Source organism: Lissotriton vulgaris, chromosome 5 (genome assembly GCF_964263255.1).
Source record: "Lissotriton vulgaris chromosome 5, aLisVul1.2, whole genome shotgun sequence".
NCBI lineage: Eukaryota > Metazoa > Chordata > Amphibia > Caudata > Salamandridae > Lissotriton > Lissotriton vulgaris.
Window position 1 is genome coordinate 1326891047 of NC_141693.1, and position 72089 is coordinate 1326963135.

The 72089-nt window shown below is 46.3% G+C and overlaps 1 protein-coding gene across 1 annotated transcript; it reads right to left on the minus strand.

Moving 5' to 3' along the window:
• Positions 1–23640: 23640 nt before the first annotated feature.
• LOC147712549 (uncharacterized) lies at positions 23641–25424 on the minus strand. Its single transcript, XM_086920353.1, has 2 exons — positions 24943–25424; positions 23641–24645 (listed from the first exon to the last, which is right to left on the minus strand). The coding sequence occupies exons 1-2, from the start codon at positions 25388–25390 to the stop codon at positions 23891–23893; spliced, it is 1203 nt and encodes a 400-aa protein (XP_086776479.1). The 5' UTR covers positions 25391–25424; the 3' UTR covers positions 23641–23890.
• Between the last annotated feature and the right edge of the window lie 46665 nt (positions 25425–72089).

Here is a 72089-nt window from a genome sequence, read left to right on the forward strand (position 1 = left end):
CTCAGCACTCTTTCTCGTTTAAGATTATAGAACAGATAAAATAGAATGTTAGAAATCAGATTACCGCTAATATTGTTACAGTTCTATAAAATACGACGTTCTCAGAAGCAATTACTTAGCCTTACTTATAAATATCACCTCTAAACATTGGTTTTTCCATCTCTTTCCTGGCCAGGAGGACTCTTATTGTACCCTTTGAGGGTGAGTATTCTCTGGGTGCGCCCCTTTCTCTAGGAGAGTTTGGCATTTAATAGCTCCCCCCGAGCAGGAAAAGGTATTACAGCATAGCCAACCTAAGGACACCAGGAGCTGGGCATCACAGGGTTTCTGCACAAGAGGCATGTGATGCTACAGTGTGCCTATACGTGCTGGCATGACTGCCTATTTCACTAGGAAGAAGGATTTAAAACATCAATAAATTCCATAAAGTGGTTTGGAGGACCTGTGAAGAAAGCAGATGTAGCTCAGTTCAAGTAGCTCAGTTCAAGTGCAGAATGGGGTAGAGATGAGCTAATGACCTTGGATCATGAGACTCTGGTTTCACCCGTGAACAAAGGCAATATGAAGTTGTTTACATTGTGAAGTCTCTGACACGTATAATAGGAAGAGGCTGTATAGTGCTTAACAGTGGGAACCCTTACACAGTTTTCTAGTTTATTAAGGCTCAGGCAGGCCTGGACTTCATTGTGTGCATTTATAATTTTTTCTCTTATTTAAATGCGTGAGATTTTCAAAAGTAAAACCTGTGGCTATATATTGACTTAATAAGTGCTATTCTGTGCTTAGTGGAGGTCCAAGTTTCTAAACCATGCTACCTCCCTGTTAATAAGCCTTGGACCACTGCGCCATAAAACCATGAGGAAAAAGGGGTGTCTTTAGTATTATTTTGGTTACAAAATTAAGGGGAGGGCTGCTTTAGCTTAAACCCTTTGTTAATCTTAATTTTTACAGGCGTTTGATTGGGTAGCAGTTGTGGTAGCCTGCCTATGAAGTACTTCCATTGTTCATAACTGCTTGACGTTCTTTAAGCAGACACCATGTTAAATCCAGTGACTTTTTAATTAAAAAAATAAAAATAAATAGGGTAAAATTGACAAGTGAGAAAATGTATATACTAAATAAATTAAGAAGCATTTGCAATGCAATAGGTCTCGCCTTTGGGAGCGGTTGAGCTATTGGCATTGTAAATAGCAATGCCTTTTATTTATTTGTTTTGAAAACCTGCAATTGATGCCTAAACACACATATTACTTACAGTCCTTGCTTACGAGAAGCAAGGCTGAACATAAAAGAGGTGCAGTTACTGCCAGCCTTGCTTTTCGTAAGCAAGGACAATAAGTACAAAGTGCATGTTTACACACCCCTTAGTTGCAGAGTCCATCTATTTCTTGTGCACTGCTGATCTCCCAGACTGAAACAGACTGCTTCTTCACTGGCATGCAGTTGGGCTGATACTTGGTTGGTCCTCTCCTGTACTCGGAAAGGCCCAAAGCTGTAAGGTAATGGTTTATCTGTAGTAAATGAGCAGTAAAATCTGTACACATTTACATCTGGAAGTCAAAAACAGCAAGGATGCGTCTTTACAGCATATATAACTGGTGAAGTGGAAGGTTTACGATCGAACACTTTTTGGTAACCTCAACATAATTTGTGACAACTGAGGCTTTACCTCTTGCCCCGACTGGAGAACCTGTGTACAATCAGGGATTTTTATCCTATGTGGCTACTGTGCTTGAACAAAACACATTCTAGTCAGCACATGGCACTGTAGCCTCCTTATGTCATGCAGGAGGGTGACAAAACAAACCAATAGTAAGCGCTGCTTTGGCCAAAAAGTGGGTCAGGCCTGCATCTGACAATCACATACTACTCTTTACCATTAAAAATCTATTTTGTGCTTTAGGCTTACAAAGTTAATATGTACAAATGACGACACAGGCATTTCACATTCTTGACATTTGCAGCTTGGGAAGAACGCAAGATGTTTAACAGTGGACACAAAGCTGCTCGTTTAGAGTTCTTCAGAACCAGTAATAGCAGAGTTGCTTTATTTATGTTCCCTGACAGATTTGTTGGGACTGCTCTGATATGTTTAGGGCAGACAGACATGCATGCCCTCTCGTTCCCGGTATTGAGCTACTCCGTGAATGTAAAAACCTGCAAAATGAAGGCATACTGGTCCTGGTGAACTTGCTACAGAAGGAATGTAAATGTATGTAAATGTATAGGCATTTATATAGCGCACTACTTACCCGTAGGGTCCCAAGGCGCTTCGACCGCTGCGAAACCCTTCCTGGCTTCCCTGAGAGATGGTCCCTTAATGGGTATCTCCAGGGTGAGACCAGGCATCCCCGGCAGTCTGGTGGGGCCGTTAGTGAAGATGAGGCAAGCTATTGCCCAGAGTTGCCGAGTGTGATCGCTGATCAGAGTGGGCACCGAGGCGAGAGAATTATCGAGTCCGCTGACCCTGGTCCAGAAACCTGCCACGCCCGGGAATCGAACCCTGGTCCCGGGCCGTCCTCTGCTCTCGGGTCTGCCGCCTCTAACCAGTGAGCCACACTACTACTACTACACTACTACTAGGAAGAGGCACTTTGCAGAGTGAGGTGTTTTCCCTACAAATCCCGAGCTGACACTTGCAAAGGGGTGGGAGTAGGGAGCAAAAGTCCTTATACTTTGCTATCGTGAAGGGTTTGAAACAAAGCCTCAGTTAAGAAATGCATCTTAAAAAATAATTGTAAGATTTCTTATTGCAGACTAGAGTTTGTAGCATCAAACATCAGTGGACTCACCTTCTTGTCCAAATTCAGATCTTGTACCATATTGTGGTTTCCCACCGTTACCTGCACAATGCCACCTTCCTCCACATCCTCCTGCTGCGCCCCGCCGCTAAACAGCCGGTATGTTGTTCCTGCAAGCTCGGCTGTTCCTGGGTGCGCTGTTCTTGATGCTGCTGGACCCGTTGCTCCCGAGTGCGCTGCTTCTCACGGGCCTGGGCGAGCTGCTCCCGGTGCTCGTGAGCTTGCTGCTCATGCTCCCGTGCCAGCTGTGGCAGAGCTGCTGTAGCCTGCCACCTGCATCACCCTCTTGCTTGATGTGCATTTAGCCCCCAGGGAGGCTGTGGCGAGGCGTGGAACTGGGCTCCTTCTTCAGGGTCATCTCATTGCAAAGTAGAGCGGATCCCCCTGGGAGGCAGCCGAAGCTGGTGACCGGGGGCAGGTGGCTGAACATAAGCATGCCAGGGGGGAAGGCAGGCTCCATAGCCCCCACTACCTTGGCCCCCCTCACCTTGCTCTGCCCCCTAGTGCTGAGAAGAGCAGACACAATGGGACGCCTGGGGAGAAAGCACATCTGGGCCCTTGCGCACCATCCCGCGAACAGGTAACAGTCTGCATGTGTACTTTTTCCCCCCGCGGATGCTCCTTGCCTTCAGAATAAATGTGGGAGTAAAATGTGTTGCTTTCCTAACCAGCGCTGTTGCAGAAGCATGCTTCCGACTCTAGCTGTTTTTTTCGGCTTCATCCTTTCTCTGACAAGCCGTTTCCTGCAAGAGTTCAAGGTCTGTCAAAAAAGCCCTCTCGGCAGCGATTTTCAAGAAATCTATGCCTGGCTGTGTATGAATCAAAAACATTTAATAACAAAGACGGTGGCTGGGTAAGCTGCGGAGAACACAATCAAATTAGACCTTAAACCCTAAGAAATAAGTCGCCCGCACATATCACAGTTACACTGGGCCTTAATTGAATATATATGAACATGCCAGTTTTTGCTTTGTAATGCAACAGCACTATGCATACAGGAGCTATTGAAAGTCACAGAAAGCATTGTTGATAAAAAAAAAACAAGGGTGTTCTTTTGAACTCAGTGCATAAATCATGACTCGTGTTTTGACCGCGTTGTGGTTTTTTGGCGCGCCCGGGCAGACACGTCTACAGTAATGTAAACATTTTAATCTTTGTGTTACATTTTCTCAATGCATTGAAAGATTGACGGCTGCTGCATTTTCAAGATAAGCCAGCAGTGGCTCCTGCTGTTATCAGCGAGGGGCTTGGATGCCGCTCAAGAACTTGCTGTGAGAATGAAATACAGTGCTACATAATGGAGCTGTGGTGTCAGTCTGAAGTGGGGGCTATTGCTGTAATCTTTACTTAAACGCGAGCCTGTACCCCCAGCAACCTGATAACAAGCACAGTCAGCTTTCACTTCCGTGTGTCGCAAAACAATTTCTTGTCTTTATGGGGCCATGTGTTGGAAACACCCATAAAGATAAGAAACCTTTTGCGATGCACGGAAGGCAGACAAGCCCGTCCAAGTGGCCCGTCTCAAAAAAAGAAAAGTCCACGTCACCAAAAGCTCTTTTCCAATGACTGGCCACCGTATAGCATAAACGGTGACGCCGGCCAATGGGAAAGAGGGGCGAGGCTTAAAGCCCTTTACTGAAAGCCCTCTAAATCATTAAATCTCACCAGCGAGACTGCGCATGTGCGCAGCCCACGCCAGCCGAGACCTAAAAATGACAAGCCATCAAATACTTACAATAAATAAGTTAAAAATATTAAGTAAGAAAGTACATCTAATAAATAGGTTTAAAATGTTTTTCAAGCAAGTACATACAATAGATACAATCTGAGTGCAAAACATATCGCAACAGCCCATTAGATCCTTAACACCATCGATGCTTGTGTTATTTTCCTCCTGTGCTGACATTTTGGATATTCCATTGTTCATGACGAGCTCAGCTCGTCATGAGTGTATGGAGGTGTACATCATGACGAGCTGAGCTCGTCATGAGCGTCGAAGGAGTTAATGCCTCCAACTAGCAATCCACAACAACTTACTCTCCCTCCTATAGCTAAACCTTGTCGAGCTATTAAATATTTAACATCGTAATGGCCACCACAGTGGATCCAAATGCCTCCCAAACCTATCCATGCAAGGTCACTTATTCACCTCCTCTAGATCCTCTTGAGATACCAGAGAGCTATTTGGCATATCTGTGTCAGCTCCTGGGGTCAACAAGCAATCTCAAGGCCTGCCCATTTAACCAGTTCTTTTTGCCATCTAGTCATCCGAGGGCCACGCACAGACTTCCAGTACATTGTGACTTCACGCTTTGCCAGAATAAATGCAAAATCAGGTCAAGTGTGTACAAGGGATCATCCATAATGCTATTTTATTTACACGGCCTATTACTGCTTCCCAGAACCCTACTACGGAGGGCAGTACGATATCATATGGAATAATTCTGCCCCCAACCGCCAGGTGTAACGTAAGCTCTATGCAGAATGAAAAATTTAATTAATTTGAACCTGACATTTTCGCGACACAGGGGGTATATGCGCTAAAATCCTCTCCCAGTCAATATCTGTAATCTGGAGTAGGAAGTGGCTTTGCCTGGTGTATGCTCATGCTATATACCGTAAGAATCTGTTTTACTTTTTGAACTCTCTGACAAATGCCATAGGACAGTTTTTACATTGTGAGCTCTCTGACAAATGCAACAGGGAGTGATTTTATATTGTGAACTATGCAACAAACACCATATGAAGGAGATTTAATGTTTAACAATGAGAGACCTTCTTACACAGATTTCTAATTTAGGAGGGTGTGGATAGGTCTGGTTTGCATTGTGTACATTTGTAACTATTGTAGGAGAATAGGGTCTGCTATCCTATGGTCAGTCCAAATTTTTGCTTTTTGCTTCACTGGTTTATGACTTAATGTGGCTGTGGGCCTGCTAATCAGACCCACAGCCTGCTGTTCTCTCTCTAAATTACTGCCAATGCACTCTAGGTGCATTACGAATTGGAACTGGTTCACCTTATTGGCCCCTGTAACAGTGTACCCTAGGTACCCAGGGCATAGGTGCATCCAAGGCCTACCAGGGGCTGCAACATGCATTGTGCCACCCCTGGCCTGGCCTCCATATTTGACACAACTGGCTGAACACTCAGCTGGGGTAAGTTGGTGTAATCACCTCTTACTTAGATATAGTATCCCTATATCTAACCTTAACTGGACACATATGTTCCTATCAGCCACTCGTATGGAAGGCCTCATCAATCCTGGAGGCAGAGTGCTTGGAAATATGTGAGATGGTGCTCTAGCATGAGCTGAGCCTGTCTGCAGCTGTCGGGAACCACTCCCTTAGCTGTTCCGGGATATTGCCATACCATATACTCTTGAGTGCATTATAATCCTCGCAGTTATATGCTAACTTTGGTTTGGCTTTATCAAAACATGTCGAGTAAGGTGTCATACGATTTGGAATACTATCCCCTCGACAGTTCTGTCGACGAGGATAGCATTCCACCCTTCTAGAGGGAAACGACATGTGTGTAACCTTAACCCCGGTTAAAGTTAACCAGAGCCTCAGCATCACAAAATGGATGCTGCCACCACAGACACAAGTCTGACCTCCTGCTGCTGGGAGTCCTTCCAGTGAGGGAGGCTTGGACAAAGGGTTTCCTGCCTTGGGGGGTACGAGCACCACCCCAGACAGGATTTTGTGTATTGGGTAGGACAGGGCTGAATAGATTGAGACATGCCCGGGGCACACAAGGTGTCCCCATGCATAAGCCAGTCCAAACCGGTCCTGGGACTTTCCAGACCCAGGCCTGGCGAGGAGCTGGACAAAGGAAAGGGGGTGTAACTGCCCCCCTTCCTGGTCCCACCCAGAGGAGGGACCTAGCAGGTGATCCACCCCTCAGATTGGGAATAAGAGTGGGAGCAGTGCCATAGCACCTCAGATCATCTTGAATCAACTTTATACGAAGAAGACGACTGGACTTCGACATTCTGCTGCACAGAAGACTGAAGAGAATCTCCCTTGTGGCCTAGGAGTGGCCACCCTGTGAAAACAGGTACCAACCAGCAACTCGACGTCTGCTTTGCCGCCACCTCCCGCCGGAGCCCGAGCCCAGAGCCTGACAAGACCCAGACTCCCAGACTTCGCACAGCCCAATCCACAGTCCCTGCAAAGAATGGACCCGTGGAGGCACCGAGAGACGTGGGACCGGACCTCTTGGAAGACACCCGAAAAGCTGACTGCGCAGCATCAGAGGCACCCTCGACATTGTGCTTTGGGGACTGAGAACCCTCACCACCGAGCAGCCCTTGCACTGAAGATCAGCCCCCCAGCATTTCCACGATCTGCGTAGGGCCCTTTTGCATTGTGCCACTTGATGCACCATCCCGGCCACTAGCCACGTGGTCAGCGGCCATCTTGGCAACGAAACCGACAAACTACACTGCGGGTCTGGTTGCTCTAGACTTGCCCCCGCTCCTGTAAAAAGGAGCACCCGCTCTGACCTTGCTGGTCCGAGTGATAAGCCTTTTTTGATTCCTGCGTGGCTTGCATTAACCAAGTCCTGTTTGCTCCAATCAAGTTGCCGACACCGCCAACAGCGAGAAGCCTGCGTGGGACAGCTCGTGATCGACTCCTGGACATCCTTGACCCCTGGTGTCCATGTGGCTGCAGAGAGAAGCTACACCTCAACGCCTGTTTGCACCCGGCATTGCCTGGTTCCAATCTGGTTCCACGGTAGTCACTGGCTAGTGACTTTGAACATTGTCCCCTCTGCTTTCAGGTTTTCACATCTTCAGATCCACACTTGGATCCACCGGAACTCTTCACATCGAGCCGCCTACAGCATCTTCAGCTCCAAGCACCATCGACCAGCGTGACGAAACCTGACACTACTTCGACCCTATGCACCCGCGTCCTGTGGGTGAGGTAACTCAACAACGCCAGTGTTCCCACACTGGTACACACCTCTAGTGTCTGTGTCTTAAGTTTCAGCTTTCTAGGTCACTCGGAAGGTTCCTAACTAACTTACTCTATAACTTTTACGCACCATAGACATTGCATTGGTGAGTGCGTGCACTTTAAACACTGCACCCGTGTCCCGCGGGCCTTTCCCGACTTAGTCACTGCTTGTCCCGATCAGCTCCAGCGATTCCCAAGGCCCTAGGCCTATTTCCTTTTCGATTGGTATCACTTATACCACTTTCTTAGTATATGGTTTAGGTGGCCCCTAGGGCTCATCCATATTGTGCAACTTTTGTGTATTTTAAACTGTGTTTTGTTTAACGCTTGTGCTTCTGTGCTCATAAAGAGTCCAGGGGATATTTGTAGTTAATAAATATATATATATATTTTCAATATATATCTGTGTGGTGTCCTTTCATTTGGTATTCAAGTGGGTTGTGTATGGTAATACAGCTGGCTTCACATGCCTTTCAGAGTTTAGCCTAAGACTGCTTTGTCCACGTTACCACTAGGATAACTGGTCTATAAGGTTGACTGAGAACCGATCATCATAAGGGTTGCTTGGCATGATACAAGGTGATCACTAGAACTAGTGAGCATCATATATCAGCCCAACTTCTCATATTGTTGAGCAGCGGATTGGGATCTGAGCTTCCTGTTGTTTTACCATTACAATCTTTGAGATTATCATTTGAAAGATCATTCAGCTACCTGCTAGGTACATATAAAACAAGACTAGTATACTTAAGTTCTACTGAACCTAGTTGTTGTAGAGGATAGGGAGTAGCACACCCTGACTACAACTACTAGATAGGTTTAGTAGGTAAACACCAGTGTAGGTAGATTGCAACATATCCACCCACACTAGAGCAATGTCTGGAGCAGAGGGGTCCAGTGGACTTACTCCTGTTGAGAGTGACCCTCCAAGGGCACCATCCAAATTTGCCATCTTTTCCTTTAAGGAACTAAGGCAGCTTTGTGCCTTAAGGGGTCTGAAGACAGGGCCATCCCCTACTACAGACCACCTTAGAGAGCTCTTCGACCAGTCTGAGACTCTAAAGACCGCTAAAGCAGACCCCACAGGGAATGCTGAAGGAGGCTCTCCCACTGAAGATGACAATGCAGATGCCCCTGTCCCCATAGTCCAGGTAGATGAGGGTGACCAAGTCACTGGAGCTCCTCAGGTAGATGAGGAGGAGGAAGAAGAAGAGGAGACAGAAGGGGGAGCAGTGATTCTGAGGATGGCAGAAATAGCCAGGTGCTAGTCAGCAGGCTTAACCAGGCTAACTTAAGTATATTTGGGACTGAAGCAAGGATGACTTTGCCCAGGCACCCAGGTAGACTTAACCAGGAGCGTAGGAGGAAAAGGAATCACTCAGGTGACTCCAATACCTCCCAGGCTTCTAGAGGTTCTCATTGTCACTCCAGAAGGGAGATGACTAGCCCTCAGAGAAGGGAACATGAGGCCAAAATGAGAGAGGCTGAACTTAGGATCCAGAGACAAGAATTAGAAGTTGCCCTGGCCCAAGAGAAACTTGCTAGAGCAAGACAGCCTAGAGAGAGTGGGGTAATAGAACCCACTGGTGGCAGCATTATCCACAAGGATAAAGACAGGTCTTTTGATAACAGAAACCTGAGTAAGATTGTGCCCCCCTACAAAGCTCGGGATGATATCCACAAATGGATGACTGCACTTGAGAGAGCCTGCAAAGTACAGCAGATCCCTCAGGAGCAGTGGGCAGCAATCTTGTGGCTCTCCTTTGAAGGTAGAGGCCGAGACAGACTCCTCACAGTTAGTGATGGGGATTCTAGAAACTACCTGGTCCTGAAGAGTGCTCTGATTGATGGGTTAGGCTTAACCACTGAACAGTACAGGTTAATGTTCAGAGACACCCAGAAGACACAGACTCAGGACAGGTCTGAATTTGTTGAGTGTGCCACTAAGGCTCTGGAGGGATGGTTGCTGGGAAGCAAGGTTACAGACTATGAAGGATTGTACAATTTGCTGATGAGAGAACACATTTTAAATAATTGTCAGAACCAGCAGATGCATCAACATTTGGTTGACTCAGATTTGACCTCTCCCCAAGAATTGGGAAAGAGGGCAGATAAATGGGTTAGGACCAGAGTTAAACAAAAGAACCAGAACCAGAACCAGGGTGGTGACCAGAAGAAAACAGACCAGAAGGGTGGGGAGCAGAAAGCTAAAGACCAGAAGTCTTCAACAGGGCCCCAAACTAATACAGAGGGTGGGTCCCAAACTTCTAAGAAGAAGAAGAAAGAAGGTCAAAGAAAACCCTGGTGTAGTACTTGTAAAAACACCTCTCACTGGACAAGTGAGTGTAAAAAGGGTGCAGCCCCCAGCACTGCAGCCCCTAAGGCACCTGCACCCACTAGTACAGCTAGCAGTGCTGGTCCACAAACCAAGGGGGTAGTGGGTATCACCTTGGAAACTGAAGGAGATTCTGACCTAGTCAGAACCCTTACACAGGCTGTTCTGATTTGTGAAGGGGACATAGATCTGGCCCCTACCGTCAGTCCCAGTAATCTGGGCAAATACAGACAGACGCCTTTGATTAATGACAAAGTGGCTCAAGCATACAGCACATGTGCCAGTGTCACTATGGTGACACCTAACTTTGTGGACCCTGGACAATACATGCCAGGTGATAATTACCTGGTGACCAATGCCAGCAATGTCACCACTACCAATAGTGTGGCAATTGTTAACTTTTCCTGGGGAGGGGTAACTGGCCTAAAAAGAGTTGTGGTTAGTGCTGATCTCCCAGTGGAATGTTTGTTGGGCAATGACCTGGAGAGCTCTCTATGGTCAGAAGTTGAGTACTGGACTCATGCAGAGATGTTAGGGATATCATCACATGTCCTTGCTGTGACCAGGTCACAGGCCAAAAAGTGCCTCTCTGAACCTCAGGTCTTGGATCCTGGAACAATGGACCAAGCACCTTCCAAGAAGAAGAACAGGAGGGTAAAGGCTGTGCCTTCCCAACTGCCTACAAGTGAGGATCAGCCTTCACAGGAAGCTGGTCTTGAGACCCCTGAAGGAACTGTCTCTGAAGAACTTGAACCTGACCAGGTTGAGTTTCTGGGGACAGGGGGACCTTCTAGGGCAGACCTGGGGCAGGCTCAGTTAACCTGTCCTTCTCTTGAACCCCTCAGACAGCAGGCTGCTGCTGAGGCTGCTGGGAATGCTCAAGGTGCCCATAAAGTATATTGGGATGATGGACTCCTTTATTCAGAGGGTAGAGACCCCAAGCCTGGTGCAACCAGGAGGTTGGTTATACCTCTGCAATTTAGGGGCTTCCTACTTACCTTGGCCCATGATATTCCTTTAGCAGGACACCTAGGCCAGAATAAGACTTGGAACAGGCTTGTCCCTCACTTTCACTGGCCTCACATGTCTGAAGACACCAAGGAGTTTTGTCGCTCCTGTGTAACCTGCCAAGCCAGTGGTAAAGCAGGTAGCACCACAAAGGCCTACCTGATACCACTACCTGTGGTGGGGGTTCCCTTTGAAAGAGTGGGGATTGATATTGTAGGTCCAATGGATCCCCCTACAGCACCTGGGCACAGATTCATACTGGTGGTGGTGGACTATGCCACCAGGTACCCAGAGGTAATTCCACTTAGGACCACAACAGCTCCTGTTGTGGCCAGGGCCTTACTTGGAGTTTTCTCCAGAGTGGGGTTTCCTAAGGAGGTAATATCTGACAGAGCTGCCAACTTCATGTCAGGATATTTGACAGCTATGTGGAAGGAATGTGGTGTCAACTACAAGTTCACCACTCCTTACCATCCACAGTGTAATGGGCTTGTTGAAAGATTTAACAAGACCCTAATGGGTATGATCAAAGGATTACCAGAAAAGCTCAGGCGGAGATGGGACATCCTTCTACCCTGCCTTTTGTTTGCTTACAGAGAGGTCCCTCAAAAGGGGGTTGGCTTCAGCCCCTTTGAACTGTTGTTTGGGCACCCTGTAAGAGGACCCCTATGTCTAGTGAAGGAAGGATGGGAGTTACCTCTCAAAAAGCCTAAACAGGACATAGTGGACTATGTACTTGGTCTCCGCTCCAGGATGGCTGAGTATATGGAAAAGGCATCCAAAAACCTTGAGGCTAGCCAATAATTACAGAAAGCTTGGCATGACCAAAAGGCTGTCTTGGTTGAGTATCAGCCAGGACAGAAGGTATGGGTGTTGGAGCCAGTGGCCCCAGCAGCACTCCAAGACAAATGGTCTGGACCCCATGCAATTCTGGAGAAAAAGGGAGAGGTTACCTACTTGGTGGACCTAGGAACTCCCAGGAGCCCCCACAGGGTGCTCCATGTCAACAGACTAAAGGCATATGTCAACAGGGAAGACATGGGCTTGCTCATGGCTACAGATGAGGGGCAGGAGGAAGAGAGTGACCCTCTCCCAGACCTGCTCACTCAGAACCCTGAGGATGGCTCAGTTGATGGTGTGGCTTTAGATGGCAGCCTCACTGAACATCAGCAACATGACTGTAGACACGTTTTGCAGGCATACAGGCATATGTTCTCCTTGACACCCAGTCAGACTAACTGGTGTACCCATGTGGTGGACACTGGTGACAGTCTTCCTGTAAAAAGCAAGATTTACAGGCAGCCTGACCACGTCAGGGACTGTATAAAGACTGAGGTGCAAAAGATGCTGGAATTAGGTGTCATTGAGACTTCAGAGAGCCCCTGGGCTAGCCCAGTGGTTCTGGTCCCCAAACCTCACACCAAAGATGGCAAGAGAGAGATGAGGTTCTGTGTGGATTACAGAGGACTCAATGCTGTCACCAGGACAGATGCACACCCTATTCCAAGGGCAGATGAGCTCATTGACAAGTTGGCTTCTGCCAAATATTTGAGCACATTTGACTTGGCAGCTGGCTACTGGCAAATCAGGTTAGCTGAGGAGTCTAAAGCCAAGACTGCATTTTCTACAACCAGTGGGCATTATCAATTTGTGGTGATGCCCTTTGGTTTGAAAAATGCACCTGCCACCTTCCAAAGGTTGGTGAATCAAGTCCTTACTGGGTTGGATGACTTTTGCGCAGCATATCTGGATGATATTGCTGTCTTCAGCTCCACCTGGGAGGATCACCTGGTCCACCTGAAGGAAGTGCTTGAGGCTCTGCAGAAGGCAGGCCTCACTATCAAGGCAACAAAGTGCCAGATAGGGCAGAGTAAGGTTGTATACCTGGGCCACCTTGTAGGTGGAGGCCAAGTTCAACCACTGGAGAGTAAGATCCAGACCATCAAGGACTGGTCCCCTCCAACTACCCAGACTCAGGTCAGAGCTTTCTTGGGCCTGACTGGGTACTACAGGAAGATTGTTAAGAACTATGGGTCCATTATGACTCCTCTTAATGATCTGACATCCAAGAAGATGCCCAAAAAGGTTCAGTGGACAGTAAACTGTCAAAAGGCATTTGATGACCTGAAGAAGGCCATGTGCTCTGCACCTATCCTGAAGAGTCCTGACTACTCAAGAGAGTTCATTGTCCAAACAGATGCTTCTGAGTTGGGAGTGGGAGCAGTGCTTTCACAGCTTAATGTAGATGGTCAAGACCAGCCCATTGCTTTTATTAGCAGAAGGCTGACCCCCAGAGAAAAACGTTGGTCAGCCATTGAGAGGGAGGCCTTTGCTGTGGTGTGGGCCCTGAAGAAGTTGAGACCATACTTGTTTGGCACTCACTTCAAGATTCAGACCGACCATAAGCCCCTCTTATGGCTTAATCAGATGAAGGGTGAAACCCCAAACTACTCAGGTGGTCCATTTCCCTACAGGGGATGGACTTTACAGTGGAGCACCGCCCAGGGACTGACCAGGGCAACGCAGATGGTCTCTCCAGGTACTTCCGCTTAGAACATGAAGACACAACTGGTCAAGGTTAGTCTAATGTCCCTGCGTTTGGGGGGGTTGTGTAGGAGAGTAGGGTCTGCTATCCTATGGTCACCCCAAATGTTTGCTTTTTGCTTCACTGGTTTATGACTTAATGTGGCTGTGGGCCTGCTAATCAGACCCACAGCCTGCTGTTCTCTCTCTAAATTACTGCCAACGGCACTGTAGGTGCATTACGAATTGGAACTGGTTCACCTTTTTGGCCCCTGTAACAGTGTACCCTAGGTACCCAGGGCATAGGTGCATCCAAGGCCTACCAGGGGCTGCAGCATGCATTGTGCCACCCCTGGCCTTGCCTCCATATTTGACACAACTGGCTGAACACTCAGCTGGGGTAAGTTGGTGTAATCACCTCTTACTTAGATATAGTATCCATATATCTAACCTTAACTGGACACATATGTTCCTATCAGCCACTCCTATGGAAGGCCTCATCAATCCGGGAGACAGAGTGCTTGGAAATATGTGAGATGGTGCTCTAGCATGAGCTGAGCCTGTCTGCAGCTGTTGGGAACCACTCCCTTAGCTGTTCCGGGATATTGCCATACCATATACTCTTAAGTGCATTATAATCCTCGCGGTTATATGCTAACTTTGGTTTGGCTTTATCAAAACATGTCGAGTAAGGTGTCATACGATTTGGAATACTATCCCCTCGACAGTTCTGTCGATGGGGATAGCATTCCACCCTTCTAGAGGGACACGACAGGTGTGTAACCTTAACCCCGGTTAAAGTTAACCAGAGCCTCAGCATCACAAAATGGATGCTGCCACCACAGACACAAGTCTGACCTCCTGCTGCTGGGAGTCCTTCCAGTGAGGGAAGCTTAGACAAAGGGTTTCCTGCCTTGGGAGGCGCGAGCACCACCCCAGACAGGATTTTGTGTATTGGATAGGACAGGGCTGAATAGATTGAGACATGCCCGGGGCACACAAGGTGTCCCTGTGCATAAGCCAGTCCAAACCGGTCCTGGGACTTTCCAGACCCAGGCCTGGCGAGGAGCTGGACAAAGGAAAGGGGGTGTAACCGCCCCTCTTCCTGGTCCCACCCAGAGGAGGGACCTAGCAGGTGATCCACCCCTCAGATTGGGAATAAGCGTGGGAGCAGTGCCATAGCACCTCAGATCATCCTGAATCAACTTTAAACGAAGAAGACGACTGGACTTCGACATTCTGCTGCACAGAAGACTGAAGAGAATCTCCCTTGTGGCCAAGGAGTGGCCACCCTGTGAAAACAGGTACCAACTAGCAACTCGACGTCTGCTCTGCCGCTGCCTCCCGCCGGAGCCCGAGCCCAGAGCCTGACAAGACCCAAACTCCTAGACTTCTCACAGCCCGATCCACAGTCCCTGCAAAGAAGGGACCCGTGGAGGCACCGAGAGACGTGGGACCGGACCTCTTGGAAGACACCCGAAAAGCTGACTGCGCAGCATCAGAGGCACCCTCGATGTTGTGCTTTGGAGACTGAGAACCCCCACCACTGAGCAGCCCTTGCACCGAAGATCAGCCACCCAGCATCTCCACGATCTGCGTGGGGCCCTTTTGCATTGTGCCACTCAACGCGCCATCCCGGCCACTAGCCACGTGGTCAGCGGCCATCTTGGTGACGATACCGACAAACTACACTGCGGGTCTGGTTGCACCAGACTTGCACTCGCTCCTGTAAAAAGGAGCACCCGCTCTGACCTTGCTGGTCCGAGTGATAAGCCTTTTTTTATTCCTGCGTGGCTTGCATTAGCCAAGGCCTGTTTGCTCCAATCAAGTTGCCGACACCGCCAACAGCGAGAAGCCTGCGTGCGACAGCTCATGATAGACTCCTGGACGTCCTCAACCCCTGGTGTCCACGTGGCTGCAGAGAGAAGCTACACCTCAACGCCTGTTTGCACCCGGCATCGCCTGGTTCCAATCTGGTTCCACGGTAGTCACTGGCTAGTGACTTTGAACATTGTCCCCTCTGCTTTCAGATCTTCACATCTTCGGATCCACCCTTGGATCCACCGGAACTCTTCACATCGAGCCGCCTGCAGCATCTTCAGCTCCAAGCACCATCGACCAGCGTGACGAAACCCGATACTACTTCGACCCTATGCACCCGCGTCCTGTGGGTGAGGTAACTCAGCAACGCCAGTGTTCCCACACTGGTACACACCTCTAGTGTCTGTGTCTTAGGTTTCAGCTTTCTAGGTCACTCGGAAGGTTCCTAACTAACTAACTCTATAACTTTTACGCACCATAGACATTGCATTGGTGAGTGCGTGCACTTTAAACACTGCACCCAAGTCCGACGGGCCTTTCCCGACTTAGTCACTGCTAGTCCCGATCAGCTCCAGCGATTCCCAAGGCCCTAGGCCTATTTCCTTTTCGATTGGTATCTCTTATACCACTTTCTTAGTATATGGTTTAGGTGGCCCCTAGGGCTCATCCATATTGTGCAACTTTTGTGTATTTTAAACTGTGTTTTGTTTAACGCTTGTGCTTCTGTGCTCATAAAGAGTCAAGGGGATATTTGTAGTTAATAAATATATATATATATTTTCAATATATATCTGTGTGGTGTCCTTTCATTTGGTATTCAAGGGGGTTGTGTATGGTAATACAGCTGGCTTCACATGCCTTTCAGAGTTTAGCCTAAAACTGCTTTGTCCACGTTACCACTAGGATAACTGGTCTATAAGGTTGACTTACAACCGATCATCATAAGGGTTGCTTGGCATGATACAAGGTGATCACTAGAACTAGTGAGCATCATATATCAGGCCAACTTCTCACAACTATATGTTTAGCATCGAGTGTGTGGGATGTAAGCCCTTTTTATAAGTTGAGGCATTGACTGGACACTGAATAACTAAGTGTTATTGTGTGCTTTCATGTGTTCTGAGTTTCTAACCCACACCACTACACTGCGTAAACCTTGCAACTCTGTCTGTCAAGTGCTAAAGGGTGACTTTGTGCTCAATTTGCGTTCAATATGTAGATAGCCCCAGGCAGTGGCAGTTGGTAATTTGAGAAGGGAGGTAGGCTGTGGGCCACACAAGTGCACATACACACTCACTCACTTTAATGCATTCTCACACACCCATTCACAACACTCACTCACAAATATTCATTCAAATACACACACAAGGACGCACCAAACATTACAAACCACAACACTTACATGCTGCAGCTCTCAGGATCAGGGAGGGAATCTTCAGAGGTCATGGGCAGATTGGGACTGTTGCCTCATCTTACTGGCTGACTTTAGACCCGCCAGTGAGAGTAGGTGGCAGTCCCTGCCTCGTCACAGAGTGGCATTGGGTCAGTGAGAGCTGCTGACCCTACACTACTCTGTGATAAGATGTCAGTGATAGACACTCAGCCTTGGGCACAGCAGGGCTTAAAACTGAAAGCCTCCAGGTCCGAGGCTATCAGTGACACTCTTCCCCGTCATGAGGGGGATGGCCTCACTTTTGCCATGCTGACTCAGTCACACCCACAGAGCTGTGAAATCTTCAGCCTGGCAAAGTTCATCTCAGGCAGCCAGGAGCCTGCACATCTAGCACAAGTACATCACCTGCCATGACCAATAAGGGCACTTTACTGCACATATGCACGGTGTGTGCATGCATGCACAGACACTGGAGTGGCTTAGAAGTTGGTAAACTAGGACCGCCAGGATGGGCCCAACCATATTCCAGGCAGCACCTTGAATAATTACGTACCGGGAACTTTGCAATAAAAATACCTCAGAACACCTAAGTATCCCTTTATTTTAGGTGCTCCTGGTATGATTAGAAACCCTAAATGGGTGCTTATGGAGCTAATGGTCCTACACTCTACTTCAAACTTGACATGATTCAGCCCTCAACGTAAAGGCCATAGAGTCCAGGGCTTTCATCAGAATTAAGAGAACTAAATGCCCTGGTGTAATTCTGTTGAGTAGTGTCAGTCAACGTAGCGATTATTGGATTAGGACAATATGGTACATACAATATAAGATATATGCGGAGGGCTGAATCACCCGATCCCACTATGATCTTGTCTTGGGTCTTGTAAAACGAAAACATGTATAGTGGACTTGAGTTTGGTTCAGGATTTCAGTGTGTAGTCACCGCAACCAATGAGCTAATAAGAATTAAAACTAAAGCTGTTTGTGATAGTAACCATGGAACGTCATCATAAGTGTGACACAAACCAACCAGGGATGCAGGCTTAGGTAGGTTTGTTATCTGCAAATGTTTATGGGTAAAAATATGATTGGACATATAGACATCAGTGCATATATACAGACAAAACATACAAACAAACACCAGATATGTTTCTTCTTCTTCTTTAATTTCTTAATAAACACATATGATATAATCAATAGTATGAATCCATTGCATGTAAATTCACCTACTCTGAACTTTCAGAATGTCATGCTACATTGGAGAAGATGGGGACATGCCCCTGTAGTCACATACCTTTGAGTTGTGTGAGGATACCTGGACCTAGAAGGAACAATCAAGAGAAGAACAACATCAAATTACTTAAATTCCATACCTTTGGTCAGCCTATTAGATTGAGGCATGCCAATCTACTTACTTCGTCAAGGGAATTATGTCACCTGTGGCACCTACTGACTTTGCCAATGCTTGGTCCATCGTCTTCTGATCTTATTGCATCCAAAAAAAGATAGAGGCATCCAAGGCTAATGCTTACTCCTACAGATTCATTCCTTCCTACAATCTGATAAAGAAGCGCGTGCGATTTTAAAAGCTTAGGTATTGTGAAATTGTCGCATATTGTTTTCATTTAGCCAAATCAAGAACTGGCGCTGTATGACAAAGAGGGGGCACTCTCCAACTCTGCTCTGCAGTGCAGCCCTAAGTATGTCAACTGAGCGTGGGTCAGGCAGTGCTCCCCATCACAGCAACTGCACTGTTCAGAGTATAGGCACACATTTGCGCAAATACTGAGAACCTGGCTCCTTCTTCGTTTTCTCCTAACAATAAAACAACTCTATTAGATGAATCAGTGTTTATTTTTAATTACTAAGGCATGTCCTCACATAAGGTGCCTTACACATGATATTCACTACACAATTGACAAGTGTTTTTTTTCTCCTTCATGAAATGCCCTTTGTTCACACTGTCTAGGGACATTCAGGAAGTAAGTGTTGAGTAAAAGAGTCTACAACTAACAAGGTATATTCTCACATGGGGTTATAGCATTCATTTTAAGTATAGCCATCACCTTGATCCACACCTCAACCAGGCATTTGTTTCCCTGTCCTGAGGAGACCCCATTAGTTAGAGAGGTTGAAACGCATCAACACCACTTTCCAAGGTACAGGAACACACGGATCGGTTTCCCAACCCCCATTGCTCAGCTAAGAGAATTGTGAGGATTGTTTCACACTACTCTTGGAAACTATTTGAAAATAGAGGAACATCCCCAAGTGACTTTTGCAACAAGCATTACCCATACTTGTGCTTATAATCTTTCAATGTATTATAAAATGACTATTAAGTCGGAACAACAGTAAAAAAACATTAAATATCACTTCAACTAATATATGTGATGCGCACATGATGCACTGATAACAGTTTATTTTATTTTCCAATCGATCTTATAAAGGAAATATAACTTGCTGAACTCAGAAGATTTTGTATGTGAACTGAGATGTATAATTTAGCAAGAGAGGCTTTCTTTTGTAGCATAACGAGTCCAGCCTCCCCTAGTTACAGTTCTGTGTGGTGCACAGCTAGTGCACCTCATAACCACCTTTTTACCTCGGTGCCCATGTCTATAATATGGCGCAGGTGCAAAAGCAAAGAATTCCCTCAGTTTTAATGAGCCAGCACACATTTAGCACAAGCCTGACCCATATTACACATCCATGTTCTGTAGTGCCAAAGTACCCTGGGGAAGCAAAAAGGCGGCGCACAATCCCATTGCACAGTGGGGCACTTTGTGCGATATGGTCCCTGGACATTTTTCATTGGTAGACTTGACTAGTTTTGAAACAAACCTTCCTTTGACCAATATATGACTAATGACGATGTGATCAGATTAACCCAGCTCTGTAGCTACTCCCTTTCAGCATAGTACAGAAACAAATGTAGTAATACTCAGCATTATGCACAAAGTATACTGGAAGAAAGGTCAAGCTATCTCCAGAAACTGTGAACTCAAGATATTCACGCCAGGAACATTGTCACACTTGTTCCATTGGAGTCAACAAGGGTCCTTAAAAAGATTCAAGCAGAGCTTGGGAGCTCAAGGCCTGAGATAAAGGAACTAATTACCCGCTCCCTAATCAATTATCTTCAAATCAGTAATCTCTTGAAAACTGAATTGATCACATTATTTCTGGAAAGGTAGTTGCCTCACCAAGGGAGAGCAAGGGAAGAATGTCAGAACTAGGGCCAGTTCTCATCTAACTGGTCTTTAGCGCCCTCTCTCCTACATTAAGTCTGTATGTTTTCCTCTAGCACTTTGAAGTGGCAAAGGTGATGTATGGCACTATACAAAACATTAGAATACATTTAAGATACAATACATGTTCACAGTAAGGGGATCTCAAACTCTGTAGAATCCATACGAAAAGTAGAGGGACAGATACGTTGAGGAAGTTCGTGAAGGGGTTATTGGCTCGTGCACATAGCAAAATGAATAGCTTCTATGTGCCTAGTTGTTTATAGTTTAAAAATGTGGGGCTGGTAAAGACAAATTGAGGCTGGAATCTCTATTACTGTGCATGCATCTCACGTTAAGCATCAGACATTCTGAGATGGAATACTCTGTGCACATTCAATCCATGGCCTCTGAGGAGCCATTATCAAAAGATTGGGGAGAAACAGACTAAGATATGACAATGGAAGAAAAGGAAGAGATTGGAGCATGGAACTAGGAGTGCAAGGGAAACCCTATGTTATTGTTCTTCTAAGGTTCAGTGCAGAGTGAAATGTTTAGGTATTCATAACGTATAGTCCAAGCCTGCTAAGAACCTTTCATAACATCACTAAAACGAGCTGTAGAAAAGCGAACAGGTCAAGCCTATATAATGCGAGTGCAGAGCTGTTGGCTCTGCCAATTATTGTTTGTAAATGATTGTTTAATAAAGCAAAAAACAAAACATTTCCAAATACTGGAAGAAAAGCACAAATATCTTATGGCATCTCAAAGCTGTACTTTTAATTCAATGTTTTCAATCTATATAAATGGCCTGGTTTATTTTTCAAACACATTTCACTCAGGAAAATCTGAACAGAATTTCAAAAGAGTAAGGTAGTGTCAGAATGTAACAGTAAATGCTAGCGACGGCCTGCTTTACTTTCTCCAGGATTCATCCATTTGGTCTTCTGCAGCAGCCTAGGAAGCAGATTTATGGGACCCCAGTAGAATTGCTATGCTAAGTACACTGTCTACCTCAGAGACCAGCTGCATGAGTGCAGCAGACGGCACTTTTCCGAGCAACAAAACAGCTTGTGCATCAAATCTTGTACTTTGCAACATGTGGAATGCAGAAGATAAAGAAAAAAGACCCCTTTAATTCTGCCTTCAGATATACCCCAGAGATAATATCCATGTTGCTATGTTTTACAAACAAGATGGAAGGGGTGAGGAGCCACACAGTCATGGTATTTGGGGGAGCAGCACATGAAGGAGAGAGCTAGAACATACACACAATCTCAAGGACCGTTGAAAGAAAAGAAAACTTAAAAAGTAGTTTCCTAAAGTTGAGCAGTGGAAATGTACAAGTCAGCCAATCAAAAGAATTGTAAAAAGACTATGCTCAAGAATAAGAAGGCAATAGGCGGCCTCAGTCTGGTAGGTGAGCCCTAAACTACTCACATATTTGTTGTCCCCCAAGTCTTTTTATTCAACTCAGCTTGATTATATGATTAAAGATAAAAAGTAATGCATTGTCAGTTTCATTTTAATTTATCAAATGCAAAGTTTTAAACAACATTCTTTTTACCTAAATCTGCATTTGTGAAATCCTAGATTTAACTTTTTGGCTCCAAATGGTTAAGTATCAAACTTTTTGTCCGTATATCAACTGTTAATGGATTTTGGCCAAATACATATCAAACAAGCACTGACAAGTCATTAAGGGGCAGATGTATCAAGCGTCTTGCATGTCGCAAATGCTGCGAATCGCATTTTCGCAGTGTTTGCGACATCAAAAAGTGCAACTGGCATGTATCAAAGAAATCGCATCGCATAATAAGAATTCACAATTTTTGCGAATTCTTAGTGTGCGAGAAGTGATTTTCGCAGAATATATAGCGATTACCAATTTTGCATGTTCCTAAATTTGCGAAAATCGCAAATGAAGAAATCGCAAGTTAAGAAATTGCATCAATATGTATGAAACAATCGCAAATAGCGAATTCTCAAAAATCGCAATTTAAGAAATCGCAATTAACACCAAATAGAAGCAGGTGGTAAAAAACAAACATATAAAAGGCCTCCGAGAATGCATTGACCCACATTTAAAAATGGCGTGTCTTTACCTGATTGCCAGGAGGCTGCGCATTCAAGCTCTTGCCCAGAGAAGACAAAGACAGGAGAGAATCCTCAGAATACGCATAACGCTGTTCCAGCAGACTCAGGATGAGATATATGAAAAATACAGACTACATCCTCACACCATTTTTGACCTGATAAATGAATTGGAACCTATTTTGGAAAATCCTACAGGCAGAACACAATCAATACCAACACATGTGTAGGTATTGTGCTCACTGAACCTTTCGGCTTCTGGCTCTTACCAAAGTTTAATTGCAGAGGTTGGTGGAGTGTCACAGAGGGCCCTATCAAGTTTTTTTCATGTATTCCTGTTCCAATGCTAAGTAGACTCCAACATCATATATATTTCTCGAATACACAACAAGCCATACAGGAAAAAAAGTTGGATTATTATCAGATAACACGATTTTCACATGTGATTGGATGCATTGACGGAACCCATATTGCCATCACTCCACCTGCAGCCATAGAATATGTTTTCCGGAAAAGAAAAAGATACCACTCGCTCAACATCCAGATCATATGCAATGCCAAAAACATAATCAATTACTTTGTTGCAGGGCCGGCTCTAGGCATGTGCAAGCTGTGCACCTGCACAGGGCCACCACACCCCAGGGGCCACCATGCCAATATATATCCTTAATGTATTAATCCTCTAAGGATGGATACATATTTGCGTGGTGGCCCCTGGCAGGGATTTGGCGGCCTCCAGCTCTGTTCCACTTCTAAACACCCTGACCCTCTCCCCTCTTTACTGGCCTGCGCGCTCCGCCCTGCCCGTACCCCCCCTTCCGGGGCCCCCTACCTATGCTCCCTGCCCAGGGCCACCATGAGCCTAGAGCCGGCCCTGCTTTGTTGCAAAGTTTCCAAGGAGTACACATGACTCTTTCATCTTCAGACATAGTGCAATTCATAGACGTCTCAGTGCTGGTCAGTTTGGAGATGGATACCTGCTAGGTGAGTAACACTCATGCAAACATCCATCCATCAACATGAAATGGTACCTACAGTTACTATTTTCTCTCTAACTTGCAGGTGATAGTGCCTACGCAGTGCGTGATTTCATACTTACACCATATTTGAATCCTGCAAATGCAAGTGAAAGACGGTACAACAGGGCACACCGGTCCACACGTGGGGTAATTGAACGTACTTTTGGAATATTAAAAAGCCGTTTCAGATGCATACACAAAAGTGGAGGTGCATTGCAATACAATCTAGAGACATGTTGCAAAATTGTAACAGCATGTGCAATGCTGCATAACATGGCAATTCTCAAAGGCACAGAAATTGAAGTGAGTGACTCCGACTCATCTGATGATGATGATAACCCTCCACCAAGAATGGCAGTTGCAGGAGTAGGAGCCATGGCTGGCCGTCAAAGAAGGACAGAGATTACACGAAATTATTTTTAGGTAAGAAAAAACTAAGTACTAACTCAGGTTTGTACTTGTTGTTTAATTCACAACATACAAACTATACTGCTATATGTATTAAACATTTCTATGCAATGTTGTAAAAGAAAATATCCATTCGTGGAAAAGTAAAGAAAAAACGTTCACAATGCATTTCTGCAGCATAGGTAACTAATCTCAAAGTTATTTTTTGCGCTGGCGGCTGGAAGCATGTTGCTCCTGTGAAGGCATGGCCTCTTGCTCAGGTCCGGTTGCAGCACGCCTTCCACTTCTGCGTTAGACAATTTGGTTAGTTGGGGTAGGGTTTCTCCTACTCCTACTGGAGTTGTCCTCACTCTCTCCAGAGCATAGGAGAGCGCTTGCACCTGAGTTGGTGGTTTGCATACTTTCCAGGACTGAGGTCATTTTGTCCACACTCTTTGCCATTTCATGTGTGCAGTCACTTAATTCTCGCTGCATGTTGATGCTGCGCCTCGTGAAATTGCTTGTCACTGCACAAAGACTGTTTATTGCCTTGGTGTAGGTATGCATTCTGACTTGTGCAGCCTGTGCAGCCCTGTTACGTGCTTTTTCTGTTTTCACTAGGGTGAGGCAGAGTTTGTCTATTGAAGCAGCCATGCTTTCCTGATTTCTATTAGATTTAAGTAACTGCCTATTTATTGATCTGAGTGCCTTGTGTTGCAGGCGCTGCACGTGAAGCATGTCCTGCTCAAGGCCAGCGACCACAGTGCCTCCTTCACTTGGACCTCTGTTGCTCCCACATGCCTCCAGACGGAATGAGCGTTCCCTTCTTGGACTTTGTGGTACCTGGCGTGAGTCATGAGGGGACACTGTTACTGTCTCATTGGGGACTGAATCTACTTCTGAATTTTCTTCCACTCCCATTGGTTCCAGAGGTGCAACACGTCTGTGCTTCCTCTGTATGTTCACATTTTGCACAGGGGCATCAGTGACTTCATCTTCATTGTCAGACGTCACATGAGGAGGAGTATTGTCAGAAACATTTTCTGGCCTGGAGTCTCTTGTATGTTCTGTGGATGTAGAGTGTAAAATATGAATTTGTGATTCTTTAAAATAAATTTTTTTCACTGCAGACTACAACTTGTACTACACTGCTTCAGCATGCCAAATTAGTACGTGGTCAAATAACATGTGTTACTATGATGATGAGTATGACATTCTTAATTGGACTACAACTCCCATAATGCATTGCTCACTTCTGGTTTCACAGTGTAAGTGGACTACTATTTATCTGAAAATGAGTTTATGCACAGCAAACACACACATTCTGTACACACATACATAGATGCAATTTGCATTCATCTTACCTTGTGTACTTGTAGTAGGTTCAGAGCTATCAATGGTAGCCACTCCACTCACGCTCTCTGGTAGCAGGGTGGATTCTATCAGTTCCTCATGGGGTGTTGGTTGGTCCACAGCAGACGTTCCACCACCTGTTTTGTTTGCCTCTTTGATTCTATCAGCCAGTCTCTCTTTTGATCTGAGTCTCATATCGTACCACCTTTTTTTAATTTCATCAATGGAGCGAGTGGTGACTCCTACAGAATTAACTTTTTCCTGAATCTCCAGCCAGATTTTCCTTTTCCTGGAATCAGGAACTTTCAGTGCTTTTTTTCCCAAAAAGGTCCTCATGGTTACACACCATTTCCTCAATGAGTATTTCTTGCTCCTTCTCAGAACACCTTTGCTTTCTTTTTCTCTTTTCCAATGCAGTTTCTTCCTGTGCCTTCTGTGACTCCATTGCTCTGCAAACATGTCTGCTCAGCCTCAGAACACTCTTCCAACTGCCACTGGGTGTGGCTCTGGGTAGCAGGAGCAAGCAATCACTGGAACTTCCTGGTTGTGATGTCATCAGGCTGTTCCTACATTGCATGATTCCCGTTTTTGCGATTTCTTACTTTGCGAAATTCGCAAAATAAGAAATCGCAAGATTATCGCAGAAAATGATGCGATTTTTAAGGAATCACACATTTATCGCAGAATCCTTAATACATCCCATTTTGCGATTCCGAAATTGCGATTCGCAAAAAATCGCAATTATAGACTCGCAAAATGGAATCTTGATACATCTGCCCCTAAGTCTCACCTTTTACAATGAGTACATACTTGCATCAATAAAGAAATTCCAAAATGACCCTGATGAGCCAGAGGCAGATACTAAGTACCACCAGAGAAAGCCTAAGAATATTTGCTTGCATAAAACCATCCTAAAGCTTCTTTCCAAGAAGTGGAACAAAGTGGAAAAGCCTAATTTCCATAGATTCCTCTCTCACAAAGATCCCATGTTTGGATTTAATGAGGAATTTTCACGTAATTTTTAAAGTGGACTCTTTAATGGCGGCATGTTCATTGTTTCAGAGGATGCTGTGACTTCAGATGCAGTGGATAAAAAACTCCAAGTAGCCATCAAAAGTAGCTATGCAGCTTTCAATTTTTCACTATTCTCAAACACTTAATATTCATACATCATTCACTCCTTTTAAAATTTATTTAACCTATATTTGTTTTGTGATGGTTTTTATTAACTAAAAACAATAAACAATAAATCAATCAAATCAAAAAAATCAATACATCATTCAGTCTCTTTTAAGAGATTTTCAGACCTTGTGGACACCTTACAACAGAAAAATGTTGCCACAAGTATCCTTTCTCTAATTGAGTAGCAAGTCTGTTTTCTAGCCGGCCAGTCTAATGATTCTAGCTGCACCTGCAGCTTCTTCAGGATCAGCAATTCCCACCCACAGACGTCAATGAATGAGATCCTGGAAGGCAAATTCTACTGAAACATCTCTCCTTATGTGCATCATTATGCGCATCCCATTCTGAGGAGAAAAAGTGTATTTGTACCATGATCGGAAGCCAGCAGAACCATGGAGGCTGTTGGTGCCTGATCATCCTTCGTGTACAGGTGGAAGCTTCAACTTTGAAGGAATCTTTGGTCCTTCTTCTACTTCAATGAGACCCCTGTTGCAGTCAAGTCCCTGTCAGTCCCTCAGTCTTCTCCTGCAAGCTCTTCAAGCAAGTCCTTCATGGAGTCTTCAGAAGATCTTCTACTTAAAGGGCCATTGGATGAACGTAGCAAAGTTGTGTAACAACCTATTTACAAATGTCTGTGTGTTGAGACTAGTGAATCAGAGTCCCAGAATACAATTCTACATCATGCCTCTAGACGGATTCAGAATAATCCCAACATCCAAATGTCTTTTTCGTTGACAAGTCCTTCCTCAGGACTTACTTGAGAAAGCTTCAATTGTCTAGGCGCAGGACACAAGGAGAGGGGGCTTGGATTAAATTAACCATTTTCTTATTCAAAATCAGTCTGTAGAATTCCTTCCAGTCCTACATCTAAAGGATGCAAACCTGTTGATTCCACATGATACCTTCAAGATGTTTACCCTGCAGTGCATTCTCCAATTGATTGTTCCAGGGATCTTTCTGCCATTATTGGACTTAAAGGATGCATTCTTGCTTATCCCAATGCACTCAGAATTTCAGAAGTTCCTGTGTTTCTGTGTACACAATCAATAATCAATACTGCCAATTTGCAGTCCTTTACTTCAGCTTGGCTTCCGTTCCAAATATATTTACCAAAGTTTGAGCTTTATTGGTGGGATAACTTAATGGAAAGTGAATTCATGTATTTCGTCATCTGGATGGATGGCTAATCTTTGTATCTTCTTTTTCAAGGGCTTCCACAGATACTCAGGAGACCTGTCAGCTCATCCATCTGAGTTGCTCATCACCCTCACTGTAGAGATCCTTGGAATGGTGGTTTTTACTGGGCACTCTAAGCGTAGAAATCTCCCTCTTCCTTCTTCCTCACATCATTTTGACCACAGATGCCAGTTCTGGAGGGTGGATTTTGGTCCCAGGAAGGCTCTCGTAAGATGCTTAAAATAATGGGGGTTGGCAGTAACCCACCAGGCTCTTCTGCATTATGCTGTTCAGCTGCAGGAACAATTTATTTGTGTGAGAACAGACAATCAGATTTCTTGTTCCTACATCAACTGTCAGGGAAGTGCACAAAGTACCCTTCTGGTGGCCCTTGCTCTGAAGATTTGTTTTTGGGCAGTGGAGCGTGCTCTCTATCTGATGGGGACCGAGAAAGGGCCTGCCGACCTCCAGAGCAGGAGTCTCTCACTGTCAGGATCCAGAGGATTATGTCCTCTTCTCTTTCAGAGGATAATATCACATTTTAGTCTTCCTTGCACTGATTGTTTTGCCTCAGACAACAATGTTCCGCTTCAAAAGTTTTACTTTATTGTTCCTTTTCGAAGACCATGAGAAACAGATGCTCTGTTTATCCCTTGAGCTTGCAAACTACTTCATGCCTTCCCTTCCTTTCCTTTGATCCCCAGGGTTGTTTTAGGACTTTAGGAAGGAAGACTTGGACTCGGAGTAATACAAATTACTGGTAAGTAAACATGTCACATATGCTCCCTCCGCCCTTCCCCCTGCCTTCGCTCAGATAGTGCTCAGGATCTCTGTTCTGCATCAGATCAGCCTCCGAAAGCTTTTTGGGAGCCTCCATTTCAGGATCCTACTGCTTGGCCATCCCACGCTGGGAAAACTGTGCAGCTAGTGGCAAAGTCATGGTGTGACAAACCTTGACTTTACACTCCATTTTAGTATCTCTGGCCTATAGCATTTACGCTCGCACACTGTGCTTAGACATTAGTAAAAGGTGATGTTTGTTTTTCTCGGTTTTTGGGCCCAAGACTACCACATGGATGCTATGGATGTCTTCGAAGCCACATGATCAAAATGTGAATATATTAACAGAAAAAAACAGACTACAAAAATATATACTGCCAAATATCAAACTTACCTAAATATCTCCTTCAAAAGTTAGGACTTGTTTTTAATGTCTAACTTCAGTCAAAATGACTTCTTACCAATTGTTGAACTGGATTATGTATTTTTCTGACTCCAGTCCCAGCATATTTGCGGGGCACTGTTTGACAGTGACTTTAAATGCATGTTGAACTTTGCAGGGACCTAGTTATATGTGGAGGGACCTAGATATGTTTGGTCAACTTTTGAGTATGTCTTTGCATTCTATGGACCTGATACACAAAGGTCAACTTACACTTTTGTTAATTAATTTACGATTGTTTGCTATTCACAGAGGTATTTTATGAGTAGCATCTTTACCACTGCAGAGTTTCTGCACATAAAAATATAGGACTGCCCTATCTTTTTATGTGTGGAAATTCTGCGGTCATAAAGATACTACTCGTAAAATATTTTTGTGAATAGCAAACAATCAGTAACTTACACGTTAGTGTAAGTTGACCTTTGTGGATCAGGCCCATAGAGTTTTCAGAACACATTTTCGTAAATCGCAGTGGTTTTCTACCAAAATATTGAGTTTTAAATATTATCCTGAAGAAATATTATATACATATTATATCCAGAATACTGACCATCACAATATTGTGAAGGTAAGTATATAGTCAAGTATTGGTTTACAATAATTAATGCCACATCCATGAACTTAAATTATATGCATAGCATCAAGATATTGTATTGTAATTGTATTGTAATTGCATTTATATAGTGCTTGCTACTACTGACGGGGCATTAAAGCACTTTTTCAGTGAGTAGCACGCTACTCTGGAACCCAAAAGGATTAGTGTTGAATTAGTATAGTAGAATATAAAAGTAATTTGAGTGGTGTATATTAGTCAGTTATTTGGAATCAGCAGGATAGCGGCGGGATAAAAAGAGGGAATAAAGTTTGAATTTATACAGTGCTTATTGCCCCTGATGGGGTGTTGAATCGCTTTTTTGGCGAGTAGCACGCTACTCTGGAACCCGTAAAGGATTAGCGCTGAATTAGTATAGTGAAATATGAAAGTAATTTGAGTGGTGGATATGTTAGTTAGTTATTTTGATTGAGAAGAGTAGCGGAGGGATAGAAGAGGGGAAAAGGTTTGCATTTATATAGTGTTTATTACCCCTGATGGGGAAGCACCCCATCAGAAATAGTAAATCTATACTTGCTATGTATACTTACCTTCACAGTATTGTAGTAGACAATATTATGGAGACAATATTATTACAGAACGGTATTGTTTCACTTTGTATTGTAACATACATCCTCTACTATAGATCCAGTTGCAGATTCTACAGTACACTGGCCCCCAGCTTTTCACAATCACACCCCCTTCCTGAAATCACTAATGGCCAGATTATGAGTGGTTTGCTATTTTCCAACACCTGCATAAACCCCTGTTTGTGTATGGGTTGGAATTACGAGTTGATTATATAACTCATGCAGTAATTATCAGATGCGTTAAATAACTCAATCTAGATTAAAGTTCGGCACGCCAAACCTGCAAAATGTAACAGGAGAAAAGAATACAGCATTTTCTGTGTCATGTGGATTTTGGTGAATCAAGCACCAAAATGTGCATGTTATTCCTCACAAACATGTAATACGTGCTATTTATTACACCTGATAAATAACATACCCCATGATATAATTATTTACCAGGTGTGATAAATAGCATCTATACTTGTAATCAGTCTCTCAGGCTAAAAAGGACTGGTAAATATTGGATGGAAAAAGAAAAACAATTAGCCTCTGTTTTTTCTCCCCTTGACTATTCCTTTAGCCTTTTTTGGTTCCTTGACCATGTCTAGATTTCGTCTTGAAAATCTATTTATGTCTCTTCTTCCTCTACCCTACTCTTTCTCTTTTTCTTCTTCATTCTTTTGTGTTTTTGTTTAGACTACTCATCTCCCTCCAGTTTGTGTTGTTGGGTATGGCCACCTGCAGCACTTTTTGAATCCATTTATAAAGTTAAAGTAAACAAAAGGAAAACCACCCACTTTTAAACTCTGTCAAAGCAGTTCCTTATTGCATGTTTGATTACAATCTTTCCTCAATGGGTCAGTATCTGATATGTCATGCTATTGATGTGGCACACTTCCCATCCGTTCTGTTATTACCCATTTACCTGTCTGACTCATGCCCCTCTTAGGGCTATAGGAAAGGGTAAAGGGGTGTTTCCTGACAGAGCTTCAGATACTACAAGTCCTCGTCCTCAAACTTTTCCTTCGCATTCCTCAGGTTTGCCTCCTTCTCAAGGCCTTTCCATGTCCAGACCTCCTGAGGCATTGCTCTTGCTTCCCCACTACTTGGTGCATCTGCTCCATCTCTTAGATTATCCAAAGGCATCTGTCTGTACTGCACCAGCACTGATCTCCATGTATTATTACATTCCCTGGGGCTGTTATGCTTCTTGGCCTCTGTCGTGACTGCAAAGGACTATCCTTCCCATCATTCTGCTCCTGCGGGTATTCTTGATGTTGTCCAGAGAATTGCCTATCTTTACTTTCTTTCCTTCCTTTTTAGTCCTCTCTCCTCCCATTCTACTACCATTTATTTTGATCCTCTCTTTCTCGTCTTTCTTTCCTGTCTCTCCCATTAGTCTTTCATCTCTATTTATCCTTTCTGTGTCATTCTTTCTGATAGCTGGTGTTCCAGGATTCTTGTCCCTGTATGTGCACTGTCCTTCTGGTAAGTTTTCCTCCCCCCATTACTTCCCTTCCGGCTCAGTTTCTTCTATTGGGTAAGACTTTCTAATGGGAATCTTTCCAAAAATCCACTTTGTTCTGAAAGTGTCCAGTTCTATGTATGATTTGAAATGTATATGGTTGCAGGGTTAAGAACCATCTCAAAATACCAGAGCTTGTATTGTTTCCTTGTGCTATCCAGCGCGTGGTCAGTAAACAGGGAAAACATTTATCCTCGATTAATATTGTGAAAATCAATAGTCCACTCAATCGCTAAGCATTGTTTCTCAATAATGAAATGCCTAGTTTCCCTGGGATATCGCTTGTGACTAAGGTATAAAACTGGTAATTTCTCCCCTTCTTCATCTTGCTGAGATAAAACAGCCTCTGGTCATCTATTCCTGAGGTTTGGTTTGGAGGTACAAAGGCTTCTAAGAGTCAGGGCAATGCAAAACTGTACAATAACATATAAGAATTAGTTAGCACTAATAATATTTTAGTTGATTATCCTTCAATCACCTCAACAATTGGATGTTGTAGATATTTATTAACTTTCTTCTGTCTTGGAAGATCAGTCAGAGGACTGGCTAAATGGGAATAAAACACCTGTAATATCCTATTCATTTTAGAAACTACTAAGATTCTTCTTAGGCAACGGTAAATGAACTTATCGTATAGCAATAGCCTTATCTTCTTGTGGATTTGGAGGGATTTGTTAGTATAATTTAATTAAATTCAGTAGACGTGCTGCCCCTAATTGCTTAGTTATTTCACCAAATCTAGGAATCAGATATGCATCAAATTGTGCTATCTGGTTCACCTGTGTATGCAGCAGTTGATGGGTAATATGTAAAATACCGCAAATCCATAATTATGTGGAAAATACAATGGATGCAAAATAGTATAATTCCAGTGGCCTTGCTTTTAATCACAATCAGAACTGGCACACGTGACCAGCTGCGCCCGTGGAGGGAGTTCTGTGGGGCAGAAAGGCGGGACGGGGGAGGGGCAGGGTGGGGGAGGGGGTGCTAAACACCGGAATATGGATGATGTGAGGTAAGTAAACAATTTAATAAATAAAACGAATTTTGTAGCGTGCCCTGCATCTCAAAATGCGATGCAGGGTGCGCTACGAAATTCGTTTTCTTTACTAAATTGTTTACCTACCTCACATCATCCATATTCCGGTGTTTAGCACCGCCCACCCTTCCCCTCCCTCGCCCCGCCTTTCTGCCCCACGAAACTACCCCAAACGGGCCGCGGCTGCACGTGACTGTTCCCCTCTGCAGAGGCCAAGGATTGGTCTGAACACTTCTATGACCCACTAACAGACATTGTGAACACCTTGCACTGCCTTCTGCCTCAGTTATCGGGCTTCCAATAGTGAACAATCATAAACACTCATCCACAACCTGACCACACCCTGACACCAGGAGTCGATTTAATTCACATTACAGAAGAGTAATGTGCTGCACGAAAAAAATAAACACAGCATCCTGGAAACACATTAATACTATTCGGAAGTGTAAGATTAAATAAAACAAGTGGCATGTTGGGCCTAACGCAAAGGGTACGAGGCCCCACTCATCAGGCAGGTCACTCTTTAGATCCTATCTTTACCAACCTGCCCAATTTAATCTGCGAATCACCCATGCCTATGATTTGGACTGATCATTTTCTTGTAAATTTTAATTTTCCTAAACCTCCCGGGTCAAGGACTATAACTTATAAAGAAACAGCAACAATACGTCTGTGGCGTAAACTGACTCCGGAGGTCTTCCTGACTCATTTTAAGCCTCCTAATAACAGTTCTAATAACATTGAATTAATGGTAACCCAGCTGGAAGCATCGATTAACGACACGCTTGACAAAATTATTCCTGAAACCAAAGTCAACGTAAAAAATGTCGCTTCACCATGGTTCACTGAGGAACTAAAAAGAGAGAAAATGGTCAGCAGATCAGCTGAAAGGTTATGGCGAAAAACTTGAACGCCGGAAAATCACAAGAACTATAAATTATCTCACTACTTAAAACATATAAAAGCTGCAAAAACGCTCTATCTAACACAGAGAATAAATAAAGCTGCCCATTCTAGTAAAGAACTGTACAAAATACTGAAGGAGTTTACCACCCCTCAGGTGGAGCAATCTGTATTTAGTCACACTTTGGAGTGGGTGAACTCATTGTCTTCTTATTTTGACAATAAAATCAAGTTAATCTATTCCATGTTTCCAGCCCCCGCCATGATGTCACCCAAGTAGGTGTCGCATCCCCTCGCTATGTGACTAATTCGGAAAGCATAGGAACCACCCCACTCAATGAACTCGAGCCCACTGCGACAGTCGAAGTACTAGAAGCTCTTAGGAAAATTAAATCGGGCTCCCCCACTGACTCACTGCCTCCACGTAAGTGCAATAAGATACTCCCGCTCCTGGCCAGTACTCTGGCCAACATCTTCAACACATCTTTTGAATATGCATACATACCCAGTAGCTGGAAGTTGGCCCAGGTTAAACCCATTCTCCAAAAACCCAATAGTGATCCCTCTGTTTTGTCCAACTAAACACCAATATCTCTACTGCCCTACTTTGGGAAGGTACTAGAACATCTTGTCAGTCAGTCAGTCAGTCAAAATACTTTATTGCGATAACTTAATATCATATAAAGACAATGGCAAAATACAGATTGTTTAAAATACATATACAAAGAGTACATACTTTAAAAACAGTTAAAATACAGTAAGAATAAAAATCATACAGCATATTACAATTCATATCAATATAAAGTACAAAGTGCAAAGTGCTAAGATGCTAAAAGGATACTAAAAAAACCCCAAAAGACAAACATAACTAGGACCAAATATGTCCCTATTACAAGTCCTGATATAATTACAAGGTGCCTTTTTAAGGTACACAGTCTGTACTACTTAGGGAAGTAGCCACATTTTTTAGTCTAATATTCCTGCTCCTAATAGCACTCACCAGGAAACTAGCCACATGAAACATAATCTTGGGAGTCTGTAGAAGCTGTAAATAAATAAGAGCAGGTTTAACTTGAATAAATCCAACCTCCTTAAGGATAGGCACAAGGAACTTTCTCCTAGCATCAATGTAATGACTACAAAACATCACTAGGTGCATTGTATTTTGTTCGTAGAAATGATCGCAAGAACATGGTAACGCCTTTTCTGGGGTACTCCATACGGGATAAAAACCAAGATTAAAATGTATCAAATTAAAACGGAAACGAGTTAAAGGCGCCAAGCCGCCTGAGGGTATATGTTGCGCTTTACAAATACCAAAAATAAATAAATAAATAAATATATTAAAATAAACCTGTGGTAAGGGTGAGTCACCTTATTCAAATAATTTTCTGGGCCGTCAGGTATAGATAATATTAGACTGGCCCTAACACTAGGTTTTTTCAGCTCACACTCTTCTCTCTCCAAAGATAGAAGCTCTCTCATTGCACACTTTGTGAGCGCAATATCTTTGGGTGTTATAGAATCTATTACAGAATATAGCCTTGGCCTCCCCAACCTGGAAAAATTTTCCTTGATGTATGTCAGCCACTTAATGTTGTTAGCTTTGTCCAAACACAGACAATCTCTCATAATGATATGGTTTAAAGGGATTTCTTTGTTAAGCCACAACCTCAGCCATGCTACTAAAGGTGCTGTTTTTATCAGGTCTGTGATGTAGCCTTCCCCTAATTCCATATGAACAGTGTAGGACGGGGTCGATTGTGGAACACCAAGAACAGATCTAAAAAATGTATTTTCCATGATCTGTAGGGGATCCAGTCCCCTATATCCCCATATTGAACTACCATAGGATGCCACTGAGATACATTTAGCCTTATAGATTTTCATTATGGCTGCGATTGGCCTGGCCCCAAGTTTCTTAGAGAACCCCTGAAGGGCTGCAAATGTTCTTGCTAACGAAGTTACTCTATTCTTAACCTGGGGTCCCCAGTTTCCCTTCTCATCAAATGTAATCCCTAAGTAGGGGAAGGAGGTTACTCGAACAAGCTTCTCCTGTCCGCAGAGAAAAGTTTTGTGACAGTTTTTTCTTGCTACTCTGCCCATGAGCATAATTTGAGATTTCTTCGCATTTATTTTCAGATCTAGTGAACCCATAAAGGTTTCAAAGGCGTCCAGAAGGCGTTGGAGCCCCACCCCGGTACGCGCAAGAAGGACCGCGTCATCCGCGTAAAGGAGAACAGGAATCCCCTGTTCCCCTGCACGCGGAATATCGGGGGTCACGTCCCTAAGAGCAGGCTCCAAGGCATTCACATATAGTGTGAACAGTAGGGGTGCCAAAATACACCTTCCACTCGAGGTAACTCTAATTTTTGCAGTAAGGCCCGAGTGCAGGTCAGCCAATAAATTGACTATTGTCCTATCCAAGCCCATTTCCAGCAATTTTGACAAGAGCTTTCATCTGTTAACCAGATCAAAGGCGGAGGAGAGGTCCATGAAACCGAGGTACATGGACCCCTCCTTAGCCTTGGTGTATTTCTCTATCAACAGGTGGAGATTAAGACATTGGTCCTGGGTACTTCTTTTAGGTCTAAATCCATATTGCACATTTGTCAGAATACTGTTCTCAGTAGCCCACTCATTTATTTTTACTAATATAACTCTTCCTAGGATCTTAACTGATGAGTCAATCAATGAGATTGGTCTATAGCATGCAGGATCCTGCCTATTTCCCTTTTAAACACAGGGATAATTATAGAGGTTTTCCACGACTCAGGAATATTATCATGGCTTAATGCATTAAAGACCCTGCAGAGTAGTCTAGACCAGAAATTAGGGAAGCATTTAAAGGCGTCTGCAGGAACACCATCGGGTCCTGGCGCCTTTTTCTTCAGAGTACAGTCTATGGCATGTAAAACTTCCGTTGCCTCAAAGTGCAATTGATTCCCAATGGCTTTAATGTCATCCTCCTGAGCCCCAGGATCTCCGCTGGTATGATCAGAGTAGATGTCACTAAAGTGTTTTATCCAACCTTCATCAGGTATATTAGTTCCAAGGGGGGAATTATCCTCCCCTGTAAATAAAGGTTGGTTGACAATCTTCCAGAATTCTCCACTGTTTTTCAATATTGCTAGATCTAGGAGCTGGGTCCAGGCTTCATCTTTAATCTCTTTTTTCCTATCTGCTATGGCTTTTTTATACTGGGCTCTACAGGTAGTGATAAGTTCACGGTCTTTCGGAACAGCCTTTAAAGCATTTAGCAGTGCAGAATGTGCTTTTGAACATCTGTGATCAAACCATCTTTTGATGGGCAATGTCTTAGGTTTAGAGCCATCAAACAGTCTGCAATTAATCTTACTGCAGATGCTACCAAAGGCAAGTATCACTTCCCTATTTTCAGCCTCGCTAGATAGGCACACACCAACCTCGTCCTCAGCATCAGAGAGTACCTCTTGTACAAAGGATTCAGGGGTTATACTATCCCATTTCAATCTGCGTCCCTGGTCTTTAACTTTGAGTACTTGCTTATTATTGCAAGGACCATATTTTCGCCCTATGAGATCAGTAGTTACTAGGTCCAAGGAGACAGGATTATGATCACTGAAAACAGAAACCACAGTTTTGTACATTAAAACCTTACCTAAAAAACACAATGAAATAAATATATAATCAATAATGAAGCCATTGTCTGTTCCCTTAAATGTAGGGGCCCTAACCCCCCCCCTCCCCGCACCCAGACTCATATAAGTTCCATCTTGCTAAAAAGTTCTCTAAACATTCCCCCTGTTTGTTATGTTCAAGATGGATAGGCGAACAATTGGGAGGGGATTCTACTTCATCGCAAACACACATTAATAGACACGGGTGTATGTTAAAATCACCCAAGAAAATGATTTCAAAAGAATTAACATTTTCACTGTAGACTGACAAGACATGATCCAATCTATCTAGACTATATAGAGTACAGTCAGATGCATTGGGGTTATAAAAATTTATAAATAAAATATTGGAAAATTCTGCTGAAGAAAGTTCAACAATTAAACATTGCTCGGAGCCCGAATCACATTTCTTTAGGCGGCCTTTAATATCTACTTTAAAGAGGCTTAACAGGCCTCCCTTGGCTCTTCCTGCAACGCTAGACACTGCTGGAATACAAAAATGACTATAGCCATCTAATGAAAAACTGTTTTTTGTATCCCATGTTTCTTGTAATGCAATAATGTCGAACTTAGTCATAAAATCTGTCCATGCCACATTTCCTACTTTAGCCTTGATTCCTGCAATATTCCAGGTAAGCATACTAAATACTGATACATATTTCTCTTCGTGGCTTTTATCTTCAGACGAAAGTCAATCATTTTGGTCCAAAAAGGATAGAGGAGCATAACGGTTAGACAACAAAAGGGGTTGTGCAAAAGGATTTTGGTGAACTGAATGAGCTGGGTGGTTTACAGTATTTCGGTGTTGATCTTGGCCCCATCTGTTATTTGTATCCCAATTATTATCCCACCCGAATGCAGGGGTCCTAGGGTAGGTGACATTCTGTTGTTCTCCATAGAAAAATTTTAAGGTTAATGGAACAACAGTACCCTGTCTACGTTGGGGCGGGAGTAAATTAGTGAGGATGTTTGGCAAGACGCCTGTATGTGAAAAACTCACTGCCACACAATCCCCTTTAAATTTTTTGGGACGATTTCCTAACCAGGAAACCCTTTTTGCGGTCTTAATCTCCTGAGCCAGTTGCTGCCCCCCCCCGGGGCTAGCCTCATGTTATTTGTGAGCCATTGCAATGCTTTATTTGACAAAGAAGTGGGAGATTCTACTATACCAGCTTCTAGGGGGGGGAACGTTGGCTAGTACTAGTACAACAGGTGAAGCTTCACCTATAAATTGTAAGGGGTCCGTTATCTGGGCTTGTACTGGGGGGATTTCAACTGTTAGAGGACCATCCCCTTTACCAACTGTTTCATTAGCATTTAAAAGCGGTAACTGCGTTGGGGGATTATTATGCAACAGTTCATCTATTCCTTCACCATCAGCATCAGCATGCTCTCCAGTATTATTGCCCATGTTAACAACCAGCGTGGTAATATTTTCAACTCCCTCCACTAGCTTATTCTGCTGCCCTCCTAGCTTTTTGACCTCAGTTTGTAGTTTATCTATTTTAGCTACTAGAGGTTTAATGATGGCTTTAATTTTACTTTCAATCAGCTCAGCAATTTTTACAAACAAGTCATCATCAACATTGAGTTTTGCTCTCCCCTCTCCATTTCCCTTTAATGTAGCCTTTGGAGTATTTGCCCTCTTCCTCCTTGTCCCCGACCTTAACCCTCTCCGTTTTGGCTGATTTTTTGCACTAGAACGTTCTGACCGAGGGGCATGGTCAGATGTGGACTGATCTTCATCTGAAAGACAAGCCTGTATCTCCTGTTCAGAGTCACTGTCTATATTGTTCACAGGGTCCGCAATAAGTACCTCGGGGGCTGGCACTATATTCTCAAATGAATTACTCCTGCCCTGATTAGTAGGAAGTATAGGACGATCCTCAGGATCAGTCTCCAGGGATATAATGTCATCGGTGGGAGGAAGTATGGTAGGGCTCAAGCATCGTAGATCTGGTGATTGACTCAACCCCAAGGATTCTCTCCTCTGTATATTTATTTTTTGCACAGTTTGGACCAAGTAGTTTTCCATAGTGTTTGTTGTAGTAACAGCGCCTTTTTTCGGCATCCTGCCACTGAAGCCAGAAGACTATCTCCTCAATCTTAAGTGTAGGTGATAAAATATATACAACAATGTCTTACTTGGTTATTAGGGTGTGCCTCGAGCATCCAACAGCGTTTCTGGCCCTATCCCTGACTCTTCCTGCCAATGAGGGCCTTAGAGGGCCCGCCCTTTACCCGGGCTTTGCCCCGGGCGTCCCGCGAAGCGGGGTGCAGCGCTGTTTTTGTGCGCCTCCTGGTGCTCTCTCGGCGTCATAGAGCGCGCCGCCGCGTAGGCTGCCGGGAATTGTAGTCCCGGAGCGGCGGCGCGAGTTCTCAGCTTTAGGATGACTCCTGGCGGTGGCGGCGTGCTCACGAGTGCCTGGCTGCCCCTGTGTGACTCCTGGCGGTGGCGGCGTCTCTCTGGTAAGTGGCAGCTTCTTTTGCGCGTTTCCCCCTCTCCGCCGGGTGCAGCGCTGTTTTTGTGCGCCTCCTGGCGCTCTCTCGGCATCACAGAGCGCGCCGCCGCGTAGGCTGCCGGGAATTGTAGTCCCGGAGCGGCGGCGCGAGTTCTCAGCTTTAAGATGACTCCTGGCGGTGGCGGCGTGCTCACGAGTACCTGGCTGCCCCTGTGTGACTCCTGGCGATGGCGGCGTCTCTCTGGTAAGTGGCAGCTTCTTTTGCGCATTTCCCCCTCTCCGCCGGGTGCAGCGCTGTTTTTGTGCGCCTCCTGGCGCTCTCTCGGCGTCACAGAGCGCGCCGCCGCGTAGGCTGCCGGGAATTGTAGTCCCGGAGCGGCGGCGCAAGTTCACAGCTTTAGGATGACTCCTGGCGGTGGCGGCGTGCTCACGAGTGCCTGGCTGCCCCTGTGTGACTCCTGGCGGTGGCGGCATCTCTCTGGTAAGCGGCAGCTTCTTTTGCGCGTTTCCCCCTCTCCGCCGGGTGCAGCGCTGTTTTTGTGCACCTCCTGGCGCTCTCTCGGCGTCACAGAGCGCGCCGCCGCGTAGGCTGCCGGGAATTGTGGTCCCGGAGCGGCGGCGCAAGTTCACAGCTTTAGGATGACTCCTGGCGGTGGCGGCGTGCTCACGAGTGCCTGGCTGCCCCTGTGTGACTCCTGGCGGTGGCGGCGTCTCTCTGGTAAGTGGCAGCTTCTTTTGCGCGTTTCCCCCAACATCTTGTCAATAAACGTGTTTCCACGTATATTGAAACCCACGCACTTCTTGATCCTTCGCAGTCGGGGTTTCGTGCCGCCCATGGTATAGAAACCGCAGTAATTGAGATAGTGGATAACATCCGACTTACCCTAGACAGGGGTGAGTCCGCTATTCTGATACTACTGGACCTATCGGCGGCCTTTGACACCATTTCCCACAGCATACTTAAACATCGGCTGTGGGAGATTGGTGTCAGAGGAATCGCCCTTGCCTGGTTGAGAACTATCTGGCGGACCGCCATACGTACATCAAGATGAATACCCTTGCATCCAGTAACACTCTTACTCTTACTGTGGGGGTTCCACAGGGATCGATCCTTAGTCCCCTACTATTTAATTTGCATCTCACCCCCTTGGCCAATACTATACAATCATATGGTTTTACAACAGTGTCTTACGCGGACGGCACGCAGGTGCTTATCACCTGTAGTTCTGAATTCCTCAAAACCTGTACCAGATTCAAGCAGTGCATGATCAATATCAGCGAATGGATGAGTGACAATAAACTCCAACTCAATTAGAGCAAAACTGAAATTCTGTTATTTGGCAAGGCCAAGACAATATGGTCTCAGGACTGGTGGCCCCTTGAACTAGGACCTTGCCCCGAACCTAAAGAAGTTGTACGCGATTTGGGAATTATGATTGACAGTGCTCTCTCTATGAAAGCACATGTCAACCAAGTATCAGGAACCTGCTACGGAATATTGCGTAAACTGCGCAAAATCTTTAAAGGGCTTCCTTTAGAATACAGAAAGCCTCTGGTTCAGGGGTTAATTATAAGCCGTTTAGACTACGGAAACGCAATGTTCGCATCAATCAACGAGTGCTTGTTCACTAAACTGCAAACTATTCAGAACGCTGCCGCAAGACCGGTGTTGGGATTGCCCCCTAGGTCGGCCACCAAACCTAACCTTAAAAAATTGCACTGGTTACCTGTCCGCCAGAGAAGCCAATTTAAAATCCTACGTTTAACACATAAACTCCTTCATGGTGTTAGTCCTACTTACCTAGCGAAAAAACGGGTCTGGTACAGACCATCCAGAACACTACGTTCTAGCTCTGAATCTCTTTTATCCCAGCCCCGGGTCCAGACAACTAGGAATGGATGTCGGTCTTTCTCCTACATCGCCCCTCAACTCTGGAACAAATTGCCCGATCATCTTCTGTCCCTCTCCAATCATCAGGCGTTTCGAAAGAGTTTGAAAATCTTGCTCTTTCCCAATCAATACTTCCACCCGGTTACACCACCTTACAAGGATGTTGATTCTTTCTTTTTGCCGAGCGCCATGAGACCTTTTTGGTGATATGTGCGCTATATAAGAGCATTTGACATTTGACATTTGACATGTAAACAGGGGCTGCATTGCTGACATAGATTACCTTCACAGTTTTTACAGTTATTGTTCATGAACCAATCACTGTATTTGTCTGTAAGGTGAAGAGCATGAATGTTGAGCTTGATAGGGGTCTGTTTCAATGTCAGTGTTTAATTACTGCTGGGTTTGAGACATGGAGGTGATTCAGTGGCGTACCAACAACAGATACTCCACTACCATATACTCACCTGGGCCCATAAACACACTTATAATTGAGTAACCCGCTGGAGTCAAAGTTAATGTTTTCCCACAATTTAAGATTAGTTATTCTTTATTCCTAACTAACCTTTCACTGATCAAAAAGTTATTTCCTCTGGTCAATGGACCATTAGTTAAACTAGTTGATGGTGAAAAGACATATGCTAACTTGTTCTTTTATTAAAGTGAAATAACCACAGACTCAGGACAGTTTTAAATCTTTATCTAAATTAAATGCATGTGAACCACTCCAAAAACACAGTACAGTCACCAGCATTCATAGGAGAGAAAATCCAATTAAATCATCAAATATAACACAAACTAACTCAATGAACTATGTCTAAGGAAAGAAGAGGATAGAAAGAAAAGAACATCTACAAAATAACGTGAAAATGTAATAACCAAGAATGGCGTGAAAACCAACACCCTGGGCAAGGAGCTGGTAAGGGTCCTCTGGTATAGGTCAGGCAACAAAGGCTTCAGGACAGGACTCAGGACAGAATAGTTACCTCTCTAAGATACCGACGACTGTGCTGCACCCCTCTCTGACATCTCACAGCATCTCTCCCAGTGACAGCACCTCCCGATCACAGCATCCCTTGTACTCTTGTGCTCTTGTCTAACTAACTAACTAAAGCTATCTCAATTTTACCTTTCGTTCTACATGTTCCACCCACTAATGTTTCGATATCGTAAAAATACTAAATCTGATTGGTCAGCCAAGGGGGGAAGATCATCACACCATGCTTACATATCACTTTATTCAATTAGACCATTGTTTGAAAACCCATCCTCTTAATTTTTATTCATAACTTTTATTCCCACCCGCATTCACCTTGCATCTGCAACATTTGTTAAAAATCTGACATGTAGAGCCATTCAATTGAAGGCTCACACCTTGTTAGCACTTCACACATACTTAAGAGAGGCAGCTTTTCACTTTGCTCAGGCTCTGTTTACTGGATATGCATGCACTGCAAGAATGTCAGATGTGTTAGTCTTTCCCAGTATTTACACAAAATAAATGTAATTTATATAGCGCTTATTACTCCTGAGGAGGTGTTTAAAGAATTTAGGTAACACTATTTTTTCTTGTATAGTCCTACTCATCCCAATGCAGGGTGTCAAAGCGCTTTACATAAACACGTACACATTACATGTACAATAAATTATATACATTTGTAAATTAATGTACAGGATGTGTTACATAAAACTGGGGGACTGCAAGGTGCAGAAGTCATCTTCCATAGCTCACAGTGCTATTATCCTGACAATGCGCTCAATCGTACACATGATAGGCCTGCTAAACATATATGTGAGGGCTTTAGATCTGATGTCACTTCATGTGATGCCACTTCCTGTAAAGTTGTGGCTTGTGATGCCACTTTCTATGATGTTAATTCCGGTGATGGCATGTGTGATGTCATGCGACGTGGTGCTACGCGACGTGATGTCGCGCACCATGATGTGCACCGTGATGTTGTGTGCCGTGGTGTCACTTGCATACTGCCTAACTAGGTTAGTCCCCCCACTTCTTTTTTGAGGACTTGTGACCTGTTTACACGTTTAAGCCACCGTCTTAATTACACAGGCCACACCTCTTGAAAAGGATTCACTGTTAATCTTCTGTAGCACATCCACTTTTATAAACCCCCAATGTGTTCATTCCTTTAAGCCCTGGGTTGAGGAAGAGACAGAGAAGGAAGGCAAATAAGGAAAGGAGAGATGGCCCTGAGAGGAAGAGTAGAAAGACTGGGTGGATAGAGAGAGTGAGTAAGAAGGGGAGGCGTTTATAAGGGAAGAGGTGATTTAATGGATAAAAGTGCGTGGGGGTGAAGGACGCGGGAGAGGTGGGGGTGGTTGTGGAACAAGGAGACACGTGCAGCACTTTACAAACAACACATCGAGCCAAGGGGACGAGAGGTATGCAGGGAGGGGAGGCAGCGAAGAGGAGAGACAGCGAAGAGAGCGAGGGACAGGGAGGCTGCTGACTGAGTGCTGAACAGAGCGGCGGAGGGAGGGGGAGGAAGAGGGAAGGAGGGAGGGGCAGGCCCGCTGCGGTGAGAGCAGGAAGTGCGAGAGGACAGAGTGTTCTGTACACAGTGAGAACTACAGCCGGGGGAGGGAGCGAGGTGTACCCTGCGCGGGAGGGGGTTCTATTCCTAGCACCACAACAGACTATCTTTTCGCATTTCTTCTAACTCGTCTTTTACAGAAAATGTACCAAGAGCCCCAGCATGTAATGTTCATGCACGGCGGGTGTTTTTTTTTTTTAATATCATTCACTGTTTTTTTTAACCACGACTTTAACAAGATAAATGGAGTTTTATTCCTCCACAGCCCACATTTAGAAAAAAATGATTTCCCGCAGAATGTGGAATAAGAGAGTGCTTGTCAAGTGCGCATCATTAATTCAGCCCCAGGCGCTCGATAGTAGCATCTGTTTTAGGGGCGTTTTTTTTCAAATCATTTGATGACGTTCTTCTACTTGTTTAAGATATATTGCTATGCTATACTGTGTTAATGTATGCTACCTTGTGCTATCTTATGCAACGATGTTGCCCTATGTTACATTATGCTACGGTACGCCATGTTACATTATGCCGTGATACTTTACAATGTGACATCACGCTAAGATATGCTGTGTGGAAAGGGTTCAGTATGTTGTTGTGCTATGCTATGGTACGCTATGTTATGCTACGTTATGATGATGTATCTTATCACTCTATGCTATTTTACGTTGTGCTCGAGTATGCAGGGATACACTGGTGGCTTTTTACTTGTCTGTCAGGGCACAAGTTGAGGGTACACCCGGGTAGATGGCGTCCATCCAGTCTTTTCACAGGGTGGACGCTGTCTTCCCTGCCAAGAGGTTGGGCCCCATAGAAATCCGCTGAGCTTGCCCTGGTGTAGGTTTCAGACACCGGGACACATTCAGCTGCGCCTGCACATTATCTGCTTGAAAAGAGGCCACACCCGACGGGGGCTGACGGGGCCAGAGTGTTAAACTACGCCAAGGCCCAAGATGTGGGTCCTGGAGGGACAATGACCAGGAAATGGCAACAACAGGACTGTAGCAGCAGCAAGGGTCAGCGGTAAAGGAGTTAAAGAAATGAAGCTTAAGGAGGTTTGTGGCGGTCAAGCCCCTCCTCAAGAAACCCTCGACTGACCCGACGGACCTGAAAAATTACCAGCCCATCTCCCTCCTTTCCTTCGCAGCCAAAGTCACAGAGAAATTCGCCAATGCCCAGCTGCCCCCCTTCATCGAAAATAACGCCATCCTCGACTCCTCCTAATCTGGATTCCACAGCAACCACAGCACCGAGACCGCCCTCCTCGCCGCCACCGACGACATCAGCGTACTACTTGACCAGCGCCACACCGTGGACCTCATCCTGCTAGACCTCTCTGTAGCCTTTGACACCATCTCCCACCGCACTCTTGCAGCCAAACTCCGTCATACGGGGAACCGCCCTCAACTGGATCTGCTCCTTTCTCGCCGGCAGAACCCAAAGGATCAGACTCCCACCCTTCCTCTCCCAACCCACAGAGATCAACTGCGGAGTACCCAAGGATCATCGCTCAGCCCCACGCTCTTCAACATCTACATGGCCCCCCGCCGCCATCGTCAGATAGCATGGGCTCAGTACATAATCCCACGCTGACAACACCCAGCTCATACTCTCCCTCACGAAAACCCAGACTCAGCTTAAATGAAAAATGTCACAGCCTAGATGAGCAACAACTGCCTAAACCTCAACTCTGAGAAGACAGAGGTCTGTGTCCTTTGACCCTCCCCTACTGCTTGGGACAACACCTGGTTACCCTCCGCCCTACGAAACCCAACCACCCCGACGGACCACGCCCGGAATCTCTGCATCTTCCTTGACTCCTCCCTTACTATAGACAAACAAAAAGGATACACTGTTCCCCAAAGGTGGGAAAGAATAAGAGAACCAAGCAAAGGTGGGAAAGGAGAGGGAAGCCCCCTTTCGGAACTAAAACCCTCACACACCCAGCAAGCTAGGTGTCATGCTTCATCATCTGGGTTTTGCTCCTCGTCAGACTTGCGGTGCAATGTCGGACAGGCACCCGCGAAGGGGCTCTTTGTCGGAGATCTTTTGTTCCTGCCAGTTGGTGCATGTGGGTGTGAGGGCTTAGGTGGAGTGTAGCCGTAAAAAAGGTGATAATTAAAAAAAGGTTAGGTAATCCACAAGTAATTTTTAATGGTGTGGTTAACTACCTTAATAAAAACAGGAAGGAGAATATACACACCGGTATAAAGATCCAGTGATGTGTGTTTTACCTAGTGGTCGACATGTTTCATGCTCTATTCCCAATTCATCAGGACCTAGAGAAGATGAACTGTACTACACGTAAGTGGTCGGGGCAAATACTGCCTTCCACAGGAAACTTAGAGGCAGGCCAGGAGGTCCTGCTGTATCCTAGTGGGACCCTACTGAGTACGAGATATGGCATCAACAGACTTCTCCCATGTGTTGGCACCTCGAATGTTGGTACCCTACTGTCCACAGGACGGACGTAGACCGTGAACATACCCACACGCGGTCGGGAGGCAAGAGAAGCTGGAGCCTTAGGTTGACTCGTCAGATCAACTCCGTCGCCTCCACCTGTTTCAACTCCCTCCGCATCCTTCGCAAGACCTTCAGGTGGATACCTCCCAAAGCCAGGAAGATCGTCCCACATGCACTCATAACTAGCAAACTGGACTACGGAAACGCCCTCTACGCTGGAATCAACAAACCCCTGCTACACAAACTCCAGACCATCCAGAACACCGCAGCCAGAATCTAATTTCTAAAATTGTAATGCATGTAAATGGGCTCATGATAGACCTGCTAAACATATTTGTGAGGTATTAAGATCTAATCTAACTTCTTGTGATGTCACTTCCTGTGAGGTCATAGGTTCTGATGCCATTTTCTTTGATGGCACATGTGATGTCACGCGCCATGATGTCATACACTGTGCTATTGTGGCCATGATGTTGCAAACTGCCTAACTTGATTAGTCCCCCCCACTTCTTTTTTCCCTGCGGTCTGGCTCTTCTCTACCGTGGGGTGTTCTTGCAGGATTTGATATGATTGTAATAATTACATTGCACTGGTGTTTAGGGGCGAGGTAAGTAGAGAGTTGTAGTAATGTTATATAATGCTGTATGTTTCAGGGGGTTTTAGGATCTGCACGAGCAACAGGGGGACTGTCTACCAGTCGTGAAGACTCCGTCGATCGAGTTCATGGAAGCTGAATACATCTTTCTCGATTTCTATCTCGACTAGCACTGCCTTCCTGCTTCAGGTCAACAAACAGGCTCCAGGAGTGCTACAAGCACTGTATTTATCCACAGATAATGCACAGGTGATGTGGCACACATACAGCTCAATTCAGTCAAATAAAACGTTGTTTTTGTCAAGGTTGCCAGGAAACCACACGGCCACCAAAAAGACCACAACTCCCAGCCACATCTTAAGACAAAAGGTGATGAACCTTTAGATACCCTGAAAAAATCTGCAAAAATGAGGACAGTAAAAATATTAAAATCCCTCGCAGGGATGGGCGAGGCTTAGCCGGCGAGCATGGCGGTCGTGTAGAGCGTGAGCTCCGACCAGCCAGCACTTATCCTGATCTGTAATTCTGGCCCTGGTCATCGTGAACGGTTCCCAGTGACCCTGTATTGGTGCCCGGTCCCGGGGGCATCATCCGACAGCGAAAGGCAGCGCCGAAATCGGCTCCAACGGTCGCGGAGCGTCCCGGCAGAGTGCCGCGATCGGAGCGGCCCGGCGAGGCCTATAAAGCCGGGGCCTCAATTTTGGTGCGGCCCGGCTGGCGGGGGCTGCTGGAGTTGGGAGCCGGAACAGCCTGTGCCCACTTCCCACCCGGGAGCCAGGAGACCTTGGGGACCACGTCTCCTGCGGGACGGCGACAGGTGGGCTCGGCGATGCAGTGGGCCGATGCAGAGGCCCGGGCCAGGGACAGCCGGAGAGAGGGGTCGCCATCTTGTGAGGTCTCTGCTGCCACGCTGATAGGCGGAAGGGCGCTACTGGACAGACGAGCGGCGCTGACGAGTACCCAGGTCAGTGAGGAGTGCTGAGGACCTCGGGGGCTGACTTGCTGCTGTGGATGGCCCAGTGACTGGCAGTGAGGCAGGGGCGACTGGAGTCCGGGGTCTCGGGGGTCAGTACGGGCCCCGGTGCACTTCTATCATAGCGCTGGCCGTCTTGAGGGGGCCCTCCTGAAACAGCGCCTTGGGTCTGTGCGGCCGGGGGCTTGTGCCCAGTTCAAGTGAGCGCCGGCCAGGGGGACACGCCGCAGATAAGGAAGAGTCAGCGCTGTTGCGACGGGTGGAACCCCCCCCTCAGGCGGGTGACCGGCGGTTGGCAGCCACACACTTGGGTGTCGGGCCTGAGGCAGGCACAGGCCATACAGCGACCAGTGCGTCACCCCTCGCACAGTGGGCAGCATGACGCGAGGCAGAGGTGGAGGCCAGGGCAAACAAGGGCCGATAGATAAATTCTTGGAGGCGGCTGGCCCAAAGGGACCGCAGGCACAGGTGCCAGATAATGCGGCGCTCTTGGCGGCGATCACGCAGTCAAGAGACGCCCTGGATGCCAAAATTGGTGCAGTCGGTTCTGATGTAATGCTCCTTCGACAAGACCGGCGGAACGCTGTGGAACGCATTACAGGCACCGAGACGCGTATATCGGAGGTGGAGGACAATGTTTCTACCCTAAAGAAGAGATTCTTGGCCTTGGAGAAAATTCAGAAGGGCTTGGCTCTGAGAGTTGAGGATGCGGAGGAGCACGCCCGGCGCAGTAACCTTCGCTTTGTTGGTTTTCCGGAGAATTGTGAAGGGGGTAATGCGGAGCGCTTCCTGACACAATGGCTGGAGAGCTGGATTCCAGCAGATGTCCTCTCTCGCTGCTTCGTGGTCGAGAGGGCCCACCGCGCGCTGACGCAGAAGCCCCCGGCTGGTGTGCGCCCGCGTCCAATGATTGCCAAATTTCTGCACTATGCTGATCGAGACACTATCCTGAAGCAGGCAAGACTGAAGGGCACGCTTACCTATGAGAATGCGAATATTCTTATCTTCCCGGACTACAAAAAACGGGTTCAGCAACAACGCCAATCCTTCATCGCAGCCAAGGCTAGTCTCCGGGGCCTAAAGCTGCAATACGCATTGCTCTACCCAGCGAGGCTGTGGGTCATCTTCCAGTCTCGCACATTATTCTTTGACACTCCAGAAGAGGTCTTTCAGTGGACGGATGAAACCGTAAAGATTCGGACCAACACAGCGAAAGGGGGGGAATCAGAAATCCCTTCTTCGAGTAGTACTGCCAGGGGAGGCCTCAGGAATCAACGTCAGCGCCGTGGAAGATCGCGCTCGAGCCGTGGCTCACGTTCTGGGTCGACCTCCTACCGGGATGAGGCTATGCCGGAAGAACAGGAAGATGTGCCTTGACTATGGGGAGAACTGACTCATGGTCCTTTGTATATGTCTGATGTAGATGACCAGGTGCAATATTGCTTAGGCTGGAAGCCACACTCGGCCTAGTTGGGGGAGGAAGCGACAGCCTAGTTCTTTATGGGCTGCCGCGAGGGGATCCATTGGAAGGGGTGGTTCTCGGCTCCCCGTTGGGGCTTGGACCACGATCCGACCACGACAGGTGCTTCCATGTTTGGGAGGTGCGGGGTGGGGGGAGGTTAGGGGGGAGTTGGGGGTTGCTTCCAGGGGGGGAGGGTGGGTCCATGCTGAAATTGCTGCTTGCTGACTGTCTCAAGATTTGCCGATGTTGCTCGTGTAAGGCCAGGCCGCGGCATGTAGTTCTGCATAAATGTCTCTTGATGGTGAGGGAGTGCGGTTAGGCCCAGGTGGGATACGGATCATGAGCTGGAATGTGCGGGGGATGTTGGATAAGGTGAAGAGGGGGGCAGTATTCACGTGGGCTAGGAGGAGGGGGACGGACATACTCTTGTTGCAGGAAACACACTTGCTTGGTACTAAAGCGCTGTGCCTTCAGCTATGTGGATTCACACACACATACCACTCAGGGTTTACAAGGGGATCCAGGGGGGTGGCAGTCCTCATTCATCGTAGGGTTCCCTTTGCTCATAAACGCACCTGGACTGACGCGCAGGGTAGATTTATATTTGTGCAGGGAGAAATTGGAGGGGACACTGTACTCTTTGGCAGCGTATACGCCCCACCACCTTTACAGTGGCCACTAGTAGAGAGGCTGCTGTCCCTATGGGTTGACATGCCCACTGCTCTGTCCATTGTAGGAGGGGATTGGAACAACGTCATGGACATCTCGTGCGATAGATGGTGAAGCGCTGCTGGCGTCCAGGACCCGGGGGGGGGGTGGAGGGCCCGGTTACCAGATTGCGGGCCTTGGTCACAGGTCTCGATTGGGTGGATACATGGAGGTATAAGCATGGGTCACATAGGGACTTCACATATTTCTCCACGTCGCGGGAATCCTTCTCTAGGTTAGACTATGTGTTTATTCCGAGAGTATTGGCTAATAGAGTGTTGTCCGCGGAGATTCTGCCGCGGGCGCTTTCCGACCACTCGCCGGTGTATGTTGTACTTGATACTAGTCGCGCTCGGCAGCCGTTTCGGTGGCGTATGTCGGCTTGGCAATTGATGCAAGACACCTACCGCGCTCATATGACTAGTGAAATTGATCACTTTCTATCTTTTAACGTAGGTACGGTAGACTCCCCGGCGACGCTTTGGGAAGCGATGAAGCCCACTGTGCGAGGTATTGATATTTTATGGTTTGCGGCGGCGCGTAGGGAGATGTAGGAGCCCTAATGTCGGTAACGGCCGAATTTGTCCGTTACCGACCGGTATTAGGGTTTTCAGATGTAGGGGGCCTATATTTTACTGATTCTGTAAATTTACCGAATCGGTAAATTTACAGAATCGGTAAAATACCGAATCGGTATATTTACCGATTCGGTAAATCCACATGTAGGTGGCACTCCTAAGAGTGCCACAGGCCCTTAAGAATCCGTATTTTACCACCCAATCCTATTGGGTGGTAAAATACCGAATTCAGGTGCATGCACACCTGTGCAATGTGACACACAAACATGCCCTTAGGGCATGTATGTGTGCCACATGGCACACAAGTCCGGAATTGAGGTGCTAGAGGGTGTCAAAGTGACACCCCCTGCACCCTTGCAACATTCGATATTTACCGATTCGATAAATACCGAATCGGTATTGCCCAATGATTCCTATGGGCTTCAAGGCCCATAGGAATCAATGGGCAATACCCATTCGGTATTTACCGAATCGGTAAATACCGAATGTTACCGAATCGGTAAATCAGATTTTTGATTTACCTACATCTCCCTCCTTCTAATTTACCGATTCATAAATACCGAATCGGTAAAATTCGGTATTTATGAATCGGTAAATTAGAGTTACCTACATCTAGCCCCTGGTGCGGCGCGAGGCGGACCTGGAGGCATTGGAGCGCAGGGGTCGGGAGGAGGATGGCAGACCAGCTAGGCGGCAGCTGGCACTGGTGCAACAACATTATGCTACGGCGCTGCTAGACGAGGCACGACAGGCTTGGTTGGCTACACGCAGTCGTATTTACCAATGGGGCGACAAGTCCTGCAAGATGCTGCATCGCCTGAGTCAGGGCATCATGCATGCCCAGCCACTGCCCCGGATAGTGAGGCCAGATGGGGCACCTATCTTAGAACCTGTTGCACTTGCTGGAAGCTTTGCTAATTATTATGAGGAGCTGTACGCGCCCCGGGAGTGTCTAGAGGCTGGGGTCATACAACGATTCATTGATGATCTCCCACCGAGGGCTGTCTCAGGCGAGGCTCGTGATTTATTAGACCGTCCCCTGACAGACGATGAGTTAGCCACGGCACTGGGTGAATTGAACCCGGGCAAAGCACCAGGACCTAATGGGTTCCCTAGTGAATTATTTCGGCGCTTTGCAACGCAGCTGAGTCCCCATTTTCGCCCAGTGATAGAAGAGGCGCGCGAGAGTGGTACGCTCCCCCCGGACTGGCGGCACGCGGAAGTGATGGTGTTCCTAAAGCCAGGGAGACCTCCGGAGAGCCACGCGTCCTACCGCCCAATCTCCTTGCTAAATACAGAGGCCAAGATACTGGCTAAGGCCTTGGCCAATAGACTTAAACCATACATTACAGACCTAGTTCACCCGGGCCAGGCGGGTTTTATGCCACAGCGTGACACTTGCCATAATATTAGACGGGCCCAGGTCGCGATATCAGTGTGGTGACGATTGGGGGAGCAGGTGGCGCTGTTTCTGGCGGACATGGATAGGGCATTTGACTCCCTGAGCTGGACATATTTGTTTGCCCTATTGGGACGCCTAAACCTAGGCCCTCGTTTCCTGGCGTATGTGCGGCTCCTATACATGGATCTCACGGCCTCAGTGCGGGTGGAGGGGGTGTCCCGTTCCTTTCGGATCCGGCGTGGGACGCGGCAGGGCTGCCCCCTCTCTCCATATCTTTTTGCGCTCGCTACGGAACCCCTCGCGGCATGGGTGCGTATAGACGCTCAGCTTGAGGGATTTCGGTGGTCGGCGGGTCTAACAGATAGAATAGCCCTATACGCCGATGATGTGTTGTTTTTCCTCACTGACTTAAATCGATCTGGGCCCCGACTCCTGCGAATCTTGCAAATCTTTGGGGAAACCTCTGGCCTATATTTGAATCCCGGGAAATCCACGCTTTGGATATTGGGAGGTCCGCAGACGGTTGGGGACTGGGCACGAGGGCTCCAGTTGGATTGTAGTACCTGGGAGTATTTTTGCCCGAAGACGCGGCCATAGCCCGAGAGCGTAACATTACTCCGGTTTGGGAGCGTACTCGCGAAGACCTGAAGGTGTGGTCTAAGATGCCGCTTTCTATACTTGGTAGGTCTGCAATCTTTAAGACGGTGGCGCTCCCACGCCTGATACACCAACTGCAAAATCATCCACTGATAATCTCGCCCGGTTGGTTCCGGCACCTTAATTTGGCGCTGAGTGGGTTCTTGTGGGAGGGGGGCGCCGCGCGAGTGGCTCTGCGGACGTGCTTTCTATCGACGTATACTGGGGGTTTGGCCACATCAGATGTCCTATAGTATTAACAGGCGTCCCACCTCTTAGTATTAAATGACTGGTGGTATGCGGACAGGAGCGACCCCGCATATGCAGTTGAGAGGGCCTGATGGGCACTGTGTCCGTTCATACACTCCTATACTCAGCACCACTCAGGAAGTTTCTTCCGTCCATCACGCAGGTGGTCTTTCAGGTGTGGAGACAGGCTCTGCATAGGATGGGCTGGTGGAATGTTCTTACTCAAGAAACCCCGTTGTGGCGCAATGGCCGGTTACCCCAGATGGACACCCTGATGGGCTTCCGTGGATGGGATGCAATCGGCAACTCCACCCTAGGGGACGTTATGTCAGAGTGTGTGCTCAAATCATTTGATAATTTACGGGACGAATTTGGGATGCCACATACTCAATTTTTTTAATATCTCCAATTTCGTCATGCCCTAACACCATACATTGCGGGGTTGGAGAGACTCCCTGAGTTCAGTCCACTGGAAGCTAAAATCTTCATGGGGGAGCTGCCTGATAAGAAACTGTCTCTACCAAACTCTGGTGCGACACTGCTCCTCAGACCTGCAACGACTTAAGAAAGCATGGGAACAGGACATTGGGGAATTAGATGAGGACGATTGGGTGGAGGCCCTGGAAGGTCCTAGAGGGGCGGCAATATCCACGCGCCTGCGACTCGTCCAATTCAGATACCTACACCGTACATATTACACTAGACAGCGCTTGTGGAGGGCGGGTTTGGTAGCGTCTCCCAACTGTCTTCGGTGTGGGACGGAGGTAGGAACGTTGCTGCACACAGTCTGGGACTGTAGGGCATTACGGAGATTCTGGGATGGAGTGTTCCAATGCCTAGATGAGGTACTGGCCTGGGTGCTTCAGAGGGATCCTAAGCTGGCTCTGTTACATGTCATGGCTGGGGTAGGGGGCAATAGGTATAAGCACCATTTACTTTTACTGGGGCTAACGCTGGCGAATAGAGATATTGCATGATCATGGAAGGTGCCCCGAGCTCCATCGCTCATGGCCTGGAAAAATGGGATGGACTTCTGTATGGGGCTGGAACAACTCATATTTATTGCTAGGGGCTGCCCTCGGAAGCACTACAAAATTTGGAAGAGGTGGGCGGACTATTGTGGACTGGAGCTGGATCCACCACCTGAGGACAATGCCCTCCAGCCCCCTTTGACAGTTCGACAGCCATGATAAGACTGTTGGCGCATTGGTGCGCATGGCATACATTATACTTGATGTACATGATACAGGTAGAGCAGGCAGCGGTGCGCGGGGTGGGCCTTGCGGGTGGGTGGAGGGGGGGCGGGGGGTTTCATAGTTATGCCTTTTCTGTTTGTAATTATGTTTCATTATAGAAAATGACTGGAATTGATATTGGTAAATTGATAATGGCGATTGTCTCGGGATGACAGAGCATTGCATAACATGTGCTTCTTTTGCAGTCAATAAAATATGTTTTAAAAAAAAAATCCCTCGCAAGGCCGATAGATCTCTCCCAGCCAGTCTCCCCATCATTTCAGGAGTTCCGCCTGTCAGTAAATTACCCATCTTCATGGTAATTCATCTGCAAATGAAATGTAGGTGACATAAACGGTATGGGGATGTTCCTTGTTACAGGAAAAATAGCTTGAACACTTCTAACACACTGAAATAAGCCAATTTTCAAGCCTTTCTAATAGTTTTGGATGGGCTCCACGGGTCTGATTACTGGGTATTGCGGAATTTACATTTTCAGCCAATAGCTCTGCATATATCTCCACCTCTTACGAGTTAAAACTCACAGAATGGGCAATAATTGTGCGATTCTGGATTTACCGGACAGAATTCTGTACTGAATTCCTATTTCAGTGAGGTTTCATGCATAAATTACTAACCAGTAAGTAATTCCTTCAGCCTGAGTCCAATTTTCCCTGTTCCAATCATTACAATATGAGGCATTCACGCCTCCACAGATGCCTTTTCAAGCTCACCATTTTTAAAAATCCAAGAAAAAACATGCTTGTCCCACAGCAGCAGCATATATGTTCTGGACTCCCCTCCTTTCAACATGGAACATATCAAACTACTACAAATCAGTCCACATTGCCTAATATATGTATTCCTTTCAAACCCATCTAGGGAGAGGGGGGAGGGATGTAATAGTTTGGACAGGGGAGATTGGACTCAGAGTAATGGAATTACAGGTAAGTGATTTATTCATTTCCTCTTCGTCCTCTTGCATGTTCCTCTCATTACAGTATGAGGAATACCAAAGCATTGCGTTCAACTAATTATAAAACACATGAACACTGTACACTGAAGTGAATCGAGGGAAAACAGTAAATCTTTATTTATCATTACTATTACTTCGTAGCAGATAAAACTTTGACACCAAATACATTCAGCTTATTGGTTATGTTATCAATCTTATAGTGTCTGACAAAAGTGGAGGGATTACACCACGTGGCAGCCCTACAAGTTTCCTTCAGAGATGCTTCTTGAAATTCTCCCCATGAAACTGCCACACTCCTAGTTGATCTACACTCAATAGATGATGGAGGAAAACACTCTTGTATTTGATAAGCAAATGAGATGGTAGATTTAATCCATTGATTTAAAGATTAGGGATAAGGATGGCCACTTTTGTTGACTGTACCAAAATTCACAAAAAGAGCTTCAGAAGCTCTGATCCTGGAAACTTGTTGAAAATATATAAGAGCCCCTTCTTATTTCTAACTTATTCAACTCCGCTTCCTCTGGGGAAGGTGGATTGGAACAATATGTTGGAACAATAATTTTCTGCAGTAGATTGGATGGGGGTGGAACATTTAGAAAAAAAATAGGACCTCATCTCAAAATATTGGTATTGATGGGGCTGGGCTCCTCTCTTCAAATGAACTCTGGAGACCTTGGTCAATGAATCAGTGTTGCCTGCTGAGAAGGGTAGAGGGGAGAAATAACTCATTATGGCAAGCACAACATATTTAAAGAACCATGACTCTGAAGAATCCGACTCCAAATTCCAAGTTAGCGGGTTTATCACAAAGCCAAAAATAACTGGACATACAGACACCTCAAGATGAGGCTGTAGAAGTACACTGGAACTAATACAATTCTGAATCTATGGGCAACATGGAAATGCTGAATCATAAAAAGAATAACGAATCCCAGGACTAAAAGACAGGCAATGATTGCTCTCACGTTGAGATTTGTCTTCATTTGAGGTGAATACGTTGAAAGCATTAGTCTATCCCTACTCTACTACTACCGTAACATCCCTACTTAGCATTCCCCAGGCGAAGTCAGGAAAAGGTGTCAGCACTTGAAGACTTCCTAAGAAGTGCACTCACGTTGTATGGGTCAAGTATCCAATGCTACAGAGCTCGTTGATTCCCAGGCCTCCTTCCGTGAGAAAGATCTCCAACTCCCAATTTTTAGCATTCTTGCATAGAAGTAGCTTCTCCTCCCTGAGCGTAACTCCTAAAACAAAAGACATTATTCTAAATAACAAAGACGACTTTCTCCACCTGCAACAGAAACGTGAGAACAGAACAAATCCAATATACACATGAAATTCATTTCTTTACCTCACTACGAGAGCCGTCAGGGAGAATACATTTCGGACCTACAGAAATCGGTCAACATTAGAATGAAGCACATGGGCCCACCGCAAAATACACAAAATGAACAGTTTTACTTAAGCATTTCTAAATCTGCATGTAACATAAACACATTGAATGTGCAAATCATTATAAGCAGTCTATAACTTCTACACATTAAAACTCGAGTTGCCACATCCGCGTACCACTGTAATCTGGTGCACGTTTATCTCTATTCATTACATTATAAATGAGCAACTTCGTTAAGGTTACATTATCCAAAACACAACTGCCATGTAGTCTCTTTACATGACACATAATAATCCTAACATTTCACGTTCACATGTTATTACCAAGTACATCCTAATGACCAAATGTTAATACAACAAAAGAATAAATGTAGGTGCAGACTACTCGTGATTATAATGCACCCCTACAAATGAAAGAGCACCATTGCGCTCCATCAGTCCCCTCCTCTGACAAGTGCCATCACAATCAAGCACAACTCCCTGTAGAAAGAACAGACCTAAACAGAAGTCGTAGCAAGTCTTAACTGTCAAAACGTTTCTAGGCTTTGAAGATTCTCATAACGACTGTCCTGCAGTCTCTCCATCCTTCTCTCACGTTCCCTAAGAGATCTCTCAGCCTGTCCTTCCTTCTGTCACTTGTAAGCCTTTACTAGTCCCAACAAGATAATCACACAAACCACCCCTATGATGATGGGCTTTAGGATGTAACCAAGGATCCCTTTTCCAAGGTTGGCAAACTAATTTCCAGTCTTTCCAAACCCTTTCCCACCCTTGTTCCAAACACCCTCTTTGGCCAAATCATGCACCTTATGGTGAATCTCAGTGATGTTGCTTATATACCTCCTCGGATCTTTGCTGTTGTCTGGTATATAAGTGCAGCACTGTTGGACCCTCAACATTTTACAGACAATGCCCTCGTTTATTAACAAGACATCTAGAGCAAGACAGTTCTTATTCACCATAGCTCTTATTGAAATCATCTCTCCTTCTACAAGTAGCAAGGACTGAGCTGTATTCACTGAAAACTTATCCACAATGGTAGGCAATAGCCTAATCTTAATATCATTTAGAACTACTCCCAAATTTGGTGTAATTCCAAGTACATCTCCAACAATTTCTCCTGCACTTGCACCTCACTTTTCTCTATGATGTAATCCACCTCTTAAAGGCCACAAATCCTCTACATGATATATCTTGGGGAACACAACAGCCACATAACATGTACCATACCAATTCAGTGGCAATCTCACATAGGCTTTCTTCACACACACAAAATACACATTTGGCACCACTTGCACTGCATCTTGCAAGAACTTCTTTGCAGTGGCTTCAATTGCGAAAGTGTGATCACACATGCTCTGTCCCGCAAATACCTTATCATAGTACGTCTGTACCTGTTGAATACAAAGCTTCTCTCGCTGTTCAAAATCTAAAGCCATTGGCCCATAACTCCCTCTGCCTTGTGTGCCAACTCTTCCTTGGTCCATTCAACTTTCCCTCCTCTACTGTTAATTTTTACTGTTAGTTGTCTATGTCTATCTTCCACTTGATCTATAAAAGTCTTCTCTATATCTGTTAGTGTGCACGTCAAATTATGATGATGTGCACAAGCTGCATCTGATCTAAACGTAGGTATGAAATACTTCCCCACTCTATCTTCTTGCTTGTAGTAAACATACTTATTAAGGTGCTTGAACGCTAGAACATCTGAAAGCACCACTTCGTAATCGGTGAAATAGTATTCATAATGACCCTTACATGAGCCTTTTTAGCTCCTACGATACCCTCTATTGTGATAGAAGTAACAGGTGTGGTTGTCCCTTGCACTCCCACTCCTTGAACTTCAGCTTATTGTAAAAGTTTTACAGACACAATGATAACTACTGCTATCACTATTATCACTCCTACTATGAGTGTACCTATCACACACTTAGACCGACGGTTCGAATTTCCAGACTCCATTTTAAATTGTCAGTTTAGAAAGTAAGAGGATCAACACAATGTCTCTTCTCTCTGCCTCAGATTGCTGCTCAACCAGATCACATACATGTTGTTGAAGTTCTGGATATTGATTCACAGTTCATTGCACTTTTATTTACACAGTTCAAAAATACTTCCTTAGCCCTCTTTCTTCTTCTACGGAAAGTCCCTAAACTTGTTCTTCTTCCACTAGGCCCAAGGTTATCTTCTTGTAAAGCAAGCTTTATTTACAATTAACAGTTCAATCAACAGTCTCTTATAAGCTCAGCACCAATTTTGATAATGACACGTTGTAAAATCTCTAGACGAACAGCCGCAATCTCCTGGGCTGGTGGCTGGTACCCAAATGTTGGAAAGGACACATTACTCAGAATCAAAACTCGCACTCTGCTCAAGATCGGAGGTCTTGGTACAGGCACTGTCAGCATCCCCTCAATTTTCAGTTCAGGAACTACCAGCTCAATATCAATTTTAAGTTCTTCTGAACAATCGTGAAGACCTCAGTCTCCCCGTCCCCACTGCTTCCAGCATCTGTGATCAGATAGGTTAACTCTGGGGCAGCGTACCTCTGACAGGGCACTCTTGTTCTTCTCGATCTCCCCGGGCTTTCTTGTGCTTGTTCTGTGTTGAAATGATGGATTGTAGCCATGAGGTATAACATAAGTAGAGATTTATTAGGTAACTTACAAGATGGTTGTTCAGCAGACCTCTTTCCGATGCCAGCCTCAAATTTAGCCTCCTCTGTCTCACAGGCCAGATTCACTTGCAAGCTCTGCACTTCTTCACTGCACCCAACCACTTTGCGCATCAGTTCCTTCATCTGAGTCTGACTCTGTACCACTCACACTGTTACCGTCTCCCTCAGAATCAACACCTGGGCCGTGTGTAGCGTGACCCCCTTCAGCTTGCTCTGGTGGGCAACCAGCTTCACAGCTTGGCATGTCCTCTCTGGTGGCCTCGCAACCACAGCTGAATTCTCTTCTGGGAGAGGAGCTGTTTCTTCCGAGGGTCCTGAAACTCTGCTGGTATGGGAGGCGTGAATCCAGTTTGGCAAGCCTCCGCACTTCACAGCTATATTTGTCACCAGGATCACTTGATACAGACCTCTCCAGTGAGCATCAAGGCATCTTTTCCTCATGTGCTTGTGAACAAACACATGAGGAACAGATCCTTCGAGGTCAGTGCAGTTGCAGCTTCAACTCTGTGAGACATAGAACAAACGTTAGCCAGTTCCTTGCAATAATCAAGGATCAAATCAACTGTGATATTTATCAAGGCTGTAGATGCCACTGCTTGCAACCGCATCGCCCTACCCATCAGGATCAAATGGGGTGAGAGAGCTGTCCTCCTATCGAGGATACTCATCAGCAATAAGGGCAATGCATCAGGCCATTTCAGAGACGTGGACAAACGCACCTTTTGCCATTTGGATCTTGAGAGTGCCATTAATCTGCTCCACTATACCAGATGCTTCGGTCTGTAGCTACAATGCAGTCTCTGATCAACTTGTAATGCAGCACAAAGCAGCTTCATAATCTTACTATGGGAGTGTGTTCCTCCATCCAACTCCAATGAGGTTGGAATAAGCCCTCTAAGCAACAACTTTGCTACTGTGAGCCTATCACACCTCCTTGTTAGATAAGCTTCCACCCATCGTGGCAAAACACACACCACAACCAAAATTTACCCCAATCCATTGCACCTGGGCATCTCGATGAAATTGAGCTGGATCCTGTTGAAGGGTCCACCAGATCTCTCAATGTGACTTAATAAAACCACAGTTTTCTTTCCAGCATTAATTTCTTGACAAGTAACACATCTGTGACACACTGCTTCAGCAAATGTACGGAACTGTAAGTTAAGCCGCATCTGCCTGAAAACTCGCACCATGGCGTCCCTTCCAAGGTGAACTGCTCCATGAATCTGCCTCGCCATAGGGCTTAGTAACACTGCTTGACCATCAACTGAAATTCAAATACCATACTCTCTTTTCTCACCACCTGCTTTGATCCAACCAGCTTCTTCCTGTCCTGACACTTCTCCCTGCAGATGCTTGATCTCATCCCAAGTGTCCTCTATGGATAACATCATGCTGAGGTTGGTTCTTTATGTGCTCTTCCCCATGAAAATGCATCCTTGTTCACCACAGAAACATGGAACCTCATTGGTGTACCTGTTGCAGAGGGTCACAAAACATCATTTCCCTTTCCATGAGCACCACACTTCACTACAGCTATTTCCTTTGGATGTTGCAAACCTCTAACAGTTGTCTTACACATTCCCCATTCCTGATGGGAGATCCTGATGATGTTAGGAGCCCCCTCTGTGACCATAGCTGTCCGAAGTCATGAATCACACCGAATCCGTACTGGTTATCGGTGTAGATGGTGACTCTGATTTGATAAGCAACCAGGCATGCACGTGTCAAGGCAATGATCTGAGCCATTAGTGCGGACTATACTCTCTGTAAACAAGCAGCTTCCACAACTCCAGAAATAGTACATACAGCAAATGCTGCTCTCAGATGGCCCACATTGTCTCTTAGGCATGAACCATCTACAAAGAAGATTTAATCATATTCAGGCAGATGTTCATCAACAAAGTTGGGACTCGGTTTGGTCCAAAGTTCAGTCACATCTAGGCCTGGGCGGTGAACTTCGCTCCATTCGCGGAGTTTGCAGAGTTTTCTGCACTTCGCACTCCGTGGAGCTCGCGGAGTGCAAAAATCTCCAGTTCGCGATGTGCAGCAGAGTTCTTTCCCTGCTCGTGATCATGAACGGTAGGTTTGCGATCGCAAATGGTAAGATCGCGAGCGCGAGCTGCTGCTCGGGTAGGATGTCTACCTGAGTAGCAGAAATACCAGCACAAACTGGAGTTCGCACTGCACTCTGCCACTCGCGGAACTTCGCAGAGTGTTTTTGTAAATTCGCGAAGTTCCGCGTAGCAAAACTCTACGAACTACGCCCAGGACTGGTCACATCGAGACAGTCATGGCCATCACAATCTTCACCATCAACAATTGAAAGAGACATCAAAGTAGCAGGATTAAACTCAGCGCATCTTTTCAGAGTCACATTTTTTGAGGCCAGTATGACCTGCTCATAGCGTGTGAGCCTGTTATTTGTTAAATGTTGTGTCTTGGTTCTCGTCATTAGAAGCTCAACTGAGTTTGGAACATAATCAGTAAGAGGATGACCTATTACAATACTTTCACACCTTTCAATGCTGACACCTGTTGCAGCAACGGATTTAAGACATCCGGGCAATGCTGAAGCTACTGGATCTAAGGTATCTGAGAAGTAGGCAATTGGTCTACGGACACCACCATGAGTCTGTGTGAGCACTGATAGTGTGCAACCCTCCCGCTAACAACATAATAGTGAGAAGGATTTGTTGTAATCAGTCATTCCTAGAGCCGGAGCGCGACACAGGCTTTCTCGCATGCTGCATGAACACAATCAAACAGTCATTATCCTATGGTACCGGATCACTACATCCTTGTCTGGTAATCTCTGCAGAGGTTTTGCTTTCAATGAGAAGTTGGGAATCCACTGACGACAGTATCCAACCATTCCCAAAAGCATCATGACTTCTTTTTGTGTGGTAGGCGCAGTCATGTTCATGATCGCCTCAATACGGTCTGGTGACACTTTCCTCTTGCCTTTCTCAATACGATGGCCCAAATACTGAACCTCAGTCGAACAGTACTGTAACTTACTCCGGGGACACCTTGTGTCCATTCTCTGCCAGGTGATTTAACAAAGCAACAGTATCAATTCTGCAAGTGTCTTCTGACTCGGACGCAATCAAAAGGTCATCGATGTACTGCATGAGGACTCAATTCTGTAGCAGTACCAAACTATCAAGGTTCTTTTTTAGAATCTGAATAAAAATCGATGGACTCTATGCAAACCCTTGTGGGATAAGACACCACGTTAACATATGAATTTCCAGACCGAAAGCAAATAAAAATTGGTTTCCCTCGTGTAAGGGTATCGAAAAGAACGGCTAACAAAGTCAATCATGGTAAACCAGTCAGCTTTGTATGGAATTTGAAATAAAATCACTGATGGATTCGGTACCACATGACAACATGGAACTACAATCGTGTTGACATTTCGCAGGTCTTGCACAATTCTGAACTTCCCATTTGGTTTCGAAAGTCCCATTATAATGGAATTGCATGGGCTCCCCATTATCTCCTTCAGAATTCCCTGTTCGATCATAGACTAAGCCTAGGCGGAGTTACGCTATGCAGAATGCCCAAAAATGTTCAAAAAAAGTAAAGGAGTGTGTTAGATAAAATGATGTTCGCAGTGATTTTCAGTTCCAGGTGTTTGTCCGCACTGTGCAATCATTGCAAACGACACCATGCACTGCGCAAGCGGGCCCTGCTTCCTTTTTTGCAGCTCGGGTAGATTTTTGACTTGAGCGGCAGCTTTCTCATCGTGAACGAATGGTTTCTCAATGCGAGTGGTCGCGAGCATACATGACCACTCTCAATGAGGAATCTGCCCGCCCGCATTGAGAAATCTCTCCGGGAGGTTGATTTTTCCCACACGCGCTCGCCAACTTGAAGTTGATTGTCCCGAATGAGGAAAAATCTCGCCGGAAGCTGGATTTTCCTTGCTCATGCTCGGCAACTTGCAACTCTGCTAGCTCTGTGTAACGTGGAGTGCGGAAAACTCGGAAAACTCCGCGAGCGAAGCATGTTCACTGCCCAGGGTTATCATAGACTCAATTACAGGCTTGATTCGTGCCACTGTTGCCGGCATCAGATTGCACTGTGACATTCTTAGGAACTCAGCATTTGGCTTGATCTGAATCTTAACTGGCTTAACCCCTCTGATCAATCCTATCTCTTCCTCTATGAAATCCCATACATCCAGAGAAACTGTGTCTCTCAAGTCAAGTGGTAGTTCTTCAACTGTCAATACGGGGTACATCTCTAGGCAGAGATTTTGATCACCAGTTTGAATGCAATGTCATCATCATTAGTCTGCAACTCCACTCCCTTGGGCATGCAATAGATAGTACAATTCAATTTACACAAAAGATCACAACCCAACATACAGACTAGACTCGAATCGCACACCACAAATTGGTGTTGATCGTGGATAGTTTCTATTCTCACAGGTATCTCATCTGTCAATGGATTGGTCATTCTCTTGTTTGCAACTCCTACAACTTGGATCGATTGTCCCAAGAGGGGTGGGTTTGGGACTACTGCAGATCTTACAGTATAATGGTTAGCACAATTAGCAATCAAAAAAGTGATGGGATGACCATCAACATCCGCCGCCACGTACGGTCCTCTATGGTCTACTCCAAGTCTGCTCCAAAGGTACAGTCTTCCTCCCCCCCTCAGGCACCATCATTTCAAAGGGTCTGAATCGAAATCATCGAATGTCTTGATGAATGGCATCTGCTGGTACATCTGATTTCCTCGAGGGATTCTCGAAGGTTAGGGAACTTGCATTTGTGGACTCAAACTCCCTCTGTTCATAGATCTGGGCCTTGCTACTGTATTTACAACCTCAGGTGCCTGTACCACTTCCTGATCTGGGATCTAATTAACTAAATTTGACCTGCACTCACACTACCAATGCCCGATCTTGTGACAATGACATGCAGTGGTTCTCTTTAGGGTACCATTGTCTACCCTCAGTTTGGGGTCTACTGGTTTCTCGCTTACCTGACCTTACGCATTCTGGGCTCCTCCATGCCTTCATCCAAGCATTGGTCCATTCGGCTGTGGTTGGTCGACCCTTTCTGCCTTCCTCATCTGGACCAGCATCAGTTTATCTTTGTGCTTCCTTTGCTTCGAGTCTGCTTCATCACTGCAATATCTGGCATAGCACAGAATCTCATCCACAGATTTGTTCTGCCAATGGATCAAATGCTGTTGGATCATAAAGCTAATCTCTGGCCTTAGTCCTAAAACAAATTTGGAAACAAATCGTCCCATGTCCTTTGATTCTAGTGCGTCCAATCCACTGTACTGCTTAAAGTCTTGCAAGAGCCTTTCGTACTAAGCACGAACGGATTCCTTGAGCTCTTGGGTAGTATGATCTATTTGAACCCAATCAATATCTTATGGCGCAATCTTGGACTGTAACCATGTGATTACCTGCTCGAACATTTTTAAAACTATGTGTGAAGGACCATGTGTTATGGGGTCTCGTTGAGGTTCTGAAGTTGGCAATTCAACAGCAATTTTATAAGCAGACCACAAATCACTTAGTACCACAATGTCAAACAAGGTATTCAAATCAATCCACAATATATTTTAAATCTTGACAAAGCGATCAACTTGCTTGTAACACTAAATAGGCTTTTCCAATAGCCAAGGAAAATTGTAAACGCTGCTAAATCACCCCGGCTCCAAGGCACATGCATACACGATCCTCTCAGTACCTCACGCAATGAGTAAAGAGTAAACCTCTATTCCTGCAGTCCCTCCTGGAGGTGGCATATCTAATATACCCTTTTTGGCACTCTTTTTCTTGGACCTCCTTTCCTCCCACTTGTCAAGCATGCTCCATGCATGTATCCCTACAAATAATTCTCAAATTGTGGGTCTTCAATCCTATGAGTCTTTTCTCTTCCAATTATTGATCACTGTAATTTAGCCTATGGCCTCCCTGTAACATTTTCATTTTGGACAAACCCACATCATACCTCTGTGCTAATTCCATCAACTTCTCATCAGCTTTTCTCGCCTTTGGGGTCAAATCCTTTGCCACAAACAACACCTCATCTTGTACATAAAGTTCCATCCTTTGCAGAGGCAAGTTTCCACTAATCATCGCATCTGCTTCTGCCTTTAACCTCACTACTTCTAGCACCTTTGCCCTTACAGCAGCTTTAATCGTTCCCTGACTCAATGTACTACTCAGCTCTCTACTTCCACTTCTCTGATTCAGCCATATTCGGTGGGACATTTTGACTCCCAGACGCTCCTTGATCACCTCCTCCTCTCATCCTCCCCATGGGAGCTCTAACCGGGGCTTCCCACATTCTCAAGTCAGAACGTGAATCTGCTAGGGACAATGTTCTTATCACTCTAGGTTCAATGTGCCCTCTTGAAGAGTCAGCAGTGACTGGCAATGGAGTTCTAGCTCCACAGGTCTCAAAAAGGGACTACCTTTTCTCCCCACAGCATTTTCTCTAGAACTGGTACCCTCTCCTACTGCTGACTGTATTTGATTACTATTTTCTGCCTGACATGGGTCATACACTGACACTATGAGACCAATGGTGACAGGCACAGTAAGGGCATTCGGTAACCGTATAGTAGTGTGAATTTCATTAATCTCCGCACTCCTCAATGCTTGCATCCATTTTTCTTTCATTCCTGTTGAAAACTTTCCCACTACTCTTGCATTAGGACTCTCCTGTGGTTCTTCTATTTCCTCCATAACCGCCCGCCTTCCCTCCACTGAACTTGGATTGTATGGCGATGGACGCCCCCATGCTCCTCCTGCTGCTCGTGCCAGTATCTGCCTCCTGTGATTTTCCGCCGCTGCCTCCTGTGATTTTCTGCCGCTGCAGGCGACCCAGCCGCCGCTGAGCCGCCCGCACTCGTGTCCCCGCTGCCTCCCTGCGGCCCACCCCCGCCAGCCGATTGGGCACCCTGCTCCCGCCACCCAGCGGACCCTCCCTCCTGGCTCCCTTCTTATGACGCCTCCTCGCACGCGCGCCAAAGGCAAGCCCGTCTGCGCCCGTCCGTGCCTGGACCGCGCCCAGCGCCAGGACCCCTGGCCCCCGCAGAGGCCATCCTACCCACCGGACCTACGACACCGCTACACTCAACGCACTCAACCCCAGCCGCACCTGCGGATGCTACTGAGCCACCCCGAGACGCTCCCACGGACCCTTCTGCTGTCGAGCCTGCAACTTCTCCTGCATCCGGGTCTGCACCGCACCCGCCAAGACGAGCACCAGCAGTAACCACCTGAAGTGCATCCTGCTCAACACCCGCTCCATCCACAGACACGCCGTGGAACTCTGGAACCTCCTCGACAACACATCTCCAGACGTCGCCTTCCTGACAGAAACCTGGATGAACGCCTCCTCAACGCCCGACATCGCCATCGCCATCCCGGACGGATACAAGATCACCCGGAAGGACCGCGGCAACCAGACTGGAGGAGGCATCGCCATCGTCCACAAAAACACCATCCGCATCACGACCAACTCCGACGACACCCTCTCGCCGGCCGAACACCTTCACTTCCAGATCCACACCGACCCCAAGACCACCCTCAGAGGCACCCTCATCTACAGACCCCAGGACCCCGCACACAATTCAGCGAAGACATCGGCAACTTCATCAGCCCACACGCCCTCCCCTCCGCCGACTACATCCTCCTCGGGGACCTCAACTTCCACATGGAGAACAACAACGACCACCACCCTGCTGGACAACCTCGCCAACCTCGGACTCAAGCAACTGGTCAACACCCCCACCCACTACGCCAGCCACACGCTTGATCCAGTCTTCTCATCCAGCAAGCACATCACCTTCAGCCACTCCACAGGACTTCACTGGACCGACCACAGCTGCGTCCACTTCAGCTTCAGAAGAACCACGACCCACCACCACCCGCAACAGGTTCCCCACAGGAGCTGGAACAAGATCACCGCCGAACTACTCACCACCTCCCTCAGTCAGAACCCACCCGCCAGCACAACGGACCCCACCAAAGCAGCACGCAACCTTACGAAGTGGCTGTCCGACTGCGCTGACGACCTCGCGCCACTTAAGAACCCTACCAGCAGACCCAGAAGCAAGAAAGCCTCCTGGTTCACCGACGAACTCAAGGACTCCAAGAAGAACTGCCGCACCCTCGAGAAAGCCTGGCTCCTTGACCAGACCACAGACAACATGACCGCCCTCAAACACGCCACCCGCAAGCACCACCAGCTTATCCGCAGTACCAAGAAGAAATCACTGAAGGATCGACTGGACAACAACACCCACAACAGCAAGGAACTCTTCAACATCGTCAAGGAGTTCTCCAACCCCAGCACCGGCAACAACGACATCACTCCTTCACAAGACCTCTGCGACTCTCTCGCCTCGTTCTTCCACCGCAAGATCGCCGACATCCACAACAGCTTCGGCGCACCACCAACTCACCCAACTGTCGAACCAACGCCCTCCACCACCACCCTCCGCACCTGGACCACGGTGACCACCGAAGACACAGCCCGCACGATGAACACCATCCACTCCGGATCTCCGACCGACCCCTGCCCCCACCACGTCTTCAACAAGGCCGACTCCATCATCGCACCCCAACTGCGGGACATCATCAACGCCTCCTTCAACACCGCCTCCTTCCCGGAGAGCTGGAAGCACGCTGAGCTCAGCGCCCTACTGAAGAAACCAACAGCGGACCCCACCGACCTCAAGAACTTTCGCCCCATCTCACTCCTCCCTTTCCCTGCAAAGTCATTGAGAAGACTGTCAACAGACAGCTTGCAACCTTCCTCGAGACAAAAGGATCCCTCGACCCCTCGCAGTCTGGTTTTCGAGCCAACCACAGCACCGAGACCGCCCTCATCGCAGCCACCAACGACATCAGAACCCTGCTGGACAATGGGGAAACAGCGGCCCTCATCCTCCTGGACCTCTCTGCAGCATTCGAGACTGTCTACCACCGCATCCTAGCTCAACGCCTCAGCAACATCGGTATCCAAGAGAAGGCACTGGAGTGTATCATCTCATTCCTCACCGGCAGAACTCAGAGAGTGTGCCTCCCCCCGTACCGATCCGAGGCCACCGAAGTCATCTGCGGCGTACCGCAAGGATCATCACTCAGCCCCACACTCTTCAACATCTACATGAGACCTCTCGCAGACATCGCACGCCAGCACAACCTCAACATCATCTCCTACGCCGACGACACCCAGCTGATCCTCTCCCTCACCAACGACCCTGCCACCGCCAGAACCAACCTACACGAAGGGATGAAAGAAGTAGCCGAGTGGATGAAGGACAGCCACCTGAAACTGAACTCAGACAAGACGGAAGTCCTCATCCTTGGATCATCACCCTCTGCTTGGGACGACTCCTGGTGGCCCCCGGCTCTGGCAGTGCACCCAAACAAACGGATCACGCATGCAACCTGGGCTTCATCCTGGACTCCTCCTCCTCGATGACCAGACAAGTCAACGCCGTCTCCTCATCGTGCTTCAACACCCTACGCATGCTCCGCAAGATCTTCCGATGGATCCCGACCGAGACCAGGAAGGCGGTCACCCAGGCACTCGTCACTAGCCGACTGGACTACGGAAACGCCCTCTACGCCAGAACCACAGCCAAGATACAGAAAAGACTCCAACGCATCCAGAACGCCTCCGCCCATCTCATCCTGAACATCCCCCGACGCAGCCACATCTCCGGCCACCTGAAGGACCTGCACTGGCTCTACGTCAGCAAGAGGATCACGTTCAGGCTCCTCACCCACGCACACAAATCTCTCCACAACCTAGGACCCAAGTACCTCAACGACCGCCTGACCTTCTACACGCCCTCCCGCCAGCTACGTTCGACAAGCCTCACCCTCGTAGCCATACCACGCATCCGAAGAGCCACCGCTGGCGGCAGATCCCTCTCCTACCTGGAGGCCAAGACCTGGAACTCCCTCCCCATCCATCTTCGGCTGACCCAGGACCATCTCGCCTTCAGGAGACAACTCAAGACCTGGCTGTTCGAGCAATAGCAGGCCCCTTCCCCCAAGCGCCTTGAGACCCTGCCGGTGAGTAGCGCGCTATACAAGTGTTATGATTGATTGATTGATTGATTGCTCTGCTAGCTACCTATCTAACAAACTGTCATCGGTGTCACTGTCGTTCTCTTCCTTCCTCTTCTGAGCTTCTCCTGTTTTCACCAATAGCGGGAATAGTCTCTCCCCTTCAATAGAGTCTACTCTCCACTTCTTCAATTGTGCAGCCCAAAGCGCATCCTGATATGACTTCCTCTGCATTTTCATCCTTCTTTGACTTTGCTCACTTATTTGCCTGTGCTGCTCTCATCCATGCATCTAATGCCTCAAACTGTGTTGGTGTAGGTGTAGGTTGCAATGAAGCCATAACTGCCATTAACTGATACAGCACCTCTAATCTAAATGAACCATAACCTGGAAAAGCCAAATCTCCCTCCTTTTTGGTGATCTGACAATTTTGGAGCCAACTTTGGTATGAAGTCCTGTGGCCATGTAATGTGCTGGAGTATCCTCAGGTGGTGCTTCCTCACCCACTTGAGTTACTACTCCTCTATCTCCCCTAAAAGGATCTCACAACACCCTAAAGCATCGCATGATTGAATCAAATTCTTTTGCCCATAAGATGTTTTCGTTTCTACTTCCTGATGACAATCCACCAATCTCAGCACAGCTTTACACCAATCGATCGATCTCAGCGTGGCACACTCCGGCTTCACTTCTTCCTCCTTACACAGCAGTTCACCATCCTTCACAATCTCTTCCTTATACAATCACGCACCTCATTCATATAAACAAGTAACTGTCCATCAAAACAACCGGACAGTCACATATCCGACTGTCTGTCCACGCCACGACCTGACAGTCTCACAAGTAATTGTCTGCCTCACCACTGGCAACTGTCTGTCCGCAAAACAACCCGACAGTCACCTCAGACCATCTGCCCACGAAACGGCCAGACTGTCGTATAAACGAATAGATAGTATCCAATCACTCAATATCATTCACACACAGTGACCCACCACCTGCGTCAGCCCCTCGAATAGCTGTGACCGCTCTTGTGCACTAGCTTTCCACACAACTCTATCAAGCTCTCTCACACATGTTTCCTTATCACAAGTGGGTTGTCGATAGCGCTCCACGACTTCCACAAACACTGGTCAGACAATTACAGCACTGGTGTCATCTACACCACAAACCTATCCTGGGATCTTAGGTTAGTCGTCCCAACCCACAATAAATCACATTGAACACGCGCGTTTCGGCCCGCAACCACAATCACTCAACTCTCATCCTAACTCCGTCAGACATCACACATTCATATCATCTCCACAATCTAACGCACACATCCCTATTCATACTCGCTCCACTGTTCCCGCTTTTCGCGCCGCACTGTCACTCTCCGTCGGTCTCCCCCAAACTCCATCGTCCTCCGCTCTCGATCATCTGGGCTTTCATCCTTTAGGCTCTTTGGGGCTCTATGGCTAACTTTCCCTAACTTCCTCCCCTCACTGCAGAGGCAACCATCCTCTTTCTACCAACTCATGGGGCCAGGCTCCTCTCTACAAGTGAAGGCTGGAGCCCTTGGTCAATGAATCGTTGTTGCCTGCTGAGAAGTGTAGAGGGGAGAAATAACTCATTATGGCAAGCACAACATCTTTAAAGAACCATGACTCTGACGAATCCGACTCCGAATTCCAAGTTAGTGGGTTTATCACAAAGCAAAAAATAACTGGACATACAGACACCTCAAGATGAGGTTGTAGAAGTACATTGGAACTAATACAATTCCGAATCTATGGGCAAGATGGAAATGCTGGATCATAAAAAGAATGACAAATCCCAGGACCAAAACACAGGCAATGACTGATCTCACGTTGAGATCTGTCTTCATTTGCAGAGGGACCCCAAGCTAGCTCTATTGCATGTCATGGCTGGGGTGGGGGGCAACCGCTACAAGCGTCACTTATTGTTACTGGGCCTCACACTGGCGAAGAGCGATATTGCTAGGGAGTGGAAGGCGCCTCGGGCCCCGTCACTTGCCGCCTGGAAGAATGGAATGGACTATTGAATGGGGCTGGAGCAGTCCGTATTTGTGGCCAGGGGGTGTCCTAGAAAGCACTTCAAAATCTGGAAGAGGTGGGCAGACTACCGGGGGCTGGACTTGGACCCGCCGCGTGAGGAGGACACCCTCCTAACCCTCTGACTTGTTGGACTGGGAAAAGGCGCTGTTGGTGTATAGTACACATGGCGAGTGATTTATCACTGTATTATGGTTAAGAGGAGCGAGCAGCTACGCAAAGGGGGGGCTATTGGGGGAGGGGGGAGGTGTTTAATCCTATTGTTTCTGATATTCTGAATGGGGTGAGTTTTCATGTTCTTAATACACATTGTGGAAGATGATGAAGATTACTTGATGATGGCAGTAGCCTCTTGTTGACGGGGCTTTGCATATTATGTGTGTCTCAACAATAAAATATGTTTTAAAAAAAAAGAAGTGTAGAGGGGAGAAATAACTCATTATGGCAAGCACAACATCTTTAAAGAACCATGACTCTGAAGAATCCGACTCCGAATTCCAAGTTAGTGGGTTTATCACAAAGCAAAAAATAACTGGACATACAGACACCTCAAGATGAGGTGTAGAAGTACATTGGACCTAATACAATTCCGAATATATGGGCAACATGGAAATGCTGAATCATAAAAAGAATGACAAATCCCAGGACCAAAACAGAGGCAATGATTGCTCTCACGTTGAGATCTGTCTTCATTTGAGGTGAATAAGTGAAAAGCATTAGTATTTCCCTACGCTACTACTACCGTGACATCCCTACTTAGCATTCCCCAGGCGAAAGCAGGAAAAGGTAACAAAATAGAAGGAGGCCCCCCCAACGGGAAGGGATATAGGCAGGTAAACAGGGGAAGAAGAACCACAGTAATTAGAACAAAAACCCTGCCTTTGCGATTTAAACAGGTCCCATATAGGGAACAGTAACGT

What these genes read in the sequence shown, in the direction of transcription:
- LOC147712549 (XM_086920353.1), bottom strand. Translation starts at nt 25,390, where the DNA reads ATGTTTGCAGAGCAATGGAGTCACAGAAGGCACAGGAAGAAACTGCAT. An exon ending in ACCTACTACAAGTACACAAG is followed by an intron (nt 24,646 to 24,942) that starts GTAAGATGAATG and finishes CTACATCCACAG; the next exon opens with AACATACAAGAGACTCCAGG.